General features: G+C 29.9%; 6 protein-coding genes, 1 long non-coding RNA gene and 1 pseudogene across 10 annotated transcripts; 6 read left to right on the plus strand and 2 right to left on the minus strand.

Annotated features, from left to right (window-relative positions):
- The first annotated feature begins 7,269 nt into the window (after nucleotides 1-7,269).
- On the plus strand, nucleotides 7,270-13,981 carry LOC106763104 (exocyst complex component EXO70A1). 2 transcript variants are annotated; one of them, XM_014647287.2, is made up of 11 exons: nucleotides 7,270-7,560; nucleotides 8,230-8,325; nucleotides 8,751-8,956; nucleotides 9,064-9,297; nucleotides 9,424-9,562; nucleotides 9,630-9,842; nucleotides 10,706-10,911; nucleotides 11,113-11,310; nucleotides 11,403-11,502; nucleotides 13,133-13,350; nucleotides 13,635-13,981. In XM_014647287.2, the coding sequence occupies exons 1-11, from the start codon at nucleotides 7,402-7,404 to the stop codon at nucleotides 13,750-13,752; spliced, it is 1,887 nt and encodes a 628-aa protein (XP_014502773.1). In that variant the 5' UTR covers nucleotides 7,270-7,401; the 3' UTR covers nucleotides 13,753-13,981. The 2 variants fall into 2 exon arrangements, with proteins under 2 accessions (XP_014502773.1, XP_022637632.1); XM_022781911.1 differs by lacking the exon at nucleotides 8,230-8,325.
- Nucleotides 13,982-17,675: 3,694 nt separating this feature from the next.
- LOC106755601 lies at nucleotides 17,676-19,761 on the minus strand. The gene is made up of 3 exons (XM_022781942.1): nucleotides 19,105-19,761; nucleotides 18,035-18,326; nucleotides 17,676-17,935 (listed from the first exon to the last, which is right to left on the minus strand). Exons 1-3 carry the CDS (start codon nucleotides 19,720-19,722, stop codon nucleotides 17,928-17,930), a joined length of 918 nt encoding a protein of 305 aa, XP_022637663.1. The 5' UTR covers nucleotides 19,723-19,761; the 3' UTR covers nucleotides 17,676-17,927.
- A 9,895-nt stretch (nucleotides 19,762-29,656) lies between these two features.
- On the plus strand, nucleotides 29,657-34,059 carry LOC106763144 (beta-glucuronosyltransferase GlcAT14A). Of its 2 annotated transcripts, XM_014647355.2 has the most exons (5): nucleotides 29,657-29,844; nucleotides 29,930-30,518; nucleotides 31,031-31,106; nucleotides 31,239-31,354; nucleotides 33,038-34,059. In XM_014647355.2, exons 2-5 carry the CDS (start codon nucleotides 29,933-29,935, stop codon nucleotides 33,550-33,552), a joined length of 1,293 nt encoding a protein of 430 aa, XP_014502841.1. In that variant the 5' UTR covers nucleotides 29,657-29,844; nucleotides 29,930-29,932; the 3' UTR covers nucleotides 33,553-34,059. The 2 variants fall into 2 exon arrangements, with proteins under 2 accessions (XP_014502841.1, XP_014502833.1); XM_014647347.2 differs by having other exon boundaries at nucleotides 29,658-30,518.
- An 11,831-nt stretch (nucleotides 34,060-45,890) lies between these two features.
- On the plus strand, nucleotides 45,891-47,539 carry LOC106763137 (annotated as a pseudogene).
- A 6,119-nt stretch (nucleotides 47,540-53,658) lies between these two features.
- On the plus strand, nucleotides 53,659-55,537 carry LOC106763128 (AAA-ATPase ASD, mitochondrial). Its single transcript, XM_014647324.2, has one exon. The coding sequence runs from the start codon at nucleotides 53,827-53,829 to the stop codon at nucleotides 55,351-55,353; it is 1,527 nt and encodes a 508-aa protein (XP_014502810.1). The 5' UTR covers nucleotides 53,659-53,826; the 3' UTR covers nucleotides 55,354-55,537.
- Nucleotides 55,538-56,762: 1,225 nt separating this feature from the next.
- Nucleotides 56,763-58,380, plus strand: LOC106763159 (AAA-ATPase ASD, mitochondrial). Of its 2 annotated transcripts, XM_022781921.1 has the most exons (2): nucleotides 56,763-57,919; nucleotides 58,013-58,380. In XM_022781921.1, exons 1-2 carry the CDS (start codon nucleotides 56,858-56,860, stop codon nucleotides 58,316-58,318), a joined length of 1,368 nt encoding a protein of 455 aa, XP_022637642.1. In that variant the 5' UTR covers nucleotides 56,763-56,857; the 3' UTR covers nucleotides 58,319-58,380. The 2 variants fall into 2 exon arrangements, with proteins under 2 accessions (XP_022637642.1, XP_014502854.2); XM_014647368.2 differs by having other exon boundaries at nucleotides 56,770-58,380.
- Nucleotides 58,381-59,784: 1,404 nt separating this feature from the next.
- LOC111241830 lies at nucleotides 59,785-63,715 on the plus strand. The gene is made up of 2 exons (XR_002668133.1): nucleotides 59,785-59,960; nucleotides 63,125-63,715. It is a non-coding gene; the product is annotated as an uncharacterized LOC111241830 (long non-coding RNA).
- Nucleotides 63,716-64,698: 983 nt separating this feature from the next.
- On the minus strand, nucleotides 64,699-65,278 carry LOC106755612 (thaumatin-like protein; the record flags this gene model as incomplete). The annotated part of the gene is made up of 1 exon (XM_014637800.2): nucleotides 64,699-65,278. A coding segment is annotated over one exon (462 nt), but the record flags the coding sequence as incomplete, so codon positions are not given.
- Between the last annotated feature and the right edge of the window lie 2 nt (nucleotides 65,279-65,280).

A 65,280-nucleotide genomic window follows, 5' to 3' on the forward strand; every position in this document is an offset into this window, starting at 1 on the left:
TTGAAATCAAATTTCTTATTCATATAAGAATTTGTACAATCTGTTCATATATATTAAAAATACACAGTCTTCATAAACAATCTGTACAATCTGTTCACTACATTTGAACACAGGACAACTATCCTACATTTGAACACAGGACAACTATCCTACATTTGAACACAGGAAACCTATCCTACAACCATCACCATCAATTTGAACAAACATCTGAATTCCCTTTCAGGTTTCTTCATCAAAGACAACTCCTTCATCAACTTCTTTAACAGCTCCAAACAGAGCTTCTTTAGCAGCTCCAAACAGAGCTTCTTCATCACCTCCAACAACACCTTCTTCATTCGTAGCAATTCGTTGAACATGATCTTTTCTCAACAAACGATTCATGCCAATAATATAAGATGAATTCAAAGAAGTACGAACCCTCCACTACAAGACATAAAGAAAACATTGTTAATATTAACAACAAATTATCCAACTAAATAAAANTAACAAACTTTATCTTACATTTGGGATTGAGGAAGCCATTCCAACTGAAAGAGGTCAAATATCAATACTTGGTTAGGGTTTACAAAAAAAAAATTTACCCCTGAACACCCACATTATAATGAGAAGCGAAATCATTTATAAAAACCTAAACCACCAAAAAGCGACAATGGCAGCAAATGACCAAAGAAACATGACCACCACCCAAACCAAAAACCCCAATGCCAAAATACGCCCTTACCTTCTCAATGGTCGCCTTTCCCTGGTTGAGAAAAAACGAAAGGAACGGAGAAATGGAGAGAACGAAGCAATAGTTATAGTGGTGGTGGACGATGAACGAAGACGTTGGAGAGAAGGCGTTGGTGTTCGAAACTGTTCTCGGCAAGTGTTCTCAACGGAGCAACGGAGAGAAGACAACAATGGAGATGGTGGTGGACGAAGAACGAAGAGAGAACGCAGCAATGGAGATGGTGGTGGACGAAGAACGAAGAGAGAACGCAGCAATGGAGATGGTGGTGGACGAAGAACGAAGACGTTGAGAGAAGGCGAAAGTGTTCGAAACTGTTCTCGAAACGAAAATGAAACCGCCAATTCCAAAATGATATTCAAACACTCATTATTCCAGTTCTGCCCCTGCCACTTTATTAAAAAAACCGTTTCAGCAAATAAAACATAACCCAATAACAATTTGACACCTGGACAGTGTCAAATTTGTGTCAAATCTTGGTGTCAAACAAACATTTTCCCACTGATAATATCTTCCATTTGCTATTTGAATCTTTCTAGCCTCTCTTTTTTTGTTTTTAAAAGGTTTTTAATTTTCTTTTGGGTTGCACTGGTGGGGTCCACGAGAGGAAGTGGTAGCTTTAATTTTTCCCTTCCAGGTTTTCGTTGTAGCATTTTTGGAGGGGAGAGAACCTTGCATAAATTTACGGTGGGGCCAAGGAGGATTGTTGTTAGCCAATAGGAGAAGAGAATTATTGTTATGCTTATTTTGTTTTGAAAATGATATTTTAACACTATTTTTTTACATTTGACACTGCACACGTGTCAAAATGTGATTGGACGATTTCAAATTAAAAAAGTTGAGACAGAGATATGTTTGGAAGAAAAAATCAAAGTTTGTTTTTTTAATTTGAAATCATCCAACCACATTTTGACACGTGTGCAGTGTCAAAATGGTGTCAAAAAATGGTGTTAAAATTTTATTTTCCATTTTGTTTTTGCATGGTCTTGTTTTGTGGACTCTTTTATAAGGAATGGGCTTAGATATTTATGGTTATAAAATCTATTTTTTTGGGAGAAGGTTTCGGAGAAACTTAGAGAGTGGCAGAGGAGTATATTAAAACTGCTTTTAGGTCAAACACGAGGGAGGATATATCGAGTGGCAGTGTGAAATAGAAAGACTACCCTAATCCTAGCTTTCACCTAAGAATGGATTGAGTGTTGGAGAGTGAGAGCCTTTGCTTTCTCCGCATATATATACACCGTGAGTGGCAAGTGAAGGAGAGACATTCAAACATCTCTAAGGAAACGTTAGAAACTGCAGGATGCAAGTTGATGAACCAGAGAAACTTAGAGACCTCATAAATCCAGGTAAGGGGAGTTACCAAGAAGTCATCATATGTGTATAAGGGTTTTTGAGTTGTTATGTTTTGTACCATATTGTGCTCGATGTTATTATTGTTAACCTACTTTGCTTGAGAGGAAGAGTGTTGGCTGTGATTGGGTATAATACCGTTGGGGGCTTGTTTTTGAATGGAGAGTGTCTCTGTTATGGTTATTTTTATGCTTCCAGAATGATCATATTGGGTGAGGGTGGTTGATGATTGACGCATACTTTCATGATGTGTTTCGGCTCCTTGGCAATACCTTGAGTGTCTGATGTTGTTTCTTATATGCTATCATGTTCTTTTCTGTTTTCTCTGATCTTAATTTAGTACTGTCAAATTATAGGACTTAAGTATATGGGATGATCAGTATAGTAGTTGTTGGTTTTGAGTGCGATGCAATGATATGCAGCTGTGTGTACGGTGTTGAATCAATTTAAGTGATATAGCTGCTTGGAATCATGATTTTATGGTCTGTTAAAAATAATCATATGCCTTGAGTCTGATTGGGCCTTTGTATGTGCATAAATTGGAAAAGAATAATGAAATAAGAAAGATAAAATGAGAATAGGAAAGGAAATTTACGTTTCTGCATAGATTCGGTAAGCATGTGATGAGTATATATATAAAGGTATGCGAGTTTGAAAATAAAATAAAAATTGTGGTTTTATTTAGCTATGTAATTGGTGTGAGAAGAATAGTATATTAAATGCATGACACTATCATTATTTGTTATTAACCTTCTCGTGAGTCCATGTCAATCAATAAATAACTAAGGTTGCAACTTTTCTTTCTTTTTAGCATGCAGTGCAAACTGTTTTATGCCAATTAATTACCCTATTTTCATTTAATATGATTTCCCTTTTATAAATATGGTGCAGAGGTTTGTTTTCAATTAATGGCTTAGAGTTTGTAATTTAATTTTTTATAAAACTTGGATTATTAAATGTGGTACAGTATAGGACTTTTTACAAGGATTATATTATTCGTTTTTTTTTTATTAATCAAAATATACACCATTAATTATACTTTATATGGAAACCTGGAATGTAGCATGTTTTTTTCAAGGTATATTACTCATTTAGAGTTGGGGCATTGAAGTGGGGCCGCTTCTGATGATAAAAGTTACGTGTATATATATATATATATATATATATATATATATATATATAAATTTATAATATATTGTATGATGTTACGTATATATATTTATATATAATATTATATTGAGTGTTACGAAAAAGAAAAGAAGGGAGAGATATACGTCCAGGAGCTTTTATAATATATAGAAAAGCAAATGTTTAGTACTTTTAGTTGAATGAAGGGTGTGGGTTCTTGTTGGGGTTTAATATTTCACAAACTTTGTTTACAGTGTGTTTATAGTATGATGCAATAAAAGGGTAATTGACCTTGTATTTGTGTATGGAATATTTTTACGTTATAAACTTCATGATGGGTGATAAACAAATATTATTACGAGTATGTATGAAAGGTAATGAATGGTTTGTATAATATCTATTATTGAGAATGTGTATTGATTGGTGAACAATGCATGTTATTGATGAGTTAGTGTCTATTATTGAAATTAAAGGTGAAAGGTGATGAGAGTGTGTTATAAGTCTTGTGATTGGTGAGTAATGTCTATTATTGAGACTATGTATATTTTGAGAATAGTGAGATAAATCTTATGATTTGTGGAGGAACGTATGATAATGAGAATGTATATGAAATTGTGATGTGAACATGAAACTATGTCATCTTCCTCGTACTGTTGTTGTTTGTGTGAGCCTTTCGTATTGCGATACGATAAGGATGTTGGGTCTCATGTAGAGATAGAGATTCGAGTGTCACTTTCTTTTGTGCAAGAAAGTGAATGTCTCGCCCAAAGGGCTTTTCGATAAGTCGGGGAGATAGGTCTGAAGTTGCGATGGAGGACGACTCGAATCGCCCTTGGAAGAACTGGTCGTGATTTGGAGAATCCCCAATCTGCCTTCCTTGCTTCGTTCTCAATCACACGTTATGGTTTCTCACCTTCACTGGTTCGTGTAGCAGAAGAGGGTTTTGTTTTCATGTTCTGGTTTTCTTGTAAGTATTGGATTCGTTGGTGAGTTCTGGTGACGGTGGAAGTAACCAACGTTCGTATCGCCTCCTTCTTCATTTCGCAACGGAGGAGGTTGATCAAACCAACTTTTTTTGTAACTAACGTAGGAGCCACAATCTTCTTCTCTATGTCGTGGTAGTCTTCATTTTCATGAGAAAACCATGTTTTTTGTTGAACAGATGCAAAACAAAGAAGATGTCCTGCGAAGAGAAGCAACAAGAGAAGACCAAACGTGGAGGAAAGGAGAAGGAAGAGAGCTTGATGGAAGAGCTGTAGAGATTGGAGAAGCTGCAGAGACCAAAATCACTTTACTTAATTACCCACCTCAAATTATCCCAAATTCAATTTTTAATTTAAACCTAACTTTATTAAATTTCACGTCACAATTAATTATTTTTTTTTAAACACATAACAGTGCCAGCACAACCAAAACATTACACCTCAGCAGATATTTGCCAGTTGGGCAGCTCTACCGTTAACAAAATTAACACCACTAACAAAAAGGACTAACTTGGACAGTTTTTGCAAAAAGTATGACTTTAGTGAACTTTTTAAAAAAGAGAGGACCACTTTGAACAAATCTCCCGAAAAGAGGGACCAAAATAGGTATTAAACCAATAATTAACAAAGTATTACTAATGAAGTAATTACTAATGAAGTAATTAACAAAGAGAGAATACAAAGTTACAAAAACTCTCTTTGAGACATTTCATATAAAGTTTCCTATTCTGGCCAATAGGATGGTTGCATTACAAAATTCACATTGAGATTGTTGGCACCCCAGCTGACTGATTATATGTCCCTAAACGTCGTAATAATTGGTAAGATTAAAAATAAAGTTGATTTCAATCTATTCGAAAACAATCATGGCAAGAGTAAGTCCACTCCAGAGGAAAAATATTGTTGCTTCTTCAAACATACCGGGTAACAAGCTCAGCAGTCTTAGAATCCCATTGAAGAACACAAAATGTGTATCTTTCAGTTACAATAAAGAGATAATCTTGTACTTCACCCTGTTTGAGACCAAAAGAAGCAAAAAACAAATTATAGAAGGATAAAATAGAAACTAAAACATTAACGATAACTTAAGAAACACGAAGTATTGCTATGTCAACTTAAGAAACACGAAGTATTGCTATGTCACAACTTTCTGGTGTTGTTGGATGAAGAGAAGGATAAGTATATAGAATTACGTTGTCACAACTCAAAAACCAACAAGTGTCACTCACTCCTGCGTCGGCGATTTCACCAATCCTAAAGTTCTCAACCTCATTATAGCGTATTCATCTATTCCTTCTCTTTTTCGCTTAGGGTTTTTTCTTCTTCTCCTTTTCACTTCTTTTTCATTATCAGGAAACGTATTCACTCGATCTCTCCTCAGGACTTACAGGAGTGAGTGACACTGGAGGGTTTTTGAGATGTGAGAACATAATTCCATATGCTCATCCTTTTCTTCCGTCTTCTGCTTCGTCTCAGCACAAAGTTGATGTAATATTTTGAAAGACTGGTAAGTTAAAGAGAGAATTGGACATTATTCAATTTAGAATGAATCAATAAAAATAAATATGCCTTATTTCTTTTGGTTTTAAAATTTTTTTTATACATTTTTAAAAATATTTAAGTGTATACTTATTGCAAACCGTCTAATCTCCATAAAAACACTTAAATACTTGTTTTCAAAATATTTTAAAAAAATCTATTCAAAATACAAATTTTACATTTAAAATTATACAATTCAGAATACTTTTTATTTTATATTTTAAATTATACCATCTACATTTTTAATATTTGTATTAGAGATTGTATAATCTAAAATATGAAATTTCATTATACAATCTGAAACACAAAAATAAAAAATGTATTCTATATTATTCAATCATGATATATTTTTTATTTTGTAGTTCATAATTTATAATTCAAAATATTTTATAGTGTGAAAAAATAAAAAAGTGTAAGAGGGAGCTATGCTTAGAAAGTGGTGGACTATGCGTGTCTAGTCATATTTTTTTCATCTTCCTCTTAAAGCTTTGTAGCATTTCCTTTCGCTATGTAACTGAAATTTTGGATAGGAGGATCAAAGATGATGAGAAGAAGAAAAGAGAGAAAAAAGAGGTGAGAGAGAGGAGGGGTGTATATGGAAGAAGAGATTGGAATAAGATAAGAGTAAAATTTCTTTTCATTAACTTATGGAGGTGAAGGAAGAAATTACGGGGGCGCAAGAAGAAATGGCCCTACTAGGATAATTAATATGAACATGTGTCTAAAGCCCAAATAATTATAAACGAGTGGATTAAAATCATCATCATTAAACTAGAGAATATTGTGTTTAAAAGTAAAAGCAACTCATAAATATTTCAAAAATTAAGTTATAAACTTAGTACAATTTTCCAACTCAAGTATTATACTAATTCTTCATTGTCCCATTTCAGTTTCAGAACTACTATTACCATTACTTCCTATTTTTTTCCTGTATTTATTCGATAATTATAAAAGAAAAAAGATATATACAAAATTACAAGGATAGAATATTCACAAAAATAAAATCAAATGGAAATATCAAATCTTATCATAAGGTTGTACTTATCAAATATTATCATAAGGTTATACAAATGGAAATAAAATTAAGTTTTAACACCAAAATAGATAATATCTGAAATGTTACTTATTGAACATATTATATAAGGAACTTGAATTAAATTTACGTGAAAAGTTAAATAATATAAATAAAAAATATAAATATAGTTTTTTCTATTTAATTCATAGGAATGTTATTATTAATTGCGGCATTTTAATAAGGCAATTTTGACTCAATACCAATTAGAAGAATCCTTATTAAGTTATTTTTAAATAAAATAGATTAAATTAAAAAATTCAAAATAATAAAATAAATTAAAAGAAACTTAATAACAAAGAAAAATTATCAGACCGACAGTTTTTTTTTTTAATTATTGAGTTAAAATTATAAAATATTTAGCATAAAGATGGAGGGAAAAAAATGGTAGAGAAAAGTTACATTAAAACGAAATGAGGTCCTACAGTACCTTCAACCGTTTCGCGAGGAGCACGGAAACACAGTGAGAATAGAAGGAAACTAACACACGTCGGAGAAAAAGAAAAGGGGGTCACGAATTTTAGATCCAATGTGCATTTTCGTTTTCGTTTTCGTTTTCAGTTTCATCAACGAAAAAGTGAGATGAGATTGATCTGAAAATGGAGATATCGAAAGCGATGGACGCTCTCCGAGAGAGAGCGACGTTCGTAAAGGAATCACTTCACAAGAGCCAGACCATCACCGATAACATGGTCTCCATTCTCGGTTCCTTCGATCATCGTCTCTCCGCACTCGAGACCGCCATGCGTCCCACTCAGGTATGCTCGCTTGCTCATATGTGTCGCTTTTAATGGCAGAAGGTACGAATCACGTGAATCACACACTTCCGATTATAGCAATAGAATGTGTTTATGTTACCTCTTTCGTCACTTACAATTGCAATTAAGAGTTGTATTCATCAATGCTGTTCGATTTCTCATTAGTAAGAGCGTCTGCGTTTTGATGAAAGGAATTTTTCGAATTCACGTTTAGAAGTTCGTTTATGAGGATTTAATTTTTCTCGAGAAAGATTTTGCTGAAAGTTTCTGGGAGGAGATACAAATCTAACTTTGTCGAATTAAAATACGAAATTTGTTAAAGAAAATGTGCTTTTGGTCTCTGAAATTTACGATAATTATAATAATCGATTCCTTAAATTTAAAATAATTTAGTTTGGTTTCTCAAAGTTAAAAAGAAATGTAATTTTAATTTGTAAACCCTACATTTAAAATGTTAAAATATTTTTTAAAACTGTTTTTTTATTTTCTCGAGTTTAGTGTTTAAATACTTACATCATATTTTACTAATTGAAGGATTAAAATATTTTTTTTATTTGAAGGAAAAAGTCATCTATCTCAAATATGTTATTTTACCATATTATCCCTTTTTTTAGAGTTTGGTTGATTTTTGTACAATATGTTAATTGAAGGATTGTTGTTTCAATTTAGATAAAAACGCATTCAATTCGTAGTGCACACGATAACATTGACAAGACTCTAAAAGCAGCAGAGGTGATTTTGGCGCAATTCGACCAGACACGAATGGTGAGTCTTTGTTTTACTTTATTATTTATTTTCAGTTAATTTTCGACTTATTTACATAGGGTATATAATTTATGATTTGAAGTGACTTGATGAAAATATAAAAAGGAAAAAATTGTAACCAAGGTAACTTTTTATGAGCTTGTACAAAGTCAAATTTGATAACGATAAGCACTAAATTTCATTTTCGATTCATACACCTTTTTGTGTTTTTTTTTTTTTTTAAATTAAAGTTTGTTGCTTAACTTTTAGATTTTATTAAGATGTAGTAGGTCTTCTTTAAATTATATTTTTATTACTAAAATCACATGCCCCTTTGGACTATGTATAAGTATAATAATATATTATATTATAGTTTTTTAATTAAATTAAATCAGTATTGATTGTTAATTTTTTTTTCATGATTTTCATTTAAATTTACTGATTAGGCGGAGGCTAAAATACTTCGAGGGCCGCACGAGGATCTAGAAAGCTATTTAGGAGCAATTGATCAGTTGAGGGCAAATGTTCGTTTTTTTAGTAGTAAAAAGAGCTTCAAAAGTAGCGAGGCTATCGTCACCCATGCTAATACCTTGCTTGCCAAAGCTATCGCAAAGTTAGAAGAGGAATTCAAACATCTTTTGACAAATTATAGGTTCGTCTTCTCAAATTCAACACGAATGAAGCTGACATCCTTAGCTAAAGTAAAAAAAGTCTATCCTTATATTATTTTTTATTTATAAAACTAGCCTTTTATTTCAGTAAACCAGTGGAACCAGATCGGCTTTTTGAGTGCCTACCAAACTCCCTAAGGCCCTCAAATTCTGGGAAGCAAAGTGAGGGTGGTGGAAGAAACCACTCCGGAAAACAAAGTTCAGAAGCTGTCACTTTCGCACTTCCAACTCTCATTCCACCGAGAGTCATACCTTTGCTTCATGATTTAACACAACAAATGGTTCAAGCTGGTCATCAACAACAACTTTTTCGAATATACAGGTAATTTTTTTTTCTTTCCATATAATCAAATGACGAAGTAGTTGCATTCATATGTGCCTAAAACTATAAATATATTTGAATATTTTTGTCAAGTACGGTTTCTGATCTATGTTCCAAAATTTGTAGAGAAACCCGAGCGGCAGTCCTGGAACAAAGTCTCAGGAAGTTAGGTGTCGAAAGGTTGAGTAAGGATGACGTTCAGAGAATGCAATGGGAGGTTTTGGAGGCAAAGATTGGCAATTGGATTCATTACATGAGGATTGCTGTAAGATGAATACGATTTTTTTTCGATTTGTTTTGCTCTTTGCATTTTTCTAACTTTACTTCAATAGGTCAAATTGTTGATTGCTGGAGAGAAGAAAATTTGTGATCAAATATTTGATGGTGTGGACTCTTTGAAATCTCAATGTTTTGCTGAAGTCACTGCTAGTAGTGTGGCTATGCTTCTTAGTTTTGGAGAGGCTGTTGCAAAAAGTAAGAGGTCACCTGAGAAATTATTTGTTCTTCTAGACATGTATGAGATAATGAGAGAACTTCAACCAGAGGTATTATAAACTTTACATCTCAATACTTGTTTTGCTAGAATTATACACATCACTTGTTTCTATTTAAAATAACTTTTACTATGAGGAGCTTGAAATAGTATCTAGGTTCTCTAAATTATATTTTTCTAAGAACAAAATTGGGACACTCTTAAATTATTTTGAAATTTTGATTTTTCAATGCAATTTGAAGAATTTTTTGTATTTTGAAACATAGCATGTCACCCTAACTGATTAGTTAAAATTTTTCTTAACTAACGTCGGAGACCAGATGAATGCAGAGAGAAAAAGTAAGTGGAAAAACTATGTTAAGGAAATAAAAAATGTTAAGGTTGAAAGAGAGGAAAACATTCTGAAAGAACTATAATTCCTTTCATTATATAGGATGAGTTAAGATGTTGGAAAATATTCTAATGAAGCTTGCTAAGCTTTAACATGTTACAATAAAATAGTTCACTTTTCTACAATTAAAAATAAAAAATACAAGAATTATGATAAAGTTGGGTCATTAATGCATCTAGGACAAAGTTAGTTTGGTAGATCTAGACAAAAGGTAGTGCATATATGTGAAAAAGTTGGGCTATTCCATCTGGAAAACAATATTGGAGACACCGCATCAAGAAAATATGCCTAAAAGATGGAAAAGAAAATCATTTGATATTTAGTTTAGAGAAAAACATTGATGCTACATTCAATAAAGTTCAGGAGGTGAGGATTTGAATTCTTATAACTTTTTTTTTTTTTTTTTTTAAAGTTCTTAAAAGTTCTTAAAGTTCTTATACAGATAAATCTTGAAAAATTATTTTAGGCCATTTTCTTATATTTATATTTCCACTGCTTTTTATTGGGGGTGGTACATGATGTAGATTGAGAGACTTTTTGAAAGTAAAGCATGCACTGAAATGAGAGAAGCTGCAATAAATTTGTCAACGAGATTAGCTCAAACTGCCCAAGAAACCTTTGTTGATTTTGAGGAAGCAGTTGAAAAAGATGCCACTAAAACTACTGTAATGGATGGAACTGTCCACCCTTTAACAAGCTACGTGATCAATTACGTAAAGTTTCTGTATGAGTGAGTAATATCGCAATGTTTTCCCTTCATTTGTGTTTGTGTAATTAGCTATCTTTTCCGAAATATTTTATAAACACTTCAAAAATGTTTCTTCAAAATGATTTCAAGAAATAATAAATTTTCTTCAATGTTTCCTATAATGTAATTGGATTTAGATCTTGTTTTTACAAGTTAGTATCTAATTTTTTATTCTAAATGCAGTTATCAATCAACCTTGAAACTACTTTTTCGTGAGTTTGATCCGAATGACCCGGACGGACAATTAGCAATTATTACAACAAGGATTATGCAGGCTCTCCAAACTAACTTGGATGGAAAATCAAAACAATATAAAGATCCAGCACTGACCCAGTTGTTTCTAATGAATAACATCCATTACATAGTGAGATCTGTGAGAAGGTTGGGTTTTTTTTTTTTTTTTTTTACTTAATTGTATTGTAAGATTGATTTTCAAATTGAATCCAATTCCATTTTGTATATTGTGCTGGTAGGTCAGAGGCAAAGGACATGTTAGGAGATGATTGGGTGCAAATACATAGAAGAATTGTGCAACAACATGCAAATCAGTATAAAAGGATTTCTTGGGCAAAGGTTTCACTCTCTAATTTGATAAACTTTAAATAACTCACATTGAATTATGTATATATGCATCGAAAAACGTCTACTTCTTTAGTCTGATTTGCTAAACAAGTTACTCACACAAGATTTAGAGCATAACTCCTAGCTCAACACAGAAACATTACACTATTCAATTAATATACTCCATACCCTAAAGGCATATGCATATAAAAAGCCACACAATAACTTTCATTCAAACCTTCAACTAAATAAAAAACTCAATACTACCCCAAATACAGCTAATTCAAGCCTTACACATTTGATTCCTTCCCATAAATTTCTAGGGCCTATTAAAACTCTTTAAGACTTGAACAACCTTATACAACTAAAACAAATAAAACATTTACTAATTATATGATTTAGTTCACCTTACAAGATTCAATAATTTGAAGCTATAAGATGTATAACAAAAGTTGAAAAAAGGAATTAGAAAAGTTGTGGGTTTATCTCCTCCAATTAATATGTAGAAGATATAAAATTATTTAAAAGATGGAAGAGATTGTCTGTAAAAAAAATTCCATAATTTAATAAGTTTAATTTCTTATTATAGTGTTCAATTTGATCTTTACTCAAAACTGACATGCTTACTCTACTTTATTTTAATCTGCAATGATACTTGTATTTGATGTGTATATTCTTTTTACAAATAGTAAAAGACAGACATACATAATAATATTAATTTCTGGATAGGTCCGAGACGCAAATAAAACCCAAATCACAAAAAGTCTATGGACTCTAACACAAACTTGTCCAAATACATTATACCCAACTTTTACCTTCCACAAAATATATACATAAATGTTGTTAATTAAGGTCTAGTGAAGTATCTAATTATCCTACTCATTCCTTCTCAATAAATTCTTAGACCCTCTAAATTATTTTTCAGAGTAAATGTCATTTTTTTTATTATCGTTGGTAATTAATATACCTTTTGTGAGCATAAATTACATATATTAATTAAGTTCTACTTCATACATAGATTTGCCTTATTATACATTTTTTCCAATCATTAATTTTAAAATCACTTGTAAAATTGGAAAATTTTCTAGTCAGGTGTGTTCAATGCTATTTTGGTCCTTTATAAAAAAAGAAGAAGATATTTTCCCACCATTTTTCAATCTTTTTTATCCATGTGTAAAAATATTTCATAAATACAATAATTGTTTTTTTTTTAATTATTTTGGTCTTCATGTGAAAGAAGAGTAATAAAAGATAGAAGCTTTTTTTTTTTTTTTTTTGCATCTTACTCCTTTTAAGTAATTATTTTAGTTCTTTTTTATTTTAGTTCTTTTACATAATACATTTTGCTAAGAAACTCGTGATTCATGTTATCTTATAATGTTTCATCATTAATTGATATGAATAACATTGTGTAAAATACATTTTAAAATACATTTTGAGATTACTTAGAATCTAAAATATTCTAGAATCTACATTTTAAAAATACATTTTGAGATTACACAATTTCAAAATCTAAAATATATTTCTGGATCTTAAATTGTATTTTGAATAATATAGTTTCAGATGAAAAAGTGTATTTTGAATAATATTGAGTTTGCATGACTACGGTTTCATTAATAGATAACGCTGAATGACCTTGTAGATTTTACAATGCCTCACTGTCCCAGCAAGTGAAAACAATAATGCAGTCACAAGAACAATGATTAAAGATAGATTCAAGACATTTAACGATCAAATTGAAGAGCTTCATCAACGGCAATCTCAATGGACTGTTCCCGACAGTGAATTGCGTGAATCTCTCAGATTGGCTGTTGCTGAAGTGTTGTTGCCCGCATATAGATCTTTCCTAAAACGTTTTGGGTATATTTCAATTAAGCTATATAATTTTGGACAAAATTAGAAGTATTTTCTTATTGTTTTCAGAGTTGTTTTCTCATGGAAAGTTTTACTTTGGTGATCAGCATAATAAACATTTGCACTGAAAGACAAGATAGATCCTCAAAGTAAAACTTTAATTGTGATTAGATAACAACACTAAAAACACCTATTATGAACTATGTCTATATCTTTTTTCTTTTCAGTTTCTGAATTTTCTCACAAATTTTATTCCTTTTATGGTGATGAACATGTATTTAATCTTTCAGGCCCGTGATAGAGAACGGCAAAAATCCTTATAAGTACATGGTATATTCTCCCGAACATCTTGAGCAAATGCTGGGTGAATTTTTTGAAAGCAAGATATGGGGTGAACCAAAGCGATAAATCATTGCAGTAAATTCCTTTCCTTTGTGATTTGGAAACCTACTTGTTTATAATAATTTATCAATATTGTACAGGTGTGGTCATTCGATTGAACTCTCTATTCTTTCTTCTTCTCTCATTTTAGCCCCAAATTAATGATTAGTCATTGAATAGTTCACTAGTTAGTTCCTATTTTAGGGTTGATTTTATAGACACTTTGACCATATCCAAACATTTAATTGATACTATTATTTATTCTATTTCTCTCTCCTGTAATTTTATAAGCCAATGATATCAATCACTTATTCTCGTCTCTTACTTTCAATTAATTATTCCCTTCTACCAAGACAGGTGTCCATGGATTTCTCCGTTTTATAGACTCGATTTACAAATACATCTGACATATTTTGCTACATTTATCTACTAATGTTGCTATTGTGGCGAGGGTTTGTAGTGTTTTCATTCCTCTAAAAGAAATTAAACAACCCATTGGCAACTTTCTTTTGTAAGGAGCAAAGAAATATATTCAAGGAGAAAAAATTGGCCATGCCAATTCTCGTTTCAAAGTTATAATAAATAATAATATTATGCAAAAAGAAAGAAAAAAAAAAGAGAACATTTTAGGGTCACTAAAATACATAATTGTATCGTGGTAAGAATATACGAGGGATAAATGATGTTAGTTGTCATTTTATTATTGATAAAATGACAATCAATTTCAGTATGTTTGAGTTATATGTAATGATAAATGATTACAATATAATTATATCTTTTTAGAAATTCAAATTCCTAAATCATCATGTTATTATTTGAGTTATTTTAACTTACATGTTGTCATCGTTATAAAAAGATATTTAATCTTTGTAGCATGATGAGAGATGGTTAATTGTTTCTTAATTTTCCAAGATACTACAAAAGAATCGAGAAGTATCACCCGTGGATAGTTTGTCTAATTCGAATCATACCATCTCTATAGTTTTAATTATTGAAGAATAATACATTGTCTCAAATGTTTCTTCAAATATCAAATGATCCTTAAGGTTGCTTCCAATGTTATACACGAAGTTTTTTCATAAGCTGAGATAAAATGTGTATAGTGTAAGCAAAATCAGATTTAGTCATACATAAATAGATTAATCGCTCAATCAATCTTTGATAGGGTTTCGAATCTTCAAGAGATGTACCAACTAATGTTATCTTATGGTGTTGTTCTATTTGAAAATCCCTAATCTTGGTACATACTAAATTTGTGTCTTTAAGGATTTTCAATGCATATTTTCATTGATAAAGATAAACTCCTTCTTCAGTGAATAATTTAAATAGAATTGGACAAAGCCATATCCAACTTAACAAACCAGCAACGAAGAGCTTGTTTTAAGCCATACAACTATGTTTTCATCTTGCAAACTAAATTAAGGTATTCAGGTCTGTTTTAAAACCTAAAGGAAATTTCATGTACATCCATTTGATGAACTTGTCATTTTTTAAATTGTCTCAACTATTAAGAAGGTACAAATGATCAATGTTTTTTCTAATAGAGCACATGTTTCATCATAATTTATTCTCTCTCTGATGATGTTTGAAAATAACAAGTTTCACTTTCAAATGTTATATACTCCATTCTGAGTCATATCTTATTTTGTATATCATTTACTTCCAAAAACTTTCTTTTTGGGTGATAGTTTTTAAAAAATATATGTTTAATTTTTTTTCCAAGGCTCGTATTTCATCAACCAACAAAATTCCATATCATACAATTTTCATTCCCTTTTTTTTCATAACAAGTTTATTCCTATCACAATGATGCACCTAACATAAACAACCAAAACTTTCATTTTATGAAATTTAGATGATTTGCCAAATAATTTTTCAAAGGTGTCACATAATTAAGCATATTGGAAGATGTGATATTATTTAAATAACATACGACTAACACACATTCATCCCAAAATTGCATTAGTAAATAAGCCTAAAATGTGAGTATAATAAGCTAATGTTTTCTTTCCACACTCCCTTTTTATTGTGGAGTATCCACACAAGATGTCTTAAACACAATTTCATTGTTTAAAGAAAAATCACACAAATAATTAAATTTGGTGTTGTTGTCACTTCGTGCTTTATTTATTTTCATATGAAATTATCTATCAACTAAGGTAGCAAAATACCTAAATATAGATTTAACTTTAGTTTTATTGTATAACAAATAACTCAAACTACCTGAATAACCATTGAGAATAATTAAGTAACATTGCACCCTACATGAAGAATGAGTGGAATAAGGTACCCATAAATAACAATGAACTTCAAATAAACTACTTACAATAGGATCACTTAGTTAAAAATGATTCATATGTTGATTAGTATATAAGGCATTTGACAAATGTTTTAACTTTGTCACTTTTACCCAATGTAAGACTTTGACTCACCTGGATTGTTACCAACAATCTCTCCTCACAAGTGAGTCTCTTTCATATGATATTTTTCCCTCAAATATATGGTAACATTTGCTTATACCCTTGTGGTTATGGTTATAGCGATCTAAGTGGTCATACTTATAACCTTTTTGTTGTGATAATGATATTATTGTTGTTAAAGCGATATAAGTCAGTCACCCCAAATCATAAACTTTGTTATGTGATATGAGGGTATTCATTGGGAGATATGATATATATATATATATATATATATATATGTATGTATGTATGTATGTATGTATATATGTTTGTATGTATGTATATATAAGGAATTTGACACCATTTTTAACCAAAAACCTTAAGGTAATGGGTTTATCAATCTTTCAAGTTATATGATGTTCTAACTTTGTCATTTTTACTTAATGTGAAACTTTGATTTACACTTGAGTTATTCCCACACCTATGGAGTACCCAATAAAAAAAATTATTACTACATATAATGCATGATTAAATTGAATAATAAAATTGGATGCATCAATTCATTGTGATACATAAATTAAATTCAAGTTAATCGAGGGACAAAAAGAAAATTATCAAGTTTTAAACCACCACCCAAAATCACAATGCCTTCCTTTGTAGTGATGACATCTTTTTCATTTGACACTTCCACTGATATTTTTGTAATCTTTTTCACATTTATCGAAAAAGAATTTTTTTGTCACATGGTGCAAACTCTCGTGTAAATAATCCAAGGAATGTCATTCTAACCATGAAGGTTATTCTTAGTTTTCCATTATTGTTTTTAACCATAATCTCTTACCGCTTTGAAAAATCCAAATTTTATAGAGCTTATGTACAAACAAAGATGGAAGAAGAAGGAGGAGCAGCAAATCAGGGCTTCAAGGAAATTTTCCCTAATTTTTTTTTTCAAAAATCCAAAAATTCGTGTCACTCTACCATATTGTTTAAGAAAATAACGTCAATGTGTCACATCGATGTATTTTTAACACCACTTAACCAATTTAATGACAGGGATCTAATTCCATCAATTTTTCTTAAATAGGAACCCGATTGAGAGAAGAGATAAATGAGGAATCCATTTGAGACGAAAAAAAAAATAGAAACCTCATGAATGATTTAACCTAATTTTAGTTTCATACATGAGATATGATTCTTACTAATATTTTATTTGTTAGTTTTAAAGAAGTCAAACATTGCAAAATTTGAATTTGTGACCCATGAAATTACGAGAAAGAATTACTTATCTTAGATATTAGATGCCATATACATTTAGATGCAATGGTCTTGGTGATGTCATTAAACAAAGAAATAAAGCATCTAAGCAACTAATTTTCTCATGCAACAACAAATATTTTGAATTATTTTTTCAATGTGCTCTCGCAAAGATAAATATGTCCTTTTAAGCTGGACACATTTTTGCTTAACAAGAATGTATATAAAATATGAGAATCTATATCACTAGAAACATTACAACTTCATATGAAGTGAATAATTATCCAAGAGGCCATGGAGTTCCTAATTAAGAATTGAAAAGAAAAAGACATCACTTGTCAATTTGCATTACATTCCAAACAACCAAGTCCACCAACAACAATTTTGATAATTTTGAAATTTCAGTTCTTCATGGTTGGTTGTTATTGCCTCATTGTGTTTGAAGGATTACTGTACTCATCCACACTTGCATACTCAACTCAACAAATATGTTGTATATACACAACTATTCGAGCATTCAACTGCTAAAATAACTGTCACCTTCTTGCATCATTCTTCTGCTAATTAACAAGGATATTATTATTAGAAAAATCAAAAACATATGATAGTGTCTTATAGAAATGTTGAATAATAAAATAGGTAAAGGAAAAACTGACCATTGAATGAAGAAGGAACAACAACTACATGCATGTCACTGGCATGAGGAGGTAGTTGTAATCGAAGTGGATAAAGTTTTGCAGTGAATGGATTGCGACAACAGACAAGAATATCATCAAGCCCTGTTTCTTCTTTCAATTTATCTTTTAGTTCATTCACACAACTTCCTTTAAAGATGAAATATGACTCTTTCTTTGCATCATCAACATCACCATTTTCGTCACCCACATTATAAAATATAACTCTTCCTTCTTTCACCGGTGATAAACACTCTTGTGAATGATCTTCAGCCTGCATATAAAAATTTAAAAAAAAAATGTAAATTTTATAACGATGAGGGATGAAATAAAAGAATGTATTTTTAGAGGTAATAGATATAACTATTTCATGAATTTATGTGATGAAACTTAATTTAAATAATAAGTATCTTCGTTTCTTTTTTGCATTGGAAAAAAAATTAAGCTTATCTTATTAAATTAAACATTTTCCATTTTTAATCAATTAATAAGTTCTATTTACCTACTATGTATTTTTACAATGATAATGAAAATATATATATATATATATATATATATATATATATATATATATATATATATATGGAGAAGACATACTCTAAATGATAAAATTATATGTTGGAATCAATAATTAGCATAAGTGAAACAATCCTTATCTTTTTATTAAATTTTTGTGTTTGATTTTTGTGAATGAATAAATAATTGAAATAAAACAATTAAATAAGATTAACTAGATTTTGTTATCAACAAATTTGATAAATATTTCACATCAATCAAATGGTTAAAAAGAATAATTTGAGCATATATAACATTTTTTCCGTTATCATAGTATTTTAGAAATTACATGTAAAATTAATTTTTACATAAAAAGCATCATATCACATAATATGAATTTTCATATAAAAGAAAACAAATTATCTTTAAAAAAATTGTAAACGATAATCACTCTATCAAAGGACAACATATTTAAATTCTTTTTAAAACTCAGAAATTTGTTCCATTTTCAGTTTTTTGAATCTGAAAAAAAGAATGGTAAGTTTGATGAGACGAACCTCAGGCGTTATGGGAGATCGGAGATCAATCTTGACCAATGAATCGGTGTCTGCGATGATCGCCGATGGACAGGAAGAAGGTGAAAGACAGGTGGGCGTTGGATTCAAGGAACGAGAAACGGGAGGCGTAATAGGTGTTGGCCTTGGTCGGGGTTTGAGTTGATTCCGAGGTCGAAGCTCAACTATGTCAACGTCCCACAAAATCCAATTTGCTGTTGAGGTACGATGAGGAACATCATGGGTGATGGTGTTTCTCCAAGGTGGTAAGCCGCCATTGGCACGAAGATATTGTCCGTAACGTGTTCTTAATCTGACTTGAACTCCTTCTCTTATGGGTTCCCATTCGACAGAAGAATTCAACCTAGAAGGCAACGTTTGGAAGACATTTTTTCCTGTTCCTCTCAATATAAACGGCATGTTTGAAGCTGTTAGGTATTTTCCATAGCAGCTTTTCAATCTTATGAAATTTGAATTTTCTATGACCTCAACTTCCCATTTAGCATTATTGTAGCAACCATTACGATCTTGGAAGACGTTTTCTTGATTCTCATCGGCCAACATGTACTTGTCATGGTAGCTTCTCAAACGCACCACTTTTGCCTTTTGGAAGAACTCCATTAATTCAAAAGGGTGGATTGAGAAAAAAGAACAACAGGTGAGGATGTGATGCAAAGAATTTCAGACAACAATGGGGAATAACAGGAAGGTTGATATTATTAATCGTTGTGTCAACTTCATTCACGTATACATTACACGTAATGGACCCATAATTTTCTAATTAGGGCAGGGTGAGGGAATTCCATGCAAATGAGATTCTAAAATGATGCAAAATTTGTTAGTTGTTACGATAAATTCACCTTTAACTATCACAAATTGTCATTTAGTTTCTTCAAATATTTTAATTGATTGAAATTTTAATGGAAACATTCGTGATTAAGTTCAATTTGTGTATCACATTCAACCGGACGTAATTCCATTTTATGTTTAGTAAGAGGATCATCTATATTTAGCTTTTAAAATAGTATAATAATATTTTGACAACATTTTTTTTATAATATTTTAATACCATTTACGTGTTATTTTGTGATTGATCAATGTTAGTGTTATGATTGATTGTTGAATAATTTTGGACCAATCACATTAAAATGTTGTCAAAAAATGTTATCAAAGTATTGTTATCCTTTAAAATATTTGTATTTTAATTAGAATTAAACTTCCGACTTTCTTAGAGTCTATCCTAATTATATTTCTTTTTTTTTAATATTTCTTTAGGCTTAAACTCATTTTCTAATAATATATTAAGTTTATTTCTATATATTATTTTTCGGATAAGCAAAAGAATTTCATAAGGTAGAATTTGCAATGTTGAATGATGATCCTAACCAATACATAACTTTGTATAATTTTGAGTTTTAAAAACACATCAGATCGTTATTAAATTATATTCAGTAACAAGTTTATGAAATTGGTTGTCTAACTTGTTAAATTATTACATTATGATGGTAATTTAATTAACTTTCGTAAACTCTTTAAAGTTTTAATATGCCTCAATTATTAGTTTGTGAATAATGTAAGAATTTAATTAATAAATTATAAACACATTTTTAAATTTATTTTTGATATTTTTCAGATTTATTAATTTAAAATTACATTTTAAATTGATTTATTAAAAAAGAGAAGGCTAATGCTTGTTGCATATTTTTATTCTTATACTATTGATTTTTCAAAACGAAATTCACCGAAATGAATGGGTCGGCCCACATAACTCAAAACTGGCTTCAACCGGATGGGCCTCATTTCTTTCTGCAGTCAATAATTTTCGGAATTTGGATTCTTAGAGTTTTTTTATATTATCTATACTGAACCTTAAAAATATATTTATAGAACTAAATTTAATATTTTAGAATATATTAAAAACTTGTTTAATGTACTAATATTATTATATTTTGAAGATTCAGACAACAACAAAAAATTAGCAACAGACAACCATACATTTATTTGCCCTTAGGATATTAAATGGTAATGAATATACATGAATATATATATATATATATATATATATATATATATATATATATATTGGTAGTTATTAAATTTTTAATGTGCATTAATTAAATGATAATTTTATTTTATAATGGATAAATAGGAATATTAAAGAAAAATTCCATCCACATAAGTTACACTCAAATTAAATCATGCCACATCATTTTTTATCGTGATATTTAATTAGGCTTAATACCGCTTTTGGTCCCTAGTTTGGGAGGGTCTGTTCAATATGGTCCTACTTTTTTTTTTTCATAACAATTGATCCCATCTTTTGAAAAAACTGTTCAATTGAGTCCTTTTTGTTCATAGTGGTCCCATATTCAAGTTTAAATTGTTTATTATAGTCCTTATGGTATACAATGATGACATGATTTTTAACATAACATTATTATGTCAGGACTGTTAAAATAACATTTGGATAGGTGAATGCATGAAAGAACTTATTGACGTCATAACCAACACCGTTAGAAAATTGACGTGTCGTAACTAAAAAGAGTCAATTGAACAGTTTTTTCAAAAAGTGAGATCAATTGTTACTAAAAAAAAAGGTAAGACCATATTGAACAAAACATCCCAAACTAGAGACCAAAAACGGTATTAAGCCATTTAATTATTAGTAAAGGACAGAAATATCATTAAAGGATTATTTTACAGGAGTACAAGTTAATTTAGATGGTCAAACCTTTACACTCTCCTATAATTATGATTTAAATTCATATCAGTTTTAGTTTTGATGATTAACATGATATATTTAAGATTATATAAATGATAGCTTAAAGATTAAATTTATATTTGATTCAAACAATTGGATAGTTTGAATAGATCCAAACAGAACACATTGATACTTCTCTTTTCGGTCAACTAAAGTGTTTCTTACTTGTATTGTTATTCATCTTAAGAGAAAACGTTTGTTTGTCTGACTATCAATATGAAAAACTTTAAACATAACGACTTTTTTGAGTCAATCACTAAAACTAACCATCAATTTTGATATCATTTGTGCATCTTTTGATAAAAAATTATCAAAAAAACACAACACTAATAAAAACATCAATTTAACTCTAAAATGAATTACCACAACTTATAACTAAAAATTTCAAAAGAATAAATTTATAAATTTTTTATATTAATAATTTTCTTAATTCTACTTATATTCTAAATAGATGAATCATACAACTAATATAAAATATTCAAAAATATGTAAAAGGCACGTATTTTAAAAAATATCGATACCTTCGAAATAGCAAATCTCATATACAATATGAATATCCAATGATATGAAATAATATAAGGAGGTTATGCGTTGTTTAGAATATTCTAAAACGATTATTTAGAAATTTCCCATTTCACGTTCTATTATCATCATTCCAAAATTGAGTGCATAATGATATGAAAAACTTCGCCCCAAAACTTACTCAAACTTGTCAATATCTTGAAATTGAAATTATGGAACTATGTGTCTTATATTTCTTTTCCTAATTTGATTCTTTAAATGGTATAAAACATATGGAAAATGATATTTTAACACTAATTTTTGACACCATTTTGACACTGCACACGTGTCAAAATGTGGTTGGAAGATTCAAATTAAAAAAAACTGAGATAAGGATATATTTAAAAGAGAAAAACCAAAGTTTTTTTTTTAATTTAAAATCGTCTAACCACATTTTGACACGTATGCAATATCAAAATGATATCAAAAAATTAGTGTTAAAATATCATTTTCCAAAACACATATGCTCAAGGTTGATTTCGTGAATTAAAAAATAAAATTTTCAAAAGGACAAGAAACAGAACCAAATGTTACATTCTCTGTAACCAGAACATCACGGTCACGAATTATCCCAGAAAATGTGACATTTTATTGATTAATTAGTAAATTGAGAAGGTGGTTGGAGGAGGGTGTGTGCAGTGGGGTTCACGTTCACCAAAACCTTTGATGCAAACAAAGAACAGAACATGTCACATTCACTTATATATCTGCCAACGGTATTGGTATCACGTATTTAAATCATTTTACTTTATTTATCAATTTTCCCTAAATATTTTAAATAAATGTAAGTGTGAAAGAGATAATTCATGCTTTGATGGAAACATATGGAAAAATAAATGCATCTACCACCAACTAATTATAATTGCATTAATATAACCATATTTATAGAGAATGCAAACTTTTTTTTATAATTTTATTTAAATTTATGCTTTTAAGAAAATATTTTTTTTAATAATTTTAATCCTTTTTAATTTAATCAATCTTATATACTTGTTACCTCTGTTCTTCTTTTTAAGAATGGAAATCTGAGTTCGGATAAATTAAAAAAGGATAACGTTACTTGACAACAATTTTTTAATAATATTTTAATATTATCTGTTATTTTGTTATTGACTTCACAATCAATAATTATTTATTTTATTAATTTTCTAGAATAACTTTATGATAATATCTTATTTTATTTCTTTTATTTCTTCTTATACATTAATTATTTTATTTCATATCTATTTTATTTTATTTTTAAATGTAAATTAAAATATACAGCTTAGAGAGTTAGTCATCTTTCAACCTCTTCCGAGTAGACATTCTCAATATTCATTTTTGTTTTCTTTCTTTTATGCATATTTTTCTTTTAACTAGTTAATTTTTTCTTTAAATATCTCAAATAAAATAAACACACCAAGCATAAAAAAATATCAAACACTAAGTAACATTTCAATTTATCAAATAATAAAAGGTGATTACGCATCAACTAAATAAAAAAAAAAACTACATTTAATTATTTTTTTCTGTTGATCCGAAAAAGAAAAAAAAAAAAACTCAACATTTGCTTTTTTTTTCTCACCCGAGAACAAAAAAAAATTAAAATTAAAATTAAAATCACAGTTCTCACAATTCAAAGTTTGGCAAGTCATTCATTAGTTCACCTAATTGTATGCTAGTGAACAAAATTAATTGTTGCATTGTTTTGTCAAAATAAAACTGCATTGGTTAAAAAGTTATATATCAAAGAGTTTTTTTCTTTTACCCAATGAATAGGTTTCCATTAAATAATATCATTTATTAATTTTACAATTAACTTAACAAGGAAGAAAACATTGCATAATAAAAAAATTAACAAACTTAATGAAACGATTACTAATTTCTACTAAAAAATCTGTTTAATCACTATTAACGTGGTTTTTCTTTTATATCGAATACTAAATTTAATAAAATGAATACTAATATATCTTGGATCAGAAATATCTTAATAATTAATTTTTTAATTTGACAATTGATATGAATATAAATAAGTTAATTCACACTAGACAACTTACCTGAAATGAAATTAAAGATTTACTATTACGGTGCAATTTACATTTTTTATTTATGAAAATGGATATCTTTTATAAAATTATTAAAATAAATAAATTTTTGAAAGTATGATTTTGCTATAAAGTTGTGCTTCCAAATATTACTTTGTGTTTTTATATTTTTTTTAATCTTATTGGAAGTCACAACATTAGAATTTATTTAGTTTGAAATAAACTTGATTACCGCGTTACATTTAAAAAAGATCAAATTATTTTTTAAATAATTAAATTATGATTTTTTTTAAAATTGATAACATAATATTTTTAAAATTAAATTTTTTTAAATAAATTCTCAACTAAAAACATATATACACTTATATGAGTAATTTTTATTTCATCCCATACTATCAAATTAAAGTCGGGTAATTTTTTGGCAACAAAAATAATAAATGTAACTTTTGCCAACTAAAATAATAAATGTGGCTTTTGGCAACTAAAGCAATATATTCTAACATATTTTCCATGTATTTTATTTTGGCAACCAATGTTATGCAGTTTACAAAAATATAACTTCATTTCGACAGCTGAAATATAAAAAAAAAAAAAATCATTAAACACTTGTTAATTAGTTTTTTTATTTATTTAAAAAATAGGATTTTTGCATATTAAAATGATCTTCATGACTTTTCTTTTAATTATCTATTTTCGTACTTTTAAAAACAAATTACTCGAACACAAATTTGTATAACTGAAAGTCAAAGTAAACGTTTGGTTATATTTCCGAGCTAATATTAATTATTATTAATTACGACATGAAGTTCTTTTCACGTAAGATGACTTAAAACTAAGCATGCATATTATTAGGTTTGGCAAGTAGACTAGTAGATTTATATTTCTTTTTTAAGAAGATATTTCATAATAAATCTTATAAGAAAAAAAATGAAATGAAAACAGAAGAAGAAAATAACACGTGGTGGAAGATATCTCTAAATATCTTATATAAACATTGTTAAAATGTGAATATTTAAAAAAATTAAAAAAAAAAAAAAAAACACGATTGATACTTGACTGTAAATAAGAGAAATTAAATTTTTACCTAAAAAGTTTATAGTATTAGCTATGTAAACTGAAAAAGTTACAGTGAGGAAAGATAAACTCTAATATTATCATTTATTACAGATAACATTTTACAAATTTTATAAAATATAAAAAAGAAATTGACATATACTTTAAAACAAAACAAAATATAATTTGAGTAAATAATACGATAATAAAAAAACATATTTAAATCAATATTATTATATATATAATCGATAAAAGGTTTTATTCAATTAGTTTTCGAAACCGTAAAAATATTCATCTCACATTATTCATTTACATTTACATATTGTAATTAAATAAAACTTCTAACGTTTAAGATTAACTTTATTGAATGTTGAACAAGTGATTTTGATTAATTATTATATTAATGCTTATTTGAGAAGTTATTGAAGTTGTGGACACACAAAACTTGCAATTCTAAAAGTGGATTATATCTTTTAATTAAGCACGTAATAAGAAGACGTACTTTTTAATATGTAAACTTACTGCTTTACATGAAAGCCTCTTTGACCAGTATAACAAAATTAGAAATTAAGAATCGAAAAAAAAAAAAGTAATTAATGTGAAATTCATCCAATTTAAATAAACATTTTTATTTAAAATTTAAAATAAACAAATGTTAAACGTTTATAAAGAAAATTTTATTATACATGACAATTTATTCCATCCATACAAAATTCTCTTATAAAAAAACATTTACGTAATTTGTAAAATAAGATTACTAACAGTGATATTCTTTTAGTAAACATAATATTATAAAAATAAATAAAATTAGAAGACCAATACAAAATGGAAGATGTTCAAAAATATTTTAGGCTATCAATTTATTTTTATATATATACGAAATTTTAAAGACATCAAACATATAAAATATATTAAAATTAAAAAATATTATATATATATATATATATATATATATATATATGAAAAAAAATAGGAACCAACAAAAGCTTTGTCAGACTGCCCATATATACGTTATTTAGTCTGAAAAAAGTGTTTTGGTGAAAGAAGATTACTTTAGAATTTGAGTTTAAGAATTTAATTATACTAAATACTTCAAAAGATTCATCGAACACTTCAAACTATCTGTATAATAAAAAAACATACAAAGTTTAGATATAATAAGGGATTTACATATATAATATATAATGTATTTCAGAAGCTACGTGTGAAGGATGTACATATACAAATGCATATAAATATGCATTGAAAATCATTTAGATTATCTTTAACCATTTTCTGAATTTTTAATATTTTTTTTTTATATGACTTAGTTATAAATATGGTTAAATATTTAAACCTCTTTTTAGTCTCTAAATTATAAGGTAATTTTGATTTTCATCTCTATCTTAAACGTTTGATCTTGTTTGATTCATATAATTATGAAATATATTTATACAATCTTTTTCACCCAACAAGGTTAACTATTTCACATTGACTTTTTAAGAGATTGACAAAAGAGGAATTTGTTAAATGCATGGTGGAATATGTTTTGTCTCTTGTCGTATAAAAAAAATACTTAATGTCATTAAGCAAAAGGGACTACATTCCTACATTTTCTAAGTATAAGGACCTAACAAAATCAAAATTTAAAATAGAAACAAAAACCAAAATGTGTTATAGTTTAAGGACTAAAAACATAGTTAATCTTTAAACATAATAGTATACAATAATACAAAATTATTACCTTGAGTCAACTACATAACTATCTCCTTAACATATTAGATATATTTTATAGAAAATAATCTTAAAAAAAATCTCTTTATGAAATTGTCCCATAAAATGAGGTTAAACACTCAAAAGGAAACATTTAAAGAAAGACACTAGAATAAATGAATAAAACCAAAAACAACTAGAAAAGAGAAGGTGTTTTTTATCTACACAAGGTCGTGAACTATTGATGTCCAGAGTCACTCTTTTAGCTTATGGTCGAGACAGACATATGTTGGAAAACAAATTTTACTGTTGATAATTAGCATTATCATGTTTTATTTTTTTATGTTTCTCTTTTATTGGTATTTTTTTTTTACTTTTTAGATAATTAAGGTTTTATTTAATAGTTTGGAAAAAATAATTATTTAGTATATAATTTTAAAATTAAGTGAAAATCACATAAGATTGAAGAATATATCAACAAAATCAACTATCAATAGAGTTTGTTACTTCAAATACAGATTTTATATATAATCCAGTTTGAACTAGTTCGCCAAACGAGCCAATCCAATTCACCCAATAAATAATGTTTAATTTGTCTTATGACTCAATTCGTCCAACCAACTATTTAATCATCTTAATTTTTATCATTATCTAAGTCGTATTTTATTAACAAAGTCAACTCTTCTTTAACTTTAAACTTTCTTAATCTTACTTTTATAAATATCTATATTTTTTGTTATACTTACTAAAGTTTTTTTATTAAGAATTTACCATTACATAGACACGTTAACACACACAAATACACATATATATTCAATCTTCAACACTTAAATAATTACTTTTTGGTTTGAGGATTATCTATTAACCGAGTGTTTATTAACAATGATATACATTACACTTTCCTAATAAAAGCATATTATCATCATTTATACATTCTATACACATATAAATATCTAATTATCATAATGATCTCTTTTCACCTAAAAGTAGTGTGATAATTAGTAAATCTTCCAAAAATCCAACTATTTAGTAAAACTTATGTCTCAAACTTTAAACCAACAACATCCCCTATTAACAATGCACTCAAAGAAAATAAGAAAACAAATTAAATCTTTAATAGATATTAAACTATTTGCCTAGATTAATTATCTGGCAAGATCAACTTAATCCATATCCTAATATAAGCTAATAACATCAATTTATCTCTGGAGAAACTTTCTTCTTTTGAAATTTAAAATTACCGTAATTATTCAAAGTGAATTAATTTTGAAATCAATTTCTCTAATTTAATTTTTTATAATATTAAAAATGTAAACATTATGTATTTATTGTTGTCTTAAACAAACTCACAAAATCTTAAATTTTTTAGGTTCGTAATGTATATATAATTTAAATTTGTATTAATGAGAATTTTGGTATTTTAGGTTAAACTTAAATAGAAATTAATTAATAAATACATATTTCATACTTATTATAATTAAATGATAATAAAATTGATACATGTGTGTATTTCATACTCATAATAATAATGTGTATATTTCATTTGATATTTTTTTTTCAAGTACTTTGTAGTCAATGATGAATATTGCTTTAAATGCTGACAAAAAAAAGAAGAAGTTGATTTTGACATGAAAAAAAAAGGCCATAATGAAATCACCTGTAACCTTCTCAACAAATATATGACACACATTTAGTATTTTTCTAACAGTTCTTTACATCCTCATGTTACCTTTTTTTTTTCGAACACTTTCTTTTACCGTTCTTTCTAAACATTCCCTTTTTTTTCTTTTACAAATTTATCTTTCATAAGTTAGTTAACATAAGCTTTAAACCTATTTTATTTTTTTATATATTTATTTATATTATTTGCTGACATCATATCCTAATATTATATAAATCATTTGAAAAATTGATTTGAATTCCCATTTAACACGCATGTTATTAATTAATGAGTATCATGAAATGATTTATTTTAATTTTAAATGGACTAAAATTACATTATTTTAGAAAAAACTAATTTAGGAGGGATTTTAGAAATTTTGGGGTCATTAGTGGTAAGAATCATAACTTGTCTAACCTATTTATTTTCTTGCCATAAAAAAATATTACGTTGCCCAAACACAAAGAAAGAGAGCATATTTTAAGGGGAAAAACAAACCAAATTTACCGATTTCAAGACCAAAAATTTGGCTTCGATTAGTCATACGTCAACACCATGTCTCTCTTTTTCTCACCATTGATATGAACACCAAAATTCAATGGAAAGAGTGACTTCAAAGCTTTCAACCAAATTATCCCTTCAGTTGCGCCTTCATGGCAAATACATAATCAACATTAATTATAATTAATTACCAGAATCGGAGGTTAATAACATACTTTCTACAACACTCTTTTTAATAATTTTAAATTGAAATTTGTGAGGTAAAAAGATTATTAAAGTAATAGAAAATTGAGGAAGAAGCTCTTATTCTGTACTGTTCTTCCCTCTTTTCCCGTATCACACTCTTTAAAGAACTTCTTCAGACACACCCCATTGTCTGTTCAGACAGAAAGACTAAATTTTCCAACACCACACGGCAGAAACTCCACTCCCCCACTATTGGGGATAAGAAACATCCTTAAAAAGGGGTTTTTTGAAAAGAGGGGTTTCAGGTTTCAATCAGTTTCTGTTTCAGTTCATTCATTCCCATAGCAAAACGAGCTTCAAGTTGAAGTTCAAGTTATTATATTATTTCAGATCATGAAGAAGTTCAAGAACTATTATATGCATTTGCGCCATCACCACCACCACGCCGAGCGGAGGTGGGTGTTCCCGCTGGCGGTGGGTTCGCTCCTCTCTCTCTTCCTCCTTTTCGTCGCCACGCTAACCTCGCCGGAGGGTACGCCGATTCTCCCCTTCTACCGCTCAATCACCGCCGCCTCGTACTCCGTCTTCGTCGAGTCCAAGCTCCACCCACTCCCGGTACCGGCGCTCCCGCCGCCGCCGCGCCTGGCCTACTTGGTCTCGGGCTCTGCCGGAGACGGCGGCGCGGTGAGGCGTGTGCTGCTGGCGCTGTACCACCCCGGGAACCGGTATGTGGTGCACCTGGACCTCGAGGCCTCGGCGGAGGAGCGCGCGGATCTGGCTAGGTTCGTGGAGGAGCACCCGCTGTTCCGGCGGTTCGGGAATGTGAGGGTGATAAAGAAGGCGAACCTGGTGACCTACAGGGGACCTACCATGGTGGCCAACACGCTCCACGCCGCCGCGATTCTGCTGCGGGAGCTCGGCGATTGGGACTGGTTCATCAACCTCAGCGCCTCCGATTACCCTCTTGTTACACAAGACGGTTAGTTGGTTTATTAGTTAGTTAGTTGCTGCGTTAATTAGTTGGTTAGTTAGGTGGATAATCTGCTTCAGTTCTCCTGATTTTTAGTTGGAAAGCGCGTGGAACAACTGGCACGAGATTGTTCTGGTCTAATCTAGATCATCTGGTACCATGTTGTTTTAGTTTAACTTGGGTAAACTAATATGAGATTGTTCTAGTTCAACTTGGATCAACTAGTACGAGGTTGTTCTAGTTTAACCTGGATCTACTGTTACGATATTGTTCTAGTTTAACTTGGGGATCAATCGGTATGGAGTTGTTCCAGTTTATCGGGGTATCAACTGGTACAAGCATGTTCGGGTTCAATCTGGATCGACTATTACTAGATTTGTTCTAGTTTAACCGGTTATTTTGAATTTTTAATTCTGGGGTTCGGAGATAGTATGGTTTCTGACAATATGGACTATAGCTTTGATGTCTTTTAAAGAATTTTTTTTGCTTATATTTGTTTTTTTTTCTTTTGTGATTGATAGATCTGCTGCACACGTTTTCCTACTTGCCACGGGATCTGAATTTCATTGATCACACCAGTGACATTGGATGGAAAGAGTGAGTCTTTTTTAATTTTCTGATGGTGGTGTTCTTCTGATTCAAGGATTTTCTTTTCTATGTGTGGGGTCTTTTGTTTTTGTTTCTGGGATTGATGTGATTGGGTTTTTGTGGTGTGTGTGTGTTGGTTAGTCATCAGCGTGCAAGGCCGATAATCGTTGATCCGGGGTTGTATATGAATAAGAAGCAAGATGTGTTTTGGGTTACACAGAGAAGGAGTAGGCCAACGGCTTTCAAGCTTTTCACAGGTGAAGATCCTTTTCTTGTCTGTTAATTTTGCTTTTTCTGGATTTCTTTTTGTTTGTTTCTCTTTCAGGGAAAGAAATATAGTTTATTACCTGTCTTTGCTTTTGGATTTATGTGGACTAGGGGATTAGTATTCTATTTTTTGCATAGAGGTTTTTGTTAATTTTGAGAAGGAAGGAGTCCTAGCTTACACGTGGCTTTATGCATTAATTGGAAGATTATGGTTTTGATGATTAAGAAACGTTTGATTTAGTATCATCAGTTCTGCTCTGGGTTTGTATGCACGGAAGGAAGCATCACTTGTGAATAATCTGTTCTGATTTAGTGTGGTGATTCTGTAACGTGCCACGAATAAATGTTATTGTGCTTTGTTGAATGCATTTCCATGCATTAAAAGTTTAAAACAAAATGGTCAAGAAGTTTAATCCATCTTAGGTGGGTCAGAGCTCTGAATATCATTCATTTACTTTTGACTTCTTGCAATAAAACATTTATCCTTGACAATTGTGTTCTATTTGTACCTTTTCGAAATATAAGATTATTCTATCTGCTGATTTGGGTATCTTGGTAGTTTTTTCGGAGTTTTCCATGTTCTATCATTTGGATCAGATAACATAATAACATAATTTTGTATGCATGTTTCAATTTGGCACAACAACTATATAGCATCGATAAATTAATGGCAAATGCTATTTTTGTAGTTTCATTTGCACCATCACTGGTTCGTAGTGTTTTGTGATTTCAGTAATTAATATCGTTTGCCATGATTTCAGTAATTCTGGATATACACGAATTAGCCGGAAATGTAGTTCATCTTACTGAAATTCAGTTCAATACTTGAATATTGCTTCTTAAATTTTTGTCTTGGCCTATGCTCCTCAAAGATGAGCTGATCTCTAGAGGGAGCAAGGGTGTATCGACCCTTTATTTGTTCTAAAGTGCATTGTGTTCTTAACGTACTAAAATATAATGGTGGATACACCCATTCTTCAGGGACAAGCTCACTTTTGAGGATTTTGTTTTCCATTTTAATAAAGAAAGCAACTTTTTGGAAGGAAATACTAATGTTTCTGTAATAGGACGATGATGTTTATCTGCTGTAAGTGAGATGGGTATAATGCAGCAAAAAATTGAGTGGGTTTATTAGTTATGTCTTCTAGCATATATGCTACTATATCACTTTTGCTCACCTTTGGTACAGCTTCTAATACCACATATGCTATTATAAGGGAAATAAATGGCAGAGTAATGATATTTTGCTTAACATCAAGTATTGAACTGAGATTCACATCTATATATTCGATTGTATTAAAAAACACTTTCTTTTTCAAAAACATGTTTAAACAGACAGACCCATTATGTTCACACTTGATGTTTCCTCTCATATTGTTACGGAATGTATCTTGGATTGCCTTTGATGATTAATAGAAACACTGCAAGTTTTGGTTTTCTAGAATATAGACTAATGAACTGAGTCAAATCTACTAACAACAGCCAAATCCAACTTCTCCATTTTGGTTGTACATTGAGCCATAGAACCACTTGTGGTTCTTTGGATGATTGTGGTTGAACTGATTTTGTACGATGATGTTATGTTATGCATTGTTACTCATCTTCCCTTCGTGAACTTGATGGGTGGATTGTATTGAAACTGATCTTGTCTGATAAAACGTCTCTGGTTTTAGGTTCTGCTTGGATGGCACTGTCAAAACCTTTCATTGATTACTGCATATGGGGATGGGACAACCTACCTCGGACCGTACTCATGTACTATTCAAATTTCATATCTTCCCCTGAAGGATACTTCCACACAGTTATCTGCAACGCTCAAGAGTTCAGGAACACAACTGTGAACAGTGATCTGCATTTCATTTCTTGGGACAATCCTCCCAAGCAGCATCCTCACTACCTTACAGTTGAAGACATGAAAGCAATGGTTGACAGCAATGCTCCATTTGCAAGGAAGTTCCATAGAGATGATCCTGTGTTGGATAAAATTGATGCTGAACTATTATCCAGAGGTCCTGGAATGACTGTTCCTGGAGGTTGGTGCATAGGAAAAAGAGAGAACGGCACCGATCCCTGCTCTGAGATCGGCGACACTACAGTCCTCCGGCCTGGCCAAGGTTCCAAGAGGCTTGAAACATTGATCAGCTCATTGCTGTCGAATAAGAAGTTCCGGCCGAGACAATGCGTGTGAGGTGAAGAAGAAGAAGAAGAAGAAGGACCAACTGGCTATGGTGGTCTTCTAGATCATTATTTTTCACTGGCTTTAGTTTATATGTCCACGGTTAGTTAGCTGATGCTTAAATTAGGATTTCTTTCCATTAGGAGAAGAAATAGTGAGAAGTATACAAAGTGTTTGATATTGAGGGAAAAAAAAGTGAGACAAGTCTGGTGAAATGAGGTTGACTGCAGAGTTGGATCATCTACTGTAATACTATGGTACATATGACAGTTCATCCTGTTCCCCCAATTTTTGACATCAATGAAGCCAGATGAGTTGTGTGACCATCTTTGAAGGTTCCCCAGCTTTTCTGTTGAGCAAGAAAAAGAGGGATAAAGAGGATGACATATGGTAAGTGGGGGTGACAAAAGTTAAAAATTTGTGTGAAATGGAATGGAAATACTTTTTCATGTATTATTATCTTTACATGTTATTTTCTAATTGATGTTGTTATACAACTAACTTTTCCTTTGCCTTTAAGTCAATGCATTTCTACACATGCTTTGTTGCCAAACAATCTGGTGTCATATTTCCTAATGGATAGTCACCATAATTGACATTTGTCCTACTTAGTTTATTTCTTTTCTGTTTTTGAAGTAAAGAAGAAAAACAAATCAACAAGTTGGGCAGATGTCAATTATAAACTAGTACATCTATTTGGAAATGAAACCATAAACTAACTGTTATAAAATTCGTTAGATTGGGATGTAATTATATTTTTAATCATTGAAATTAAGGATGATTTTGGTTTTGACCTTTCAAATTTGAAAGAGGTTTCAATCTGTCAAATTTGCTATTTAGTGATCTAGTAGTAAGTATTTAGTTTTTGTTCAAATTTGACAGCAGCCTGCTTTTGATGAAAAATACAATTTAATTTTCTTTCTTGTACAAACAAATCCTTATAAGGAAAATTGGAGATTATTCTTGAAGAATCTGTGGTAAAACTTCACGTGTGTAGTTGACTTTCTATGCATCTACCACTATTTAGTTTTTCCTGTAATGGAGGCCAGAGGGGATCAAACATACCAAAGAACAACAATATTCAATATGCACCCTTTATGTCAGTTCCTGATCTCATACATAAAAAAATAAATAAATTAACAAAATAAGGGTTTGTGAGAGTTTAAATCTCACTGTTAATGGAAGGATCTTATTCATACTTTATTTATTAGGACTCAGAACTTACAGATATGTTGTGATCAACCATTCACAGCTCAATTTGTCTAAACAATTTCTAAAAAATGAAAAAGGAATAGAATTCTTTCTCTGTTCTACATATTCTTTTAAACATTTTCCCTCACCTTCTATCCATCCAAATATTTAATATGTAAATCCCAAAATCTGAATAGTCCATATATACTATTCATGATAGAACCTCTTCATTATCATAAGCTAATTAAAGGGAAAGAAAAACACCAATTTTGACATCAATCTTTGCAGATTGATCATCATTCATGGTTTTGCATTCACACAAGTAACAGACATTTCATTCTTATTTGAAGAGATGAATTAATTACCATCATCTTCATAATATATAAACACACATTATAATGAACTAGTCAAGATATATCAGCTTCACAGGCATATGTGTGGATCCATAGACTATTGAACTTACAAGAAAAAGAAACTAAAACCCATCTGTGTTATTCATAAACACAGCTGATCAATCAAGCTGCTAGTACCATCAAAGTTAAACTGCATAAGATCATCAGAATTTCAAACATGGTCTAGAATGCCTGACAGATAACCATGTTCCTTAAATACATGGTTGAGGTTCAATTTTCATATCTGAGTTTACAATAGAACATATCTACTAAAATATCTCCATTCCTTAAATGAATCAAGTAATTTCAAGAGAGACTATATACTCATACCACTCACATCAAAGCTTACAAATATGGTTCAAAGTGTGTTCATGCCAGAAAGTGAAGTATTGTTGACAATAAATAAATTTTAAATCTAATTCAATTCTATAAAATCAGTTTCTAAAATCAGGTTTACATTCATTTATACATTGTAAAACCATTTTATCTCTAGTTGACATGGATCTACAACACAAGATCACAAGATGTGAAAATAATGAAATCTCCTTTCCAAGATTTTGGACTTTTTGACAGTGAGATCTAACTGTGAATTGAGTGAAGCTGTGACAGCAAATACACAAGATAACTGGAAGATATACCTTGGTTATGACTAAGTCAAACCAGAAGATGTAGATGCATATATATATATAGAAACAAAAATATATATATATATATATATATATATATATATATATATATATGTGTGTGTGTGTGTGTGTGTGTGTGTGTGTGTGTGGAATTGGAATTGCAGAGAAAGCTATGGAGGGGCTTCAACCGAGGAAAGATGACAACTACTGCTAATTTCTTTGTTGATGTTTTCCTTACCAACAGAAGGTGTCATCTCTCCTACGGCAGAAGTCCCTGAACCTTTCTTCTAAACCATTTCTTTCATGCATACATGTGCTTCTATTTCTCCAACACAAACACCTTATTTATAACAGAAAAACTTCTCTCTGTCTTGCTGATAATGTCCAACTTTATATAAACATTTCTTCAAGTTTTCATCTTACAAGACCAAGGATTATAACTATATATGGTTCTTTCTTTAATCTAATTAGTGTTTTTCTGGAGTAAAATATGTTGTTTCTTGTAACAATGGTCGGTTTTTAGTTCATTTTTAAATCTGTTTGTTTTTTTTTTTAATCTTGAAAAGCAAAACTTTTAATTTGAAAGGATTGCTTTGAACTAGTTTAAAGATTAAAAGTGGTTCATTTTATAGTTATAAAAATGAAAGTTTTACATTATCATTCAAAAAGAAGGACTGAAAAGTCCAACGGAATAAGTGAAAAAACACGTTTATTTATTTTATTTTGCTTATTTAAGTAATTTAGATGAAGACAAAAAATTACTTTTAATTAAGAAAACGTCACTGACAAAAGTTATTAGTATACATAGGTTTTATCTATTTAATTAATTCAAAGGACTAATAAATCGAGTTGAGTTAATGGAAGGTGGTATTTGGTGAAGGCACTGATTGATATAATATTATAGTGTGTACGATATTAGAAATGTATGTGTGGGTTTTCGAATGATATGATTTGATTATGAAATTGTGAGGAATAAAATATGTAATTTTGTTTCATATATTTATAAAAATACATGTTCTAATCACAAATAGCCAAGTCACCAACCATACCCATTTTTAAATTACGTGCAACATTTTTATAATTATTTCTCTGTATAATATTGTAAATATGCATATTTTAAGAAATGGTTTCTTTATAGAAGAGAGCACATAAAACAGAATATTATATATATATATATATATATATATATATATATATATATATATATATATTACTTGATAATTTTATCCAATTTATTAATTTCACACATATAAATAAATAAATTCACAAAAACTTCTTATAATTCTTAGAAGAAAGAAAGAAAATCTAAAATAGGACTCCAAAGAAACTGCAAACTGAAATAAACATAAGAAAGACTATAATCTTCATACAACAATAAATTAAATCCATATTAGACACTGTACTTTGTTTAATAAATTTTGTTATTCAAATTTTTTCATCTATTTATTTTATAACCCTTGCTAACTTTTGTTACAAAAACAAAATTTAAAGAGAACACTTTAATTGTCAACTTATGCAAAAACGATGTTTTTTTTTGTGAAAAAAAAAATCATGGCATTAAATGTGTAATGATGTGATAATATGCCACGAAAGTAGTTAAAAAACTTGTTATGTTACTAATCTATGAAAAGTGATGTTCTTTAATAATATTTTTCGTGACAAATTAGCAAAGTAAAATGTAAAATACATAATAAAAAACATGTAAAAATGGTAAATTTCTTAAAATAAGGAGAGTTGAATAAGAGAATATATTTTTAGATTATAAGAAAAATAGCTCCTATAAAAACGACACGAACAGTAAAACATATATATATTATTAAACATTAAATAATTACTTATTTTTAGAGCACTTTGGTTTAATGAAAAAAAAAAAAAAATCTTTTAGGTTGTGTCTGTTTTCTTGATGATATAGTTAATGTATATATGAAAAGATTAATTGGCAAGTGATTGAGACATTTATTTTAATGGATGTGCCGCGATTTGTAAGAGATGAAACTGAAACATTCTATGAATGATCATTAGAAAGAATGGATTTAATTCTTCACTGGAATTGATTTCGATTGTAATTTAAAAATGATGGAATCGATTCTTTAGTTTCTATAATTGATTCGGTGTGTTTGAATACCTTTGATAGAATCTCTTCCTGTATTCATGTTAGAAGGTGGAATTGATTCTACCTTTACTCCAATTGAGTGCATTTTTCTTTATTGAATGCTACAATAAAAATATAACCTTTCATACATTGAATGTTAATAATAAATTTATTGTCTATTTGTTGAATTTACTCTAGTGTAACTTACTCTATTTCAATTACAATATAAATAAATAAAGATTAAAAAAATTAATAAAGATAAATGGATAATCATTATATATTTTTATCAATTAAAACATTTTTTTAATTTATCACACTTATTACATCATTCACAAACTCTCACAAATTTTCCATTCATCTTTTCAAATTCTTTAATCTAAAAAACATTACTATCTTCTTTTAATCTTTCAAATTCATCCCCTCACTATTTTTCAAATCCACTTGAAATTCTACCTTAAATTATTAACCACAAGCCCTAAACCTTGCAATTAACATATTAAGTTCTTGTTGGATTTTGCCAAGGATTTGAAGAATTGAATTGTCGGTTGATATAGAAGTGAAGAGAGAATCTACTTGTAAAGATATTTTTGATATTCAAATTAGTAAAAACTTATAAATAATATAAAAATAATAAGTAATAGTGAGTATAGAATGAGTATAAATTATTTACATAATCGTAGAAATATATGAAATTATGTTGATATGACAGCACCATCTGCAATTTCATTTGTTCATGACATAGCTTATAAGTGTGAACACTATTAGTTCTTGTTCTTCTTGCATGCTCATATTTTTCTCTTTTCTACGTTCAAAATTTGATGATATTGGTCAAATTCTCAAACTCAACCAATTCAAATTGTAGGACCACTTTCACATTCAAACTTATAGAGTCTTCTTCGTCTTTCAAATGTCATATACATAATATTTTCACACTTTTATTATTTAATGTTATCATTATACAATTAAATATACTATTTTATTTTCAAATTGTATTTATATTTATTTTTATTATCTGAATATGATAGTTTATTATTAAGGGAAAATAATATTTTTTTTATTTAAGGATTAACAATGTCTTTGGCATCTAAATTATAAAACAATTTTGATTTTCGTCTTTATTTTAAATTCTGATCTTGTTTGGTTTTTATAATTAAAAAATGTATGAATGTAGTTTTTTTTATATAATATTATTAATTATTTTTTGACATGACAATGTTAGCTTTTTACTATAAAAAGAAAATTTATGAATTACATCCATTCTTATTTATCGTTTTATATGTTAAAAGAAAGTTAACGTGGTTGAATAAAAATGAATATATTTATATAATTTTTAAGTATAAGAATCTAATAATATCAAACTTTAAAATAGGATAAAAAACAAAAAAAAAATTGTATTATAGTTTAGAAAAAAAAAACATATACTCGACCTTCATTTATTGTAAGTTTTAGTTGTATAAATTTATATATTGAATATATAACGTCCACTGATTACTAAATAAGGATGAAATCATGCATTAGAAATCAGCATGCGTTTCCTTAATTTTTTTTCTATTTGTTTGCACAATTAAAATAAACCTATTTTTTTATTTACTCCTTTCTTTTTTAATATATAAAAATAACCCTAAAATTAGTGGAAAATATCTTTTTATGACTACATGAGGGCATGTATCACACAACATCTCTTTAATGACAAGACAGTATGAACATCTCCACTATTTCTTTCAAATTAATAATAATTAATAATCCACTAATAATTTGTCAAGATTAATAATAGTCAAAAAGATTCCAGGTGTGAGATGAAAAGGCAAACTACCCTAATCAATCATCATTATTCCAAATAAGAAGCTTACAAGAAATTTACACTTTATTAAGAGCACTAACATGCTGTAATACTTTGGTTATTAAAAATAAACTCAACATATACGTACAGACTTCAGATCTTATATATAGTAAATAATTATATTATAATAATGTTAGTTTTATTTATAAGTTTTAGGTTTAATATTTATTTTATTATTTACTTTCGTTAGTTTTATTATTCTTGATTTTCCTAACATTTAAAGTTGTCTTAATTTTTGTTTAATTTATTCTTTTTTTATTGTGTCTAGATTATTAATTACATAATGTCCATGTGAGCTAGATGTGATTTATTTATTTTTTGGACGTGACTGCTTAAGGCAATTAGGATTTTATGATTCGCGATTTGGTTTCTCATGGTAGTGCGAAGGTGAATTTCATGATTAAGGTTTTCTGGTTTGCGATTTGGGGTTTATGTTTACAGGGTGGTTAATGTGAGGGTTTTGTAATTCTTGATGCTTTCATGGTTGATCGCAATGATGATTCATGAGTTGAGTTTCACGACTGTGCGAATTTGTGGTGGTTGAACAAACATGGTGTTTCGTCGTGGTTGATTTGATTTGCAGTAGTGTTGATGTTGTGTTTCATTTGCAATTTGTGGTCTCTGACTTTTTGATTTGTAGGTTCAAACTCGCAATAGGACTTCATGTGGAGGAGACACGAAATGGGTCGTTAGGGTTTCATTGTGGCTGGCCATGGAGGTTCTCGTGATCTAGTGTGCAATTTAGGATTTTTCGTAGGTTGCTTGTGAGGTTGCGATTTGGACTTGCTCAAAGAAGATGGTGATGTGTTGTGGTGGCGTAGTGGTAGGGAGGGAGAGTTTAGTGATCGGTAATGCGACAACGGTAGAGTCAAGGATGTTGGGAAGAAGATGAGATGATATAGCAGTCATGTCATTTATTGATGATTTACGTGAACACTATAACATTAATGATTTAGACGCCTTCAAAGAAAAAGAACCAAATTAAACCAAAATTACAAAAAATGAGACCACTTTGAATACTTGAAAAGTCGAAAACCTTAAATAAAACTGAGAAAAATAAAAATCAAAATAAATATTAAAACTAAGTTTTAAGAGACGAATTTTAACTTTAATTTAATTATATAAAATTAATTTATAAGATAAATTTTATATTTATTTATATATTGTACATTTTTTTATCATTCTTATATGTAAAATCTCTCAAACAATAATACTTATAACTATTAATTTTTGTTAAATTATTATAACTTAAATGCTTTAAATTTGTGATGGAGAAAAAATGGAAATTAATTTCTTCATCTTTGAAAAAAAAAACTTAAAAAGGAAACCTAGGAGAAAGAAATGACCTAAGCCAACTTCCAAGCAAATTGCATTGATCTACTCTTATGAATTATTTCATTTCTAGTGTTCTGGTGACTAACAACAATTTTCATGGGTCAATTTGAAGCCATCAAAATCAATACCAATTTTCTAAACAGAAATTAGAAAGGTGAAAGGGAAATATATGCTTTTTTTTCTCCTAAATTAGAAAAACTAGAGCAAACCATGCACTTATTTTCTAGAACACAAAGGACAAGAAAAATAATAAAATGGTGATTTATTTTAATGCTAGTTTCTCATGTCGTATTTTCACACTTAATACTTTTCTTTTTCTTATGAGCTTTTTCCCATGCAATTTTATTTTTATAACTATTTTTAAAATATTTGGGTAAAAGTAAAACTTAAAAAAGAAATACTATTTTTTATTAAAAAGTAAAAATAAATAACTGTGTTAATTTATAACAAAACGACGTGTCTTCATTCATAGGTATGAGAAGGCAGAGAACCAATTGAATTGACTTTACTGTCTAGATTGATGACAATACACTTTCTAGGAATTTACTTGGAAAAATAAATAATAAATAATAAATAAATATATACTCGTGTTAAAAACTTGGATGTAGTAATGTTCCTTTTTTTATTAATGGTCCTGTACAACCTAGGAAACATCTCACAAATTGCATAATGATGTTTAAATTAATATAACCTAGGAACCTGAGGTATCCTTCTTGACACGTGTCTAAATTTTGACCTTTGTTTTTTGGTGTTATTGGTTGAACATTAATGATGTTAATTTTCCACAATTATTTTTAATATATTTTAAAATAGTTAAATCAATATCAATATAGGATATTTTAAGACACAAAAAATACTGAGAAAATCCAGTGAGCATGTACATGTCTATATCATATATGCAATCTGCCAACATTTAATGCTACAATAAAAAAAAAACAATTTTTCTAATTATCTTACATTTAACTTGATATTTTAATTAAGATTAATTTAAAATATACGAGAATACAAACTTTATAAATCTATTTTATAAGATTAAAATATTAATATAATATTAAAGTCATAGATTAGATAATAGTATTTTGAAAATCTCACGTTAATTATCTTATAAATTAGTTTTGCAAGATGGAATTAAACTTAAATTATATTTCTTAATCTCATTCAAAATTATCTCTCTAATATTTCATGAAAAGTTATAATGTTATTCGATAAAGACAGCTGCAAAATATATCCAGCAAACAAAAATATGCATAAGACTTTTCTTCATCTATAAATGTTTGTTTTTTTGAGCTTTTTCCAGCAGCCTTTTTGCACTTATAACCCTACTCATTTTTCACGTTGTTCTCATCCCCATCTGCTAAGAGATATTTTTTTCAAACAAATGTTCTTAATTTCCAAAGAATTTTCCAAAATTTATTCATGAGATCATTTTTTTTATTTAAATAATATTTTTTTATTACATTACTTAGATGATTAAATGTTAAAATTATTAAGTATAAATATGATTATTTAGATTTTATTAGTTGTATCAGAAAAAAAAATTAAAAAAAAAAAAGCTCAATATTCCTCAAAATTTAGATTGATTACATGAGAAGATGAGAGTATTTTGTAAGTTATTTTATGAAGGATAGTGACATCTTTATATAATTTATTAGTTTGAGTGAAAAATTGCAGAATTGAATAAGTTTTAAATTAAAAAAACTGTAACTATAATTAATATCTTGATAATTTAATTAAGGTAATTTGCTCATATGGGCAAAAACACAAGTCTGGCTAATAATCCAAACAATAAAAACTTATAATCAAACCTTAATTCTCAAATTCTTTAACTTTTTCTGATTCGTTGTACCAGAAACGTATTAAAGTAGCTAAAAATATAAATAAAGCAAACAAAAACTAGACTCAAAAAGGCCTGGAGTAATCTGCATTGACAGTTCAAAGTTAAGAAAATTTGACTGATAAAAGTTGGATATAATGATGATTGATTCAAACCTCGTAAATCTTCCATGGTGGCAACGAAACTGTGACAGAGGTGACAGAGGTTGAAGAGAATGTTGTCACAGGACAGAGACACTGGCTATAAAGCAATTCTGCATGCATGAATGAATCACACCCAGTGCCTTCTATCCTGCGACAACACTCTCTCATCCCCTTCAATCCATGTTCCTTCTCCATTTTCATGCTTCATGTTGCATGTCTCTCTCTCTATATATATGCAGCAATGCTCTAGAAGAAAGTTGAAAAATGGAAAGAGGTTTGAAAGCTGCAAACTTTAACACATGTCAAGGAAAAGTTTATAGAGAAAGAGGTTTGAAAGGTTGAATTGCAGCAATTTGTATTGATTAGAAAGAAGACAGCTTCTAGGAATGTACATGGGAGAGACAATACAATAATATATTACAGACATGTACGAGAAACTTCGATGGAGTTACTTGAAACAGTGATGATTGGTCGTTTAGGAGATGCCAAGAAACTTGGTATTTTTCCATTGAAAGTGACATATTCATAAGGTGGCATGGAAAATCCAAATTTAGAAGTTCATAAATTACGTTTGAGATTCGGGAACATTGTCGGTTGCTAAAGTCCAGACAATAATAAGAGAGAAAGATGTAAGCAAGGAGATGATGAGATGCATATGCATATTCACGCATGACGTAGCTGCGAAAACATTCTAAGGAAAATTCCACCTCTATTTCGTTTAAGTACTTTTTGTGGATGCTACAACTATAATATTGACTTAATGGTAAAAATGGTTCTCTAATGGGTTTATTCCACTATTTCTAATTATGTGGTGCTCATTGTACGTTAGCCACAATCCATTGTAATATCGAGCAAGCATTCTCACCTGAATCAAAGATTTTTCAAACCTATCAATATATTTTCAATGAATCATATGACAATAACATTTAGGCTGTGTCCACTTGGGGGTGATTGAGGGAGAGTGATTGAGAGGATTTGAGAAGATTTGAAGGTAATTTTTTTGTTGTTTATTTGAATAAATTTGGTGGTAAGTGAGAGTGAATTTGGAAGTAAATTTTTTTAATCTGTCATATAAATACAATCCTACATTAATTCTCACAAATTTTACTTCTAAATCTACTCTCACTTATCTCTAAATTTTTTCAAATAAACAAAAAAAAATTATCTCCAAATCCTCTCAATCACTCTCCCCCAATCACTCCCAAGTGAACACACCCTTAAGGATGTTGGTGGCGACCTCATATTTTGAAAATTTTCCACACAATCAAATTGGGAAAAGGATGAAAATTGTAACAATAAAAAAAAATCATAACAATGGTAAAAGAGATGATAGATAGAAAACGATATTACAACATATTTTTACATTCATTTAAAATTCATTACGAAGATAAAATAATTATAAAAAATATATTTTTGTATTTTAAAAAAAATATAAAAATTAGAAAAAATATTATCAAATAAATATAAAAAATTTATATGTATCAAAATATATTTTTCTGATAAAAAAATTCAATCCCAACAACATCAATAATCTGCAACAACAATGAATGTAAAACGGTGGGTTGTTAACCCTAGACCATATTCGTCTTCTCAATGGGCTTGTCCAAGCAACCCAAATAGACAAAGCGTTTTGGTCACCATCCAAAATATTGAGGCAATTTGCATACAATTTCACTCAACATTTCTTAGACAAATTAGTATTACACGCGAAAGATATATTTATGTTAGTTTTCAATTTAATTATTAAGCAAAATTGGGACACATTATTAAAGATTATCCCCACTTATAAATTATTTATTTAAGAATTTTATGACTCTGTGATAATTTTATATCAAAAGTCACTTAAATAAATTAAAGAAAAACATAAAATTTTGAAAAATAACATAGTTTTTTTTTTTTTAAGTTTAATATATAATAAAATGATATTTTTTAGAAGTATTAGTTATTAATAATTTCACCATAAAATAATTTTGAATTTAGAGTTTGATTTACTTCCTACAAAACTAATTTATAAAAAGTTCAATAAATTTGAAAATAATTTTATTTTATTTTTTAAACATAAACTAAACATTGGAAACAAACTTCATATATTTATATTTTTATTCAGCTAAAACCTTTTTTTTTTTCAAATGATCCTTTTAAGAGGTAAAGTTAGGATGTCAAATAAATAAACTTGTACATCTAGAAATTGTTCGAACTCATTATGATGTTAACTATATCTTCGTTTTTATTTAATTTTTTGTCCTCTTTGTATTATAAGATTTATGGTTATTTTTTGGGTTAGAAAAAAATGATATTTTGATATACATACATTTTTTTATATTCATTTAACATCATATTTCTTCATCTTCTATTTCTCTTTTTTTCTAAAAATACAAAAATTTACTCTATAAATATTTGTTATCCTATCATTTACAACTTTTGATGATATCACATCCATTTAAGTGGTAAAGAGAACTATAAACTAATAATTCAACTGATGTGAGGTGAAGTTAACGTAAAAAGCAGATTACTTCAGCACAGATAAAATAATTAGAAAAATATTCTCTGATATCTAAAATTTTTAAATTCATTATTTTTTTTATTGAGAAAATACAAAAATTTTGAAAAAATACAAAAAATTATATTTTTATAATTATTTTATTCTTGTACATTATGTTAAATAAATGTAAATAAAAAATACAAAAATTTATATTTTATTATTGTATTCTATGTTAAATAAATATAAATTATTTTATTCTTATACTCAATGTCAAATAAATTTAAAAATGTGTGTTTCCATTACACAAATAATTAATATCCTTTTCACAGAACTTAGCAAATGTGACCAATGCGTCTCGAAATCTAAGCATAACTCTATAAATACAGCAGAAAATGATTCCGACAAACCAAACTCTTGCAGACACAATCTAGTCAGAACAACATAAGCAAGATTTTGGTGTGAGATAATGTCAAATAGCACATACCAAACATGGACACAAGCAGGGTCATTCATGGCCTCAGTCATGTTCATATATGCCATGTTCATGCGCTTGGTTCCTTCAACTCTTCAAGCTCGTGTTAGACGGTACACCAACAAATTCACCACCTTCGTCTACCCTTACATCAGAATCACCTTCCACGAATTCACCGGCGAACGCCTCATCAAAAGTGAGGCCTACACTGCCATCCAAACCTACCTCAGCGAACACTCTTCCCAAAACGCCTCAAGGCTCAGAGGAGAAGTCATCAAAGTCAAAGACACACACACCCCTGTTGTCCTTAGCATGGATGACAACGAAGAGATCGTACAAGAGTTCCAAGGGGTGAAGCTCTGGTGGGGTTCCTACAAAACCACCCCTAAAAATTACTCCTTTTCTGTCTATCGTTCTTCGGATGAGAAAAGGTTCTACAAACTCACCTTTCACAAACGCCACAGAACCCTCATCACTCAGACTTACCTCAAACATGTTTTGGAAGAAGCAAAGGCCATTGAGACCAAGAACAGAAAGCTGAAGCTTTACACCAACAGCTCCACAAGGTGGAGCCATGTGGCTTTTGAGCATCCGGCGACTTTTGAGACTCTTGCAATGAGTGCGAAGGAGAAGGAGGTATCATGAATGACCTTGTGAAGTTCAAGAGTGGGAAGAGTTATTATGCCAAGATTGGGAAGGCGTGGAAAAGAGGGTAATTGCTGTATGGTCCTCCTGGTACGGGGAAATCTACCATGATAGCTGCAATGGCTAATTTCATGAACTATGATGTGTATGATCTTGAGTTGACGGCGGTGAAGGATAATTCGGATTTGAGAAAGCTGTTGATTAACACTTCAAGCAAGTCAATTATAGTGATTGAAGACATTGATTGCTCTATTGATCTCACTGGTCAGAGGAAGAAGAAGAAGGAAAAAGTTAAGGGTAGGGAGGGGAAAAGTTCTTCTTCCAAAAGGGGTGATGATGAAGATGATGAAGATGATGGAGACAGAGGAAGTAAGGTAACACTTTCTGGACTGTTGAATGTTATAGATGGGATTTGGTCAGCATGTGGAGGGGAGAGGATCATGGTTTTCACTACTAACTTTGTGGAGAAACTTGATGCTGCTTTGATTAGAAGAGGGAGAATGGATAAGCACATAGAACTGTCATATTGTTGCTATGAGGCATTCAAGGTTCTTGCCAAGAACTACTTGGATGTTGAGTCTCACCATTTGTTTCCTAGAATTGGGAAGCTGTTGGAAGAGACAAAGATCACCCCTGCTGATGTTGCTGAGAATCTGATGCCAAAATCAGTTGATGAAGAAGTGGACGCTTGCCTGCATAGCTTGATTCAGTTTCTTGAGATCACAGAAAGGAAGCAAGTCAATGCAGAAGAGAGTAAAGATATTAAACATGGTGAAGCTGTAGTGGAAGATAATGGTGTCATCGATTAGTTGCTTTTTTTTTCTCTATCATTGAGCTTGTTTACTTGGAACAATAGTATGTGACGTATATTTGTGTTTGAACTTTGACTTCAACGTTGTATGCAGAATTTGAGTATATGTAATTGTCCTATGTTTCAACATCTTGTTCGACAGAAAATTAAGGTTCACGTTGCTCAAACGTTTTAGTAGATTTGTTTCACATCTTATGATTTCCTATTCACAATGTTAAAAGGTTTTCTTCCAAAAGTTTTGGTTGAGAATCTAAACTTGAGTTAAGTTTAAGATTATGATAGAATTGAGCATATTATAAGATAGAAAACTTATAAATCTATTATGCTAAGTTTTTGAGTAAGAAATAGGAAAATGATATTTTGATACCAATTTTTGACAATATTTTGATACTGCACACGTGTCAAAACGTGGTTGGACAATTTCAAATTAAAAAAAGTTGAGACAAGGGCATATTTGGAAGAAAAAAACCAAAGTTCTTTTTTTAATTTGAAATCGTCCAACCACATTTTGACACGTGTACAGTGTCAAAATAGTGTCAAAAAATTGGTGTTAAAATATCATTTTCCTAAGAAATAATGTTAATTTTGTTATATGAATCATATTTAGGTTTTGTATAATCCATGATATGAGCGGAGTGGTTGAAAGACCGAACTGATCGGTCTAATGCAATACTATGTCTATATTGAACCGTAATTGGATCAAAAGTAGAGTGACTAGTTATGAATAACTGAATTTAAAGATAAGTTTCTTTTTACTTTATTAGAATTATGCTAGTTTAAGATCCATGATGAGAAGATTCATTCATAAACAAAAGTTTTTTCAATATCAATATAGAGTCACAGCAAAAAGATATATCTCTTAGCACTACACAAAATCCCTACCAAAAGAGGTTTCATGGGTGTTATGTCTTCTTTAAATATTGCTTCTTTTTTTTATCTTCCATGATTTGAACAGTTTGATTCCATGTTTTTCATTTGAAAATCATCATTAGGAAGTAGGTGTGCACTTGAAGCCAAAGAGAAAATTCAACTTAGAGAATCATAAGTTCAATTATTGAAAATATAATAATGTTAAATTGGTTGTTAAACATACTCTTAAGATAACTTCTGCCATTATAAATTTAGTTCAAATAAATAAAACAGAAAAATAACTTATAAATATACTTTTGTTGAAAAAACAGAGGGATCTGACAGAATCATGGGTCAGTTGTGAAATTCTTTTTTCGTTACTTTAATTCAGATTAATTCCATACGTTCAGCAATTTTCTTGAAAAACAATGACTTCTTAATGTTATTCATATTCAGAAATAAAAAATATCTAAAGAACTGCATAATTTATCATTGTGACACAGCACTAGTTAACACTTTTCTGTCGTTTAATAATTTTTTAACCAGAAACATTTGTGAGAGAAAATGACATTTTTGTTCTTCCTATCAAAATTCATTACAGAATACACAAGTACAGCTATAAATATAGTTATTATGCTGCAAATCATGCATAATATTAATATTTGCTTGAAAGTGATGTGTATTCGTTGTTATATATTATTACAAGTTGGAAAAAAAAAGTAAAGGAAAGAAAAAGAGAGCATACTTAGCAACATCAACTAGAATTAGTGTTTTCAAAATAAGTAGAACATATGAGTTAATCTCATTTATCATGAATTTGAGTTGAATTAGGTTAAAAAAATTTAAATTTTGATAAAAATCAATTTTGAGTCTGATTAATTATTGTCCCTTCGTCTAATTTTGTTATTTTACTTACTTTTGTAGTTTTTAAGATGGTTTTTTTATTGTATTTGAATTGTATTATGTTTTTTTTTTATTTTAAATTATCTTTTAAATTTAACATATTTTAGATTAAAATTTATTTAAATTTAAATTAAAAAAAATGTTATTTTTTTTTAAATTGTAAAAAAAATTATAATTTAACCACCAAAATTTAAAATTTTTCAACTTATTAATAAATAAAAATGTCACTGGTTTATCTCTCCATCAAATCAAATTAGTTAAAAGTGTAGATTGATGAACACATGCCAAATTTGAATTAATTCCTGCCAATATCTACACCGAGAAATTAAGAACATAGATCTAGTGATCCAAACAAAATCTCCAAAAACATCCATGCTTATTTTAAAAGTTTTCAACATTATCACGACGAAAACTAAGAAAAAAGACCAATTATTTAAAATTTTAATTGTTTCATTAAAAATCTTAAACATGATATCTACTGCTATTTGGTTTATAAAATTAGTTACTTACACAATTCTTTTAAATTTTCTACATTGAAAAATTGCACTTTCATACATTTTCTAGATTTTGGTTTAAACATAATTTTTTAATATATCAAACTTCAGTTAAATTTGTTTTTATTCTCCCAAATTTATGATTAATAATTTGAAAAATGCGTGCTTTAGTTTCCATGTTCAAATATAATTAAAATGCAACAATGGTAAATGATTTACATGACAAACTACTTCAGTTTTAATTTTTTTTGTCAGTATCTAACTACTTATTTATTTTCCTTTGTTTATTTTGACAACGTTTATATATAAGTTGTATCCGATAGAGGTTAAAAGAAACTTTTTGTCAAATTGTAAAAGCTAAAAAGATGAATTTTAAATTTAAATGATAAAAAGTTTAAGAAATTTAAGAATATATTTAAATGGATGATGATATTTTGATAACATTTTTTGACAATTTTTTTAATAATGGGACACGTCTCATCATTTTATTGATCTATTTAAATTTATGTTTAAAAAAACATTTAAAACAGACCAATCACAAACTATCACGTATAGTTCTCAAAAAATTGTTAAAAAAATGTGGTTAAAAGATATTTTTTTTCCTATTTAAATCTTAGTATTTTGATAGTTGCAATGAGCATAACGTTGGAACTGAAGAGTCTTTGGTGGGCCCGGGATGGCTTTACACCTCTGGATTTGGGCCATGATTTCCTTTCGTATCTTCACGAGAGTGTGTAAAACATCAAATTGTCTTACGCCTTCTTTTCATCATGTTTTGTGTTCTACTTTTAAGGGAGAATATCTCAATTTTTCATTAGCAACACGCCTCGGATTCCCTAACATGAAATATACCTCCGGATTTAAAAAAAAAAAAAAAAACTTAACACCTTTAATGGTTTCAGTTTTAATTTGGTCATAGTTTTTTTTTCAATGTTATCTTAAAAGTTCAATTTGATCCTTTTTACAAGAACTTTTTTTTTTCTCTTCAATGTTGTCTATTTTTGTTTAATTTGATCTTTTTACAATGGTGTTTAAATTGTTAACGGACCATTGTTTCAGTTGTGCAAACCCTAAATGAGATGACACCTAACTACCGTCACGTCACCATCTTCTTCAACTTTCAGTCCACCGAACCCTAACGTCACTACCGCCACAGAGATCATCTAAAGTCACCATGTTGTCGTGAAGTCACGTCGGAAAGAACCACGGTAGCCATCATGTGCAACCTCCATGGTCACCGCCATCAAAGTCATGATCTCTTCCAAATCACGAAACCCTAATCTTAAACTCCATTCGAATATTCATTCTTAGGCATAATTTGTGAATCATCTAAATCAATAACTTCGTCAGGGGGACAACCCTCGCTTTTAACTATATATTTTAAGTAATTTATTTAAAATTTAATTATTTTTTTAATTTGACTGTTTTTTTAATTTAATAAAAATTATGATCTAAAATAAATTTTTATAATAAAAAAAGGTATCTACGGAGTAAATAAAATGATAAAAAATAAAATTATAAAATTTATTTTTATAATTATAATAAAAAATTATTATTCTTTGCTATGAAATAAAAACACACATATACTCGTATATATTTTTATAGTCTTTTATAACGAGCTTTCTAGCGATTTTTCTAAAGTATAATTTCGAAAACAAACTTTCCAGAACATAAATAGTACATTATAAAACAGACTTTGTGTAATGAAACTTCTCTTTTCCAAAACGAACTCTGTCTCTTCGTCTTCCTCTTCTCAAATATTGCAATTGAGTGTAAAAATGCAAAGGCTATAATAACAATGATGTGATATAATAAATATAAAATAGCATTTTAAGTTTTTTCTGTTAATAATAATTAGATAAAAAAAACATTTGAAAAAAAAAAGGTAAAATAATTGCTAAATCCAATCTAGTCTACCAACCCATTAGTCTTATTAATTGATTTATTGCTCACCTACTTTTTACACCTAATAAGACAAATTTACTTTTATATTATTATCATTATTATTTTGCATACAATAATAAAACAAAATTCTAATTCATGAGAATATCTCTATCTATTTGTTTTTGTGTTTTATAATACTCATTTTGGCAGTGTTCTAATTCCAATTATTAAGTTGGAAATAATAACTTCAGTTGTTCCAAAGTTCCATAAATTTGTTTAAAGAGTAACTATTCAAAGGATAATATACACATTTAATTACTCATTTGTTATATACTTTAACCATTTCTAAATTTTAATCATTGTACCTATAAATCCTTCCTAATTGTTTTAGTTTTTATATACATGTTTTTTTAACTGTTTTAAAATGTGTACAAAATATAACAAATATTAGTGACCATAATAAAAAAGTCAAAAGGTTTATTATAAAAAGAAAGTATATCATATATTTTTTTAGTTAAAATATTTTTTGTTCTTATATTTCTTCAAAAATTTTGCAATAAGTTTTTATATTTTGATTGGTTTCAATTAAATTCCTATTATTAAAATATGTAATAATTAGGTAATTTTTGTTAATGTTATATTAAATATATGTTACATATTAGTTTTTTTATTAACTATTTATTTTTATATTTTTTTGTCATGTGTCAAATTAAAGTTATTTTAATTTGATATCTTTATTTGGTATTTTAATTCAATTCTATTTTAATTTTTTTAAAATTGAATAATTTTATCTTTTTTTTTCAAATTATAATCAAATTTAACGTTATAAGAATATATTTAAAAAATTAAGTTTACTTAAATTTATATTTTATATTGAACTTTATTTAAAATTTGTTTTAAATTATAAATTTATTTGTATTGACATTTTATTAAATCAAATTTTAATATTTTTTATTTAAATTTCTATATTAAATAATTGTATATAAATTTATATAGATTTATAAATTTATATTTTAAATATTTGTATTTATCATTAATTTTTATACAAATATTATAGTTAGTTTAAAAATAACAGTTTTATAAATTTGAATGCAAAATTTTTAAATAATTTTACTACAATTTAAAATAACATATTTAAAATTTTGAAACAAAATTTAAACAAAGTCGAATGTAAAATATAAATTTAAATAAACTTAAATATCAATTTTAATAAAAATATCATTATAATATTCATATTAAAGTTAAATATGATTTTGGAAAAGATAAAATTATTTTATTCAAAAAAATGAAACTTAATTCAATTAAATAAAAAAAAATTATACCAATTTAAGATTCAAATAATGACTTAATAGGTGATACAATATTGACTTCACACATAATAAAAAACATTAAAGAAAAACTCAAACTGATACTTATTATATATTTAAGAATGTTATTATAATACTAACAAAAAAATTAACCATTACATTTAAAAAAAAAATCTCAAGTCCAATGAAAATACGATGAATTATTTAAAAGTTTTGAAGAAATAGAACTTCTAACAGATTATTTTAACCTGAATTTTTTATATAAATTAATTTTGGTTTATATAATTTATTTTTATCTGTAAATGAACCAGAAAAAAAATTAGAGAAAAATTATTTTAAAATAAAATACAAAAAACAATAATATAAGTTTAAATGTGTTAAAATAAATAGTGGGTCATAATAGATGAAGCTTTTACAGTAAGGAAACGTGTTTGCCCTGTAAAGTGGAAGGAGAGGCTGCTATTGTCCCATGTGCCAAACCGGCTTTCGCATTTTCCACCCAAAATCTAACCTTTTTTTTAAAGTTAAAAAAATTTATAAACTCAATATCTCAAAGTTTTTAATTAAAACATGAAATCAAAATTCTTTGTTTAAATTTAACTCATGTCATTTATATATACATATCTTACTTATAACATAATTTTGTAACATTAAGTTAAAGTTATAATTTATTACTTTTCGAAGCAATAGTTTCTATTCCTGATTAAACAACCAAATATTACTATCTATTCAAGCTCACAGTAATCTTTATACAAGGGAATCAAGTTAGAGAAAAAAATATCTTGCCCAATTGAAAAAAGTTTTCTTTTTTCTTTTTCTACACGGAACTTTACAAGAAAGGGCACTTGTATGTAAGAAAATTTGACTTTTCCTTGGAGGAATTTGTCAAGAAAGAACACAGACGTGTGTGTGTGTATATATTAGCAGAAATTGTGTAAGATGAGAGAAAAGTGAGAAAAGCAGGGGCAGGAAAGAAGATCTGAGAGATGATGAGGGAGCTATGGAGTCAAATGGGATCATTAATGGCAACTGTGGTGTTCATGTACACAGTTTTTGAGCGATTCTTCCCTTCTTCCTTTCGTGACCGTCTTCAGGCATATGCTCAAAAAGTGACAAATCATTTCAACCCTTATATCCAAATTACCTTTCCTGAGTTTTCAGGGGAAAGATTGAAGAAAAGTGAAGCATACAATGCCATCCAAACCTACCTCAGTGCAAACTCCTCTCAGAGAGCCAAAAGACTCAAAGCTGAAGTGGTGAAGGATAGTCAAACCCCACTGGTCCTCAGCATGGATGACAACGAAGAGATCACTGATGAATTCCAAGGCGTCAAAGTGTGGTGGAGTGCAAACAAAGTAAGCTCCAATCCTCAGAGGTACAACCCTTTCTCTTACTACGGTTCCTCTGATGAGAAAAGGTTCTACAAGCTCACTTTCCACAGAAGCTACCGTGATATCATCACCATGTCTTACATCAAGCATGTGTTGGAAGAGGGGAAGGAAATTGAGTTGACAAACAGGCAGTTGAAGCTTTACACCAACAATCCCAGCAGTGGTTGGTATGGTTACAAGCAGTCAAAGTGGAGCCACATAGTGTTTGAGCACCCTGCCTCTTTTGAAACACTGGCAATGGATCAGAAAAGGAAGGAAGATATCCTGAAAGACCTTACTAAATTTAAGAAGGGAAAGGAGTATTATTCAAAGATAGGTAAGGCTTGGAAAAGAGGGTATCTTTTGTATGGCCCTCCAGGGACTGGGAAGTCTACCATGATAGCTGCTATTGCTAAGTTCATGAACTATGATGTGTATGATCTCGAGTTGACAGCAGTGAAGGACAANACTGAGTTGANAAANTTGTTGATTGAAACTCCAAGTAAGTCTATTACGGTGATTGAGGACATTGATTGTTCTCTTGATCTTACTGGGCAGAGGAAGAAGAAAAAAGAAGAGGTTGAGAGTGAAGAACCAAAAGATCCTATGAGGAAGAATGAAGAGGAGAGTAGCAAGAGCAGCAAGGTAACTCTATCTGGGTTGCTGAATTTTATTGATGGGATTTGGTCAGCTTGTGGAGGTGAGAGGATCATCATTTTCACCACAAATTATGTGGAGAAACTTGACCCTGCTCTCATCAGGAGAGGGAGGATGGATAAGCACATTGAGATGTCCTATTGTTGTTTTGATGCATTCAAGGTGCTGGCCAAGAACTACTTGGATGTTGAGTCTCACCTTTTGTTTGGTAGAATTGGGAGATTATTGAAAGAGACAGAAATGTCGCCTGCTGATGTTGCTGAGAATCTAATGCCAAAGTCTGAGGATGAAGATGTGGAGTCTTGCCTGGAGAATTTGATTACTGCTCTTGAGAAGAACAAGGAGGAGAATGCAAAGAAAAAGGAAGAAGAAGAAGCACAGAAAAAGTTGGAGGAGGAGAAGGCCAAAGAAGAATCTACTCAGAATAAGGAAATAAACAAAGAAAAAACTAGGGAGAATGGGGTGAAGGAAAATGGGTTTTGTTGAGGGGGAAATAGAAAATGTATTTGCAAATAACAATCAATTGATCTAGCCAGTTAGATTTTCTATTAGTTGGTAATGACTGCAGTACACTACACTGCTGGGATTTGGTAATTTGAAATATCTACCAATTTTTCCAATGTAGCTTCTTGGCTTAATAAGAATCAATTAACCTTCTTGTGTTGCTCAATCTTTATTTCCTTGTCTTCTAATTTTTCCAATGTTTCTTAGATTAGCAGATTGAAGTCACTTCATTTCAGTTTGTGCCATCTTTGTTTAAAGAATAATGTTTGGCTCATTGAAAACCAACCACCTGAAGAAAAAATATAGTTCAAAGATTTTAGTACATGGAAGAACAGTGTTCTTTTAAATAAAAAAAACATCCTAGTCAAATAAACATACACTGATCATTGTCTTAACCAATCTAATTCACTCTTCCAACACTCTTGCAGGCCAAAAAGAAATTATTTTTATTTGATCTTTGACGTTGTTGATGACTGAAAGGTTCAATGTTTCTTAAATAAATAGTTCTCAGCTACTGGTTCACAAGTTAATTATCAAACAGTTCTCAGTTTCAACCAATACTTTATATTAAATTGTGATAGTCACAAAGTTAAACATTGTTATGGATTCAATGTTATTATTAGACGACAATCTAGCATTTGTAGTTTTCACCAGTTACTGGTTTTTGGACCATTACTGATAATTACCCTATATTTTCTATATTTTGATCCACACTCAAACACGAAGACCTTTTCCCCCTTCCTAGATTCATACATGGACAGTGAAATCAGATAAGAAAACTAATTAGAATTTTTTTATAAACATTCAGAAATATTTAACCTATAATAGTCAGCTATTAAATAAAAATGATAATAATAAGTCTTTTCGTTCTGTTTTCTTGCTCTGTTCCCTCCCTAAACAGAACATAGAACAGGCCTAATTTACTTTTTCTTGCAAAAGCAAAGTCTGATTTCATCTTTATCCGGTGACCTTTCAGCCTTTATAAGAACCACTCAAAATGAACACTGTGTAGCATAAGAAAGTCAAAAATTGGATACCTAACCAAACGCTGTATTGTATCTTCTTATCCAATTGATTAAGGAACCTGCAGTCGGTGCTATGACAATTTAGCATGCATCAACACACGTCATACACAACAAAATATTTTTCTAAATCTGATCAAATACATAAATAAACTAAAAAACAGCACAGATATAGTGGAAGTGCTTCTAATAAATTATTTATGATAGGATGTAATGAAAGAAAACTTTTTCTAATACACTAAATTATGTGTTTAATATTGGTAATAAAGTTTGATCATGTGAATCAACCAGAAGTAACGAATAAGATCAGTTTACTGTATTATAAAATTCAACAAATTTATTGTATATTATGATTTATGATTTATTCAAGTATGGCCTATTTTTATTTGAAGTATATCCGAAGATATTATGAGGTATGAGAGGGATATTTTGTCACACATATCGTGAATCTTCTATATAAGACAATGTCTGAACCAGAATGTTGTCTGCAAGAAAAAGTAAGAGGTGGAAGTAAGATGAATCCAGGTGATCTGTTTGGTCACATAGGATCCGTAGTTGGTTCCTTGATGTTTGTTTGGGCCATGTTTAAGCAATTTTTCCCTTACCAAGTTGTCAACCAAATTGAGAAACACTCCCAAAGATTGGTGACTTATGTGTACCCTTATATCCAAATCACATTCCATGAGTTCACAGGTGAGAGACTGATGCGAAGTGAGGCCTATTCTGCCATAGAGAACTACCTCAGCTCCAAGGCATCAACACAAGCAAAGAGACTCAAAGGTGACATAGGGAAGAACAACCAGTCACTTGTTCTCAGCATGGATGATCATGAAGAAGTAAGTGATGAGTTCAATGGTGTGAAGCTTTGGTGGGCCTCTGGCAAGCACATTTCCAAGGCACAGTCCACAGTTTCCTTCCACCACCCTATGTCAGATGAGAGAAGGTACTACAAGCTCACTTTTCATAAGAGAAACAGAGATGTGATCTTAGGGACATATCTTAACTATGTTATGAAAGAGGGTAAGGCCATTAAGGTGAAAAACAGGCAAAGGAAGCTTTATACCAATAGTGGTTCTTATTGGAGCCATGTGGTGTTTGAGCACCCTGCAACATTTCAAACACTGGCTATGGATCCTGAGAAGAAGGAAATGATCATTGATGATCTCATCACATTCAGCAAGTCAGGAGGGTTCTATGCAAGGATTGGGAGGGCATGGAAGAGAGGGTACCTACTTTATGGACCACCAGGAACAGGCAAGTCCACAATGATTGCTGCTATGGCAAATTTGTTAGGATATGATTTGTATGATCTTGAGTTGACTGCTGTGAAGGACAACACTGAATTGAGGAAGCTTCTGATTGAGACCTCAAGCAAATCTATAATTGTAATAGAGGATATAGATTGTTCACTTGATTTGACTGGCCAAAGGAGGAAGAAAAAGGAAAAGGAAGAGCAAGAGCAAGAGAAGAATCATCCAGGGCAAAAACAACAAGGAATGCAAGATAAAGATGTCAAAAGTAGCCAGGTAACACTTTCTGGTCTGCTTAATTTCATTGACGGGTTATGGTCTGCATGTGCGGGTGAGAGATTGATAGTTTTCACCACAAACTATGTGGAGAAATTGGACCCTGCATTGGTCAGGAAAGGGAGAATGGACTTGCACATAGAGTTGTCCTACTGTGGCTTTGAGGCATTCAAGTTATTGGCTAAGAATTATCTTAACATTGATGCACACCATCTGTTTGGCACAATAAGTGAACTGCTCAAGGAAGTCAAAATTACTCCAGCTGAGGTTGCAGAACATTTGATGCCTAAAAGTGCTTCTGGGGATGCAGAAATTTACTTGAAAAGTCTGATTCAAGCACTAGAATTGACAAAGATGCAAGAAAAAGTTGTGCATGGTCCTCATTGGACTGGAAAATAGTCAAATAGTGTGGATACTTTTCTAAATAACTTTTAATAATACTTGATGAAGTATATTTAATACTCAGTGACATCTTTAGAACATTCATGAGCTGAAGTTTAAAAAATTGTAGAACTGCTACACCTGTCCTTTGTGGCCTAAAACATTGTTCTATGGTCCAGTCTAAGTGGTACCTAATTGATGACCTAACTAAATTTTTCAACAGACATATGCTGATGATTGGAAATGCATAGAATATGTATGAAACTAGTGATCTGATAAACTCATGATGTGTACCTTTATACGCAAGCACGCACTTCATCTTCATTAGACTGCACTAAATCCAGAATTGTGATAAGAATGGTGTAAAGTTGAAGAAAAGGGAATGCAAATATATTAAATAACACATAAAAACAACAAAACTGATGTTGCAACAAATTCAGATTATATATTATATGGATACAATACAAGTGTAGAAATATCTATTTATTTTTTAATTTACAAAATCATGTGCTCGATTAAGGATTCTTAAAATTAAGATAATTTTAAGAATGATTAAAATTAGCCAACCATGTGTCTTTAAAAACACATTTTTCTTATAAAAATTGTTTGAGGTGTATTACTGGATAAAAGATTATTTAATTAATTTTTCATTCAAATAAGATTTCTTTTAATTTTTTCAATGACTTTATTAATTATTAAATCTCAAAGTAGAAATAATCAATAGTGAGATAAAATTACCTCGACAAAAACTAATTTTCTATTTAATTTAAATTTATAAATTATCTTTGCTTTATAATTTATATTTTTACTATCATTAAATAATTTTAAAATGTTTTGAATTTTAATTTTTATATTTTATATTTCATAAGTATTTGAAAATACCCTTCAAATGAAGGATAGTTCTCTAATATCCTTATGTTAATATGCTTGCACAAGTTGTTCTTCAGGTCTGGTAGTGAGTGGTAGAATGAATAGTATACAATACAACTAGTACAATCATTTTGCACCAAACAGAATATTTCATACCACTTTAAAGGATGAAATAGAACAAGTTAACTAAAGAGGAAGAAGTTAATATGCTAATGAAATTTCTGGTGAAAGAGTGAGAAGGAATGCCACAGTCCATTAGTTTTTTAGATCAGTTCAATAATTTCTCCTTTTTGATTGAATAAAAGTTGTATCAGTATTTGACATGTAGTTTTAATGACTTTTCTTTGGTTATACTCTCTTAATACGAGAGAGAAAAAAAAAAGTTTATGGTTATTGTTTTTTGATCTACTTTGAATATTTGAATCTGCTAAAAAGCTCTTATTACCACCATAATTCTCTGTATGCTGCATACTCCTACAGTAACAGCTAAAAGGAAAGGTTTTTTTTCTCTTGATATGAATGTCATATTTCTTATACTTTTTAAATATAAACTACTTCTAAGAATGTATGATAAACAAATATATATATTAAACAGCTACAATTAGGTTGAATGAAAGAAAGAAAGTGGGTGTCTGCGTGGCATATGAAAAGTGGGAGGAGAGTAAGAGAGAGAAAGGCGTCCAGAGGTTTCTTCTGATGGTAGAGAGAGACAAGCGACGGTGGCCGGCAGAGGTCCGATACGGCGGCGGTTGCCGTCAACGTAGAAGAGAAAGTTGAAGATCGCGACGAGGTAAGAAAGAAAAACAACTCCTTTTATTATATCAGTGTTCATACAAAATGCGTTGAGATTTTGTGTTTTCGTTAAAGGGAAAAAGGGGAAGGAACTCTGTATATATAGAGTTCCAAGGGGAGAACGGAAAACAGAAAACGAATAAAAACGAACTAACGAACCACTGTCCAAACACGACAGTGATGAACTGTCCTAACAAGACAGTGAAGAGAATCGAAAGATTCTCAACACCCTCCCCTCAAGCTGGATGGTCTATATTAACCAATCCAAGCTTGGGAACGATATTCTTGAAGCTGACGCGATGCGGGAATGTAGTGAAGACGTCGGGAGAAGATGTAGAAGGTCTTCCTGGATTTTTTCATAAACAACGTGACAGTCAAGCTCGATATGCTTGGTCCGTTCGTGAAAGCTCTGATTATGAGCAATGTGGCGAGCAGACTTGTTGTCGCAGGGCAGGACCTCCATATTCTTCAATTTGAAGATCTTCAAGTAGATAGTGGAGCCACTGTATTTCACATACAGTGGTGGCAGCAAAGGCTCTGTATTCAGCCTCAGTAGACGATCTGGAAACAGTTTTCTGTTTCTTAGACTTCCAGGAAACAAGTGATGTCCCGAGAAAGATACAAAAACCCGTAGTTGACCTTCTGGTAATAGGGCAGGTAGCCCAATCAGAGTCACTAAAACCTTTTAGATGCATAGGTGAATCAGCAGCGAAAAACAGTCCTTCACTGGGTGTGGATTTGATGTATCTGAGCACATGCTGAACAGCTCGATAATGGTGTTCTGATTGCATAAACTGGCTAAGTAAATTGATTGTATAACATCGGTCAGGTCTAGTATTTGTAAGGTAAAGCAACTTCCCTATCAACCTTCTGGGTCCAGGATCATTAAGATGGTTGTCCAATTTGTATAATGGGCTTGTGTCTCTAAGGACGGGAGTAGTAGAAGGTTTGCATCCCTCCATTCCTGTTTCCTCAAGTATGTCTAATGCATACTTTCTTTGACATAGGTGAATTTCCTTTTTAGATCTAGCCACTTCTAGTCCGAGGAAGTATTTGAGTTCTCCGAGATTCTTTATACGAAATTTATTGTGTAAGAGTTCTTTGATGTAATTGATTTCCTCCAAAGAATTTCCTACCAACACAATGTCATCCACATATACAAGCAAGGCAGTGAAATAAGCACTAGTTCTTTTAGTAAATAATGAGTGATCAGATTTAGATTGTTTGTAGTTAACAGAGGTTAGATAAGAGGACAGTTTTTCAAACCATTGTCTGCTTGCTTGTTTCAAGCCATATAGGGATTTAATTAGTTTGCAAACCTGCCCCTTTATGTGAATATCCAGTCCTCGATTACTGAAAGTAGAATGCTAAAAATGCTACCTTTGGTTAATTCTTAAAAGTAAAAAGTGGAAGACAGCTGAAAAAATTAAGCCTTAACTATCTGCCAGTGGTTGTTTAAAAATGTTGAGTGATGATTTAATGTCTTCTGTAAGCATGGAAAATTTCCTGAAGGTTTTCAGCTGATGTTAGTTAGGCGTGAAGGTTCTGTAGTTTCTTAATGCTTGCTTCTAGTTTTTTCATTTACTTAGATTTTGGTGATCAGTGAAGCTCCAATATTAAATATCTGTATGACTATGAATTTGTTTTATACCGATAACTTTGTTTCCGTTTTCTGTTTTGATATTTTAATTCAGATGTTATAATATTCAGATGTTTTATGCTGCCCAATATTTTCTTTATTAACATAGAACAAAAGTCCAATAACAGTGGAATGTTAAAGGTATAAAAAGTTAATCATCAAGTGGCAACACGATTTTTATGTATTTGAATTCCTCGAAAGTTGGGATAGACCCTTTCCAAAAGACAGAGAATTCTAGATTCTGATACACTAAAATACCACAGAATACATTCTACACAATAATACAATCTGTGCCAAATTTTGATTATAGTAAGTTTTATATCTGTGATTGTTCAGCCAAGCATAATTTGGGTTAACTGGTATAGAACTAGTATTGATTTTGGCCAGAAGTATCACATTCTTTCTGCTGGAAAAATAAATTGTTCTTGGGTACAACTTCTATGCTTGGCCTTTGATATGATATCTAGGTCTCTATTAGTTGTTTTGGTATGGCATCCTATCAAGTTCTACTTAGTTGCCTTTTAAGAGGATTTCCTTCAATCTACACTATTATGTGCGTTTTCTTCGTTTGATTTTATTAAGACGGTTGGAAGTTTCCTTCTTAACATGGTATCAAAGTCATTGTTAGAATCTATACTAGCGAGATTTGTCTTTATTAGTCATTGTTCCATCAGTTACCGAGTTGTTATCAGATTATTCATTAATGTTAAGTCTTGCGTCCGATATGCATATACCTCGACATGACGGATGTGTGTTGTGGGTCCATATCAACTAGATATAAGGACAATTTAGAGTATATAAGTGAATGCAAATTCCACCTTACAAACCGGTTTTGGAGGATTGAGTTTGGTTTAAAATCTATTTTTTAACAATGCTATATACATTGAGTTTGCAGTCAAATTGGTGACTATCAGTACACCTTGATACATGTTTTGTTAGCCAAAGGAGGAGGGCATTTGGTTTACCTTGAAATTGGAGATGGAATATTGTATGAAGTAAAACATGCCCAACTGGAGCATGAGATTTCATGTTTAGACATCAATCCCATTGGTGAAAACCCCAATCATAGTCATCTTGCAGCTGTTGGAATGTGGACAGACATAAGTGTTAGGATTTTTTCTCTTCCTGATCTGAATCTTGTCACAAAAGAACAGCTAGGAGAGGATATCATGCCACGTTATGTTCTTCTTTGTGCTTTTAAAGAGTTGTGCTTTTATAGTTTTTTTATTGTGTCATTCTGCTTAAAAGTACAAAGAAGATTCTTTGTGCTTTTAAAGAGTTGTGCTTTTATAGTTTTTTTATTCTGTCATTCTGCTTAAAAGTACAAAGAAGAAGAGAACGAGGCACGATATCTCCTCCTAGCTCTTCCTTTGTGACAAGATTCAATTCTGCTGCTTTTCCAGCTGTTAGTTTGGCTTCCTAAATTTATTGACATATCTGGCTTGTGCTGGTCCTGTATCTTGTATTGTGCATTAATGTAATTGTTATGGTACTCATTACACACTGTTCATAACTTCCAACAGTTTGGCGACATCGAAAGAAGGTCAGCTTACTATTGACACTATTGATGACATACAAAAATTACATATGATTGCTCCTGGTGGCAGATATACGAAGCTTGCTTCCAAATTGGTTATATTTAACACTACACATAGCAAAAGTCCTAGATTAGCCACCAGGAACAATCTAGGACTTTTGCTATTTGTAGTGTGAAATACAATCCAACGAGTGGTGAAGACTCTGAAATGCAGTTATCCAGACTTTTCATTTGAAATCAACTTATTCTCTTGACACAAATAAGAATGGTTGGTTTATAATTAGCTGCTCATTCTCAGATGATATTAATGTTTATTATGGGTTGCCAGTCTTAAAAGAACCAAGAGAAGTAAGTTGATAAATTTGTATTTTTTTCCCGCATTGTTGAGAACTCAGGGAAGGAGATTTTGATGTAAGGGTACATTATGCGTGTGAATTTTTGTGTATTTTCTGGCATAGACTCGAAGGTGGTGCGGGAAGAATTGCTCTTACATGGCATTCACAAACATTATGATGGCCATGAGAGAACCTAGTTGAGACCATAATTCACCCATTTCTCTCATTTTTTCTTTTTCAGAGATTCTGTTCTGTTTTCTGTTTTTCTCTGATTTAATACAGAATATGCATGCAATTAGTGTGGTATGAATAGAGTCAGATCGTACCAAAAGGAAAATAATTTTGTGAACTTAAAATCATGTGAATGATTTTATGGGTAATTTGTTAATTAAAGTAAAAACAAAATTATAATTATAAAAGAATAATTGACAAAAGTAGTAGATGTGAACATAGAATAATTTGAGTGATATTTTTATATATCAAGAAAGGTGGCATGCATATTTTAATAAATGGAATGATTGTTGGGATTTGAAATGATAAAAGAACCTAATAAATGAATACGTGTTAAATTATAAACTAAGTGAATTGGTAATTTTATTATATTATAGTTGATAGTTGATGGGAGAGTGTCATGTGTCATAAACACATTGTGAAATGTTAGCTCCATATTTAACCACATATCAGGTTGTATATTGTGTTTAACTTTGTTTTAGTAAATTTTGGTACTTTTGATTATTGTTTTTTTTATAGATTTAAAAATTTGTTTTTTTTAAGTGTAAAATTTATAAATAAATGTCTTAATAAGAGAACAGTTTATGGTTACTGTTCATCTACTTTGAATATTTGAATCTACAAAAAAATTCTTATTACCACTGATTATTATTATTATGGAAAAAAAAAATTGACAGATTTTTTATAATATGTTAACGAAACACATATTATTTTCTCTTCTACATGCCCGTACAGTAATAATAGCGAGAAAGAAGGGTTTTTCTCTCTTAATATGAATGATTAAAAGAAACTTTATTTTTCCAAACTATATATAGGCTGAGATATTTCTTATACTTTTAAACATAAACTACTTCTGTCGATTAAAAAAATGTGAGAAACGATATTTGGTTAAAATTAAGACATTTATTTTGAGAATATATGATAAACAAATATATCAAAACAGTTACAATTAAGTAATGGTGGTAGTAAATTAAAAACTGTGCATCACTTAGTATTTTTCAGGTATCCATAAAATGCAATAACTAATACACAACTCAACATATATCAAACAGAATCAAATCATTTGATTCCAGAACCAACTTGAATTCCAACAACAGAGGTGTAAACACTTCCTACTCAGATTTGTGTTCACCAGCACCTCCCCATCCATAAGGACAAAATGTTATCACATACTCTGAGGATGCACAACTCACCAATGGGGTAGGTGAGTCAAAAGCATAGCTAAAATAGTTAGGACAAGCATCCTTAAATATCTTTGAGTACACACTAGGCTTGCACTTCCCTGGACTCCCATATTCATTCCTACAACAAAACCTGTCATCATCAAAGGCCAAACAAGCACTTTTGCATCCCACAACTTCTCCCTTGGAATTCAGCACCTCAAGTTCAGATGGGCACAAGGCTCGGACATCCTTCAAGCACCCTTGAATGAGGCATTTAGGGTTTGTGATCTTGGGAGTGACAGAGACAGGAATATTATAGCCATCAACAAGGCTAACATCATAGTAATTTGGCTTTCCTCCTTGAAGTGAAACTTCAACCAGTGTGGCTGGGGGAGTGCCTATGAGTCCATTGC

The sequence above is a fragment of the Vigna radiata genome, chromosome 1 (assembly GCF_000741045.1).
Source record: "Vigna radiata var. radiata cultivar VC1973A chromosome 1, Vradiata_ver6, whole genome shotgun sequence".
Classification (NCBI taxonomy): domain Eukaryota; kingdom Viridiplantae; phylum Streptophyta; class Magnoliopsida; order Fabales; family Fabaceae; genus Vigna; species Vigna radiata.

Bases quoted from the DNA above. Each gene is read 5' to 3' on its own strand.
- LOC106763104 (XM_014647287.2), top strand. From the start codon at position 7,402: ATGGAGATATCGAAAGCGATGGACGCTCTCCGAGAGAGAGCGACGTTC. The intron at 9,563-9,629 runs GTAAGATGAATA...TTACTTCAATAG, and splicing joins TTCATTACATGAGGATTGCT to GTCAAATTGTTGATTGCTGG. The intron at 9,843-10,705 runs GTATTATAAACT...TACATGATGTAG, and splicing joins TGAGAGAACTTCAACCAGAG to ATTGAGAGACTTTTTGAAAG.
- LOC106755601 (XM_022781942.1), bottom strand. From the start codon at position 19,722: ATGGAGTTCTTCCAAAAGGCAAAAGTGGTGCGTTTGAGAAGCTACCAT. The intron at 18,327-19,104 runs GTTCGTCTCATC...TTTTATATGCAG, and splicing joins GATCTCCCATAACGCCTGAG to GCTGAAGATCATTCACAAGA.
- LOC106763144 (XM_014647355.2), top strand. From the start codon at position 29,933: ATGAAGAAGTTCAAGAACTATTATATGCATTTGCGCCATCACCACCAC. The intron at 30,519-31,030 runs GTTAGTTGGTTT...TGTGATTGATAG, and splicing joins CCCTCTTGTTACACAAGACG to ATCTGCTGCACACGTTTTCC. The intron at 31,355-33,037 runs GTGAAGATCCTT...CTCTGGTTTTAG, and splicing joins GGCTTTCAAGCTTTTCACAG to GTTCTGCTTGGATGGCACTG.
- LOC106763159 (XM_014647368.2), top strand. From the start codon at position 56,858: ATGTCTGAACCAGAATGTTGTCTGCAAGAAAAAGTAAGAGGTGGAAGT.